Source organism: Humulus lupulus, chromosome 1 (genome assembly GCF_963169125.1).
Source record: "Humulus lupulus chromosome 1, drHumLupu1.1, whole genome shotgun sequence".
In the NCBI taxonomy this organism is placed as follows: Eukaryota; Viridiplantae; Streptophyta; class Magnoliopsida; order Rosales; family Cannabaceae; genus Humulus; species Humulus lupulus.
This window is the reverse complement of record NC_084793.1, coordinates 47,150,587-47,222,675: the sequence shown is the minus strand read 5'-3', so window position 1 is coordinate 47,222,675 and position 72,089 is coordinate 47,150,587.

Here is a 72,089-nt window from a genome sequence, read left to right as displayed (position 1 = left end):
TACATCAGCGCAGGTAAGTTCTTTAGGCAGAGGATGCATGAACGGTATGGGCAAGTCCCCTTCAAGCTCACGAGCAGTACATGTGGATTACTCCCAGATGGAAATGGTGAACAAATGATTATGCTGAAGACGTTTGTACCCAGAAGGCAGAGTCACAGGTAAGGTTCTAAGGAGTGTCAGTTTGGGTGTCGTTAGGAGTACTCAGAGTAGAGCGATAAGAAGAAAGGACAGGTAGGAGGAGATTTGATCTGAAGCCACAAAGAAGCTAATGAAGAATATCTAAAGAGTAGAATGCATATCAAGACTGGTAAGCGCGTCATCTATTGCATAAGTACCTCTGGAGACAACTACATCAGAGATGAGGAGAACTGTAAAACTTGAGGTTAGATGGAATGAGTAGTGTCTAGTCAGGAAAATTCAGAAGACAAGGTAAGAATTGATTGGTGTCTGGCGATGCTGGAATATGTGTGCGATCTGGTTAAGTGTGGAGTGATAGCATAAAGGACCTGATCCATGATGAGGATATGGAACTGTGGGGGTGCTCCATGGATTGGGCACGCCCAGGCGCAAATTTATGCAAGGATGGATTGAACCTTGCGGGAGGTGACTGAATGGATCATGGTTGATACACTTGGAACGTTAAGTCGACAGTTGTGCATGGCATAAGATACTTGAGTGTTGGGTATTAGTAAGAAGGTTAACGTTGGGACCCAGATGTGGTGAAAAATAGCGGACGACGATCAGTGTTTATAATCCTCGATTGAACGAGGGGAGGTATGATTGGAGGCGGAACTCCTAACTGAGAGGCGTGCGGCAGTCAAGGAATAACGCCATAGATTATAATGGAGTGGACAAGGCAACGACTGAGGTTGGCATAACGTTAGTAGGTATGATTAGCTGGTGAGTGTCACTGAGCTATGGAATCCAAAGAGTGGACTTTGGTTGAAGCAGGGAAGAACCCTGCCAAGGTGGTACAAGTCACGATACCAGGATCGAGTGAAGGATCCAATTAGACACTACAACAATATTGAGTATATATTACATTAAAGAATAGCATATTTTTAAAAGTGTTATTATTAATGGGGGATTAAAAAACACGGAACTGATGAATAGTGGGGATTAAAATTTTTGGCGCCATATGACTAAAATCCCAGGCGGCAAAATGAATTTATGCCAAAATTCCCTTTCTCTCAGATTTTCTCAAGCCTTTCTCTAAGTTACCCTTTCTCTCAGCCTCCATCTCTCACTCACGAAGCCCTCTCCGCCCTCAACTCATCTTTGCCTCACCGCCCTCACGAAGTCTCTCCGCCCTCACCGAAGTCTCTCCGCCCTCACCGAAGTCTCTGCCTCACGAAGACTCGCTCCAGAGTCGCGTCTCTCTGCCTCTCCGTCTGGACAGTAGTTGCGTCTCCTGCCTGATATTATATTTTGTGTTCACCGATCGCCTCAGCGACGAGGAGTCTCTTTCACTCTCTTCCGATCGTGGCTGTCCTTGCTCTCATTTATTAGTCAATCGTAAGGGTTTTTATCCCAAATTTGTTCTTCCTAATTTGTTTGGATTATTAGAAAATGAACCTAAGAAAAGTAGGTTTAATTTTTTTTATAGAAATACATGAATATGATGTAAATGTGAGAATAGGAGAACTAACTACGTCAATTTCTCGAATTGTTCGGTTATAATTTCCTTTTGAAACTAAAACTGGTATTTTTTTCCTCAATTTATTTTGTAGGTAATAGTATGATTAGGATTGTAAAGAACTGATGCAATTCCTACCAAAAAAATAATAAATAAAAATCAACAAACATAGTTGACAATGAGTTACAGAAGGAAAATAAAATAAAGAAATTGTCATGAATATTTAACGGGCCATATTCAGTGATGAAATAGTGAGTCTTCACCTTGAAGAAACATTGACCAAATGTCAATATAACAATGTGTCCCAGATCACATTGTTGGAATATCTAACTTAATTAGTATTCAAGTTGGCTAATCTTAATATAATCTCCTAATTTTTATTTATTTTTTACTGAAGACCTTAGATTAAAAGTCAATGAATGTATGCCATTTGTGATAACAAATCTTGCCCCACGTGGCTTTAAATGAAACTTTAGTCTACCAATAATTATACCACAAGTTAAATTATATATATAGAGAGAGAGATCCAATTAAGGTAAAGTCAACCGTTGTATAGAAAATACCACATTAGCCTTACAATTAATCATCTTCTCATCTCACCAAACTCAAAAGTTTATCATCAAGACATATTACATGTCTTGTAAATTTTGTATTACAAGAGAAAAACCATTAGTGAAGCTTCTCTTTAGCTTCTAATAAGTTTAAAGCTATCAACCAAAGGACTCAGAATGACCTGCACAGGAGAAAAAACCAGCTTTCATTAGTACAAGTTCAAAGATGAGTAGATATGCATATAGTAGTGGAGGGGACAAGGACATTTTAGAAATTTATTTAGCTACTATGTATAATTTTTTTACTATGTATAATTTGTTGACTTAGCTACCAACATCCGAAATATCATAGAATGAGTGATCACAGAGACAGTGGTTTCTGAGCATTGAAATCTATAAGATGGTTTAGTTTTCTTTGTTCAAAAAAAAAAAAAAAAACAGAATAAGAGCTGAACTAAAGGAGGTTATTATATTTTTTAATCAATGATCATTTGAGTATGTAAATAATATCTATGTCTTTGTTCATGTAATTTTTATTTTGATCTTATAAGCATGTTGTTCTTTCAATATGAGATAATTGTTACATGACTTTTTGATTTATTGGGTTCTCTACACAAGTTTCTAAATTTCTTTAACTCTTTCAGAAATTCAGAATTGGAGGGAACTTTATTTGCATCAGTTTGCAAGAGGTATGTTTTCTTTTATTTTTGTTAAAATACTTTGCAAATGTTAGAGGAGTTTGAATATCTTAGATATTCATCCATAGTGAAGTAGGTTCTGAGATTATTATTATTGTGTGCTGCGGTGATAACAGAAGGTTGAGAACTTGTGTGTATTAGTGAAGTAGGTTCTGAGAAATTTGTGTGCTGCGGCGAGATAAGGAAGAAAACTTGTGTGTTGATTGAATATTTTGAATTGATAATGATTGATGGTTGGTTAATAAATATGGCTGGAATGTTTTCTGATTTTCTGTTAGTTATTTGATGTATATCTAATAAACTTCAAAAACCATAGAAATTTGAAAGTAGAATCAAAACCCATGTGGGGAAAATCGAAACCATAGAAATTTAGTCATCAATCAACTAAATACAAAGTGAACTTGAAAAATCTTAAGGTGAACTAAAACCCATAACTGCTTAAAACAACTCCTTTTATACTTTGCATCTTTGTTATTACAATAATAAAATACATTTAATCACATTGTAGAAAAATCAGCAAAAATAAAAATCAAATAATCACATTTAAATATGATATAGGAAAACATGGCTACCTTTACTTATCAAAACAAAAAAGGAACACAAGAGTCTTATCCTCCATCCCTTAGCTCAAGAGTCTCGTACACTCCTAGTTAAACAAAAAAGGAACACAAAATAGCTGAATCCCAATCCTAAGAAACGTTTATCAGAACAATAGAGCCAATAAAATTAATTTTACAAACAGAGCATATCAACAGATTTAGTTCCAACAACAATTAATTTAATACAAATAGCATATCAAACATAAAAATATAGAAAATAAAAATAAAATACCTCACTTTTCTCCTGTGTTCTAATAGTTTTCCATCCCTTAGTTCATAAAATAGAAATATCGTATGAACTAAACTTGTAAGAAGAATCATATTAACAATACTAAATACAAAAATAATTCATAGAAAAAAAGAAGTTACTATCAGTGAGTGATCTAGGTGTGTAGGACCATATGGCTTAGTGTACAGCAGGAATTATTTGTTCATTTTTTGTTTCTTTCCCTTAGTTGCCTAGAAGCAAGGCAACACAGAAAGTAGGATCAATAGGAAACTTCAGAGGCTTTTGATGTTTTTTACTTTTTTTTTTTATCTGTTTTTACTTTTAGAGATTTAGAATCTGATATAGAAAATAGCACAATCTGAATGGTCTAAGGGAAAACAAAATTGACCTCACAATATGGTATCAAAGTCTTCTCAGCTAAAGTCCAAAATTATATTTTTGTTGCTTATATTTTGTTAGCTATAATAGAAGAACTTGTTAATTTTTGTTGCTGAAATTAGCTTCACTTAGCATGGCTTGGTCTATAATATGTATATTTGTTTAAAGGTGTCTCTTTTTGGTCTAATAGCTTTCTCATCTGAACAACAGAAGAGAAGAATTTCTATGAGATATTATTTGATATAAATACCATGTTTTGATTTCTATTATTGCCTTGTATTATGACCAGAGTTAGCATCAACTTAACCAATTCTATAATTTATTTTTTACTCACTATTTCACTCAATAGATTACAGAAAAATTCAATTTTATTGTGACCCTTCAACTCAGTGGCATTTCTCCTTTTGAGCTCCTCTATCTTTCAGTTTCATGTGAACATGTTTATTTTGCTTAAAAAAAAAACTGTGTATGTTAGACATATACTCATTTAACCCATTTAGTAATTTAAGTTCTAAGTATAGTGTTTGGCCTGTTTTGTTGGTCATGTACAACTTACCCCCATGGTTGTGCATGAAACAGGAGAATATTTTATTATCAATCTTAATTCCAGGACCTAAACAGCCTGGGAATGATATTGATATATACTTAGAACCCCTAGTAGAGGACTTGAAATTATTATGGAATGAGGGTGTTGATGCTCATGATGCATTGGACAATACAAATTTCAAGTTGTGGGCTATTTTGATGTGGACAATCCAAGATTTTCCAGCATACGGGAACCTTGCTGATTGTCCCCTATGTGGTTATGGTACTCAATCAGAGTGGCTAAAACATAGTGGGAAGTTTTCATATCGAGGTCATCGGAAATTTCTTAAAGAAGACCATCCATTTCGGAGTAAAAGAAGTTGGTTTGATGGAGAAGTTGAGCATGGAAATCCCCCAAGAATCATGAATGGGACTACAATTGATAATATGTCTTTGATGCCAAGAATGACTGTTTATTTCTTTCTTTCTGACTTTTATTATATGTTTTTTTTTTGTGATAATTGATAATATGTTGTTATATATGACTTTTGCAACTCATCAAAAATCTTACTAATTATAGAAACAGTTGATCAGAAACTAGTCAAAGAGTTTGCCAAGTACAAGATATGTCACCTCCATCTACAAAAGGAAAGAGGCCAAAACACATACCTACAGGAAAATTAGTTAAACTCCTCAATGAAAAGAGGAAGAGCTTTAGACTAAATTTGGAAATGGATAAGGTTGTTGAAGAGAGATATACTAAGGATGTGTCTCCAAAGAAAAATACACGTAGAATGATTGTAAGAAATGACTCTTCTGATGAAGAAAAAGTACCCATCTCCCCTGTGACAAGGAGATCTCTTAAAAATCTATTTGAGGTTGAACAACCAATAGACTCTCTTGAAAAAATAGTGAGACCACCTACTAATGACCTAATTTCTCCATTCTTAGCTTCAATGACAGCCACTAGGGGATCTATTAAAAGAGTGGTTGAAGTAGAAATTAGTCCTTCAAATGACCATGCCATCTCACCAACAGCCACAAGAAAATCACAACGCCTAAAAATCCCAGAAAACCCAAATGAAACAATTGTTGAAAACTTGCCAGACACAATTGTTGAAAACTTGCCTGACGAACAAGAACTACCTGAAGAAGTTGTTGCACCTATTACCCAAAAGAGAACTAGAGGCCCTAGTAAAATGAAGTCTATTGCAATAGACAGTGATGGTCGTTTGGAAGTTAAGTTTAACTCAAAGGGACAACCAATAGGTGCAACATCAATATCTTTGTCTTCATTTTTGGGTGCACTTGTTAGAGAAATTGTACCAGTAACAATAAAAGATTGGAGGAAGATTCCTCTAGGAATGAAAGAGGTCTTATGGAAATCTATTCAGGTATATATACTCAGGTTTTATGCATTGAACATGAAATTTGTTGAAATTCATTTACATTAATACTAACCTATTATTAATTTTACTAGGCAAGATATAAGGTTGACAAAGATTGGCAAAAGAACTATATATTCAAAAGTATGGCAGATCTTTGGAGAGCTTCGAAATCAAGGCTAGTTACTAAAATAACAAATGCACCAAATGAAGAAGCAAGATTGAAACTAAAGCCTGATAATATTAAATCTATGAATGAGTGGAAAAGTTTTGTTAAGGAAAAAAATAGTGCTGAGTTTAAGGTATTTTATTCTAAACATCTTATAACCAAATATATTTATGATTAAAATTTATAGTTTAATGTCTCTATTAACTTTATATTCTTAGGCTACAAGCGAGAAATTCAAAAAAATACGGACAAAGCAACTACCCCACACTTGTAGTCGGAAAGGTTATGCAAGATTGATTGATGAATTGGTAAAGCCAAACATATTTACAGTTGTTTTATTATAGAATTTGGTTTAGATATTTTTTTAATTTATTTTCTTATTTTGATAGATGAACCATAGTGAAACCAATACACCACCTTCTAGAGTTGATGTTTGGACCAAAGCACATAAGAAGAAAAATGGCGAACCAGTAAATTCAGAAGTGGCTGAAGATTTTGTATACACCTTGCCCTTTCAAAATCATGTGACTTTAGTTTTAACTTACTCATTTGTTTGAATACATTTATTGATACTATTTATTTTTGAAGGATTTGGTTGAACAATATAAGAAAGATCCTGCTATGTCTTCAACTACAAGTGTTAATGAAGACATCCTCACAAAAGTCCTTGGTCCTGAAAAAAATTCATACATGAGAGCTTTCGGAAGAGGAGTTACTCGGTCAAAGTTGCAAATTGTGTCAGAAAGAGATGACCATTTGATGAAGATAGAAGGTCAATGCAAAGATTTGAAAGAAAAAATGCAACACATGGAGCAACTCATTGTTTCTTTAATGAAAAATCAAGTAAGTATTTTGATGCTGAAACTATATTTTCATGTGGCTGAATTGCAATAATAACTAAGATTCATGTTTAATTTTTTGGTTAGTCTTTACTTTTGTATTTTTTTTAATTTTGATGTTGAATTCATGTATTTCTATCTTACTTGTAAATAGAATACATCTACTCAGAGCGAGGAGCAATCAAATGTCAATGTTCAATTAAATTCTCATGTTCATTCCACTCAGGTAATTATGATACTAATTATATGAAAATGATAAAATCTAAAACATATAATATTCAATATAAAATCATTTACTGCTGCTGAATTTGTTATATTGATATATTGTTAGAGTGTCAAGAACCACACATTTGGCTCAAAATGCAAAATATTAGATTGGATTGGATCTGGAGAAATTATTGCAGAAGGTTATTTTATCTCAAGTGACCCAAAGAATGAGGTTCATCATGTTCCTCTGTGGCCTAGTGCTATGAAAGTGGGGATAGATCTTGTGAGAAAGAATGATGCATTATTGTGGAGGCCTTCAACAATTATGTCTACTATAGAAGATGCTGTAGGTAGTATAATTGCATGGCCAACTGATAAAGTTATAATTAGGTAATTAACGTTTTTTATGTACTCTTTTAGTTTACTATAACTTTAAGTTGAAGCATTACTTATTTAAATTTTGTTGTAGCTAAACAAATGGACTCGCAACAAAGACAAGTGCACAAAGGATGATGAATTGAAGGATGGAGCAAGTTTCATGCATGGTTTACTTTTGTGTATCTTGTAATGTTTCTATTTTTCATTTTTGAAGTAAAAATTGTTCAAGATTATAAAACTTTATTATGTTATGCTTTCAAACTTAAGTTAGAACTAAGATCTCATGAAGTAGACACATTCATGGTTTGAATTAGTTATTGTTTAATGTAATACTTATGGTTTATCAATCTATTGAGAATTACATTTTATGATTAATTTTGAATTTTTTTTATCAAAATACAATAATGAAAATCTTTTAATTAAAAAAAAAACCATATAAGTATACTTGTCAAAATAAAATTTAAAATTTTATTACTATATGTGATGATTTAAAAACATATTATAAGCGTAAAAAATCGTTATGGTTTATATAATATAACAAACTAAAAATGTTATCAAAATAATCAAATGTAACAGTTAAAAAGTGTTATGAAAAAAGTACAAGATTAAACTTCAAATTTATAATCAAAAACTCTATCTAAATGTTATTATTTGAATATTATAGCACCTAAAAATGTGTTATTGAATAGTTTAAGATAACACCGAACATAACGTTCAAAAACTGTTATAGAAAAGACTGGACTTTTAATAACATGGGCTACGTTAGCATTTTCATAAGTGCTATCAATAGTCCCGGTTAGCAGTTTTTAAGTGTTATGAATACTGTTTTTTCTTGTAGTGAGAATTTGGTTTATGAATGAGAATTCTGAATGGATATCATTCCACCTCCTAGGGTACGTCGTACCGGGAGGGTGGAACGGGTGACAGAATCTAGTGTTTTCCTTTGGACCCTGAGGGGTTAGGTGATGTGGTGGTGTATCGTGGGAATAAACCACAATAGACCTTAAGTAGGGTATCCAGACATGAAAAGTTTTAACTCAGTTGATCGAGTTAATGTAGTTGGGTCGAGTGAACTGGTTTCAGAGTAGAGCGTCGATAATATTGAATTGAGACCCTATGGTATTTTAAATTTTGTAATGGATCTAGAGGACGAAAAGAACAGAGTGGGAATTTGGAATTATCAGTTGATTGCAAGTGAAATGGCAGTCTGGCAGTCTGAAAGCTTATCAGATATCTTAAAGAATTAAGCGCTAAGTATGTGAATACTTGAGATATTAAGGGAAGTGTAATCCCTGATAGTTAGTCGTGGTGGCAAATGCTGGCACCTTGTTAAAGTAACACGACATAGGACATGGTAAGAGGCGAAGAATAGTGGATACTACGGTTTGGCATTAGTTCAGAGAGAAAGCCAAAGAGGTTGTTGAAATTCTTAAGGCAGGAGTGTCTGCCTATCTGGGAGAATAAAGAAACTGGTAAATTGTTAAAATTTTTGATAAAATATAGCTTCGGGATGAAGAGTTGTATCTGTCTACGTAATAACAGACGAGGATTTGTATGGTGTTTAGAGAAAGAAGGGAGAGTTCTGACTCTTGATTCAACATTGTACGCCCTGATTTTCCCACGGGCTGATTAGCAGGACGAGCCTCGGACTAATCAGGTTTAGTCCGAGGTGCCCACAGGATGAAGATCCTATTTCCAGGACGGATCTTCTCAGCTCGAGAGGGGGCATCAGAAGGCCACGCCAGGAGAACAGCTCGTAATACGAGCTGTTCGTGTCACGAGGAGCCCAGGAAGCTCTGAGCCTTTATGAAGTCAACGCACGCAAGATAAACGTGCATATATCTGACATCACGTGTCCGATATCCCCCTGACTTCTTGGACACGCAGCAGGAACGTGCGTGTCAGACACCCCCGGATGGGTTGGGCCGTGCGGCCCATTATCTCCTTCCATGCTGATTAGACCACACTTATGTGTCAGGTTTAGGAATTAATCATGAATGCCACAGAGTTGATATGACAAATGGTAAGGTCACGAGATGACCTCCCTACCAACTTCCAGGTGCCTTCTCCTATAAATATGGAGACCCTGGGAGTTGATAGGGGTTGGGAAAAATAGTCTTTGAAGAACTATATACTTTGTAAACCAAATACCCAGAGAGGATGAATAATATTGACTAGTGGAGTAGAAGGATTTTAACCTTCGAACTACTTAAAAACGTGTCTTGAGTCACCTAGTCCATTATATAAGATTTCATATCTGTGACGGTTCTACCTTGAGTGCTAATCTCTTTCTCTTCTCCTCTTAATTACCTGCTGCCGAAGAACCGCGTCAACAGTTTGGTGCTTTCATTGAGAGCAAGTTTGATTAGTACTACCGCAAACATCCAACTATGGTGACCACTCGATCCAGGCATGGCAACGAGACAGAACAGCATGATGGGCAGGAGGCCCACCAGGTTGCCATCCCTGATGAGCAAGCTCCTGAAGTCCAGCAGAGGCCAGGAAAGCAGCGGGCGGGCCAAGACGACACTGGTAGTTCAGCGCCCCGGCCGCCTAATCCGAATCCATGTTATTATTCTGCGGTGGAGATGGAGAATGTTCAGCTGAGGAGCCAATTAGCAGCAGCTGGTCAGCAAATCCAGGATATTCTGAGCCGACTACCCCCTCTTACAACCAACGGTAACGTTGGAGAGAGGCAAGGCGAGGCTCCTAAGTCTCGCCGGAGTAATCGGTCCAGGCATAGCCGTTCGGGTAGACTTCCTGCAATTAACTCCACCCCTTCATCACACCATCAGGAGGCAAACTTCAGGGAAATGCCTCGGACCGGACAGCAGCAGTACAGCCGTTCGGTTAGGACGTCAACCCCTAGCTCTCAGCCTTCCTCGAGGACGCCCAGAAGAGATCAAGGAAATTCCCGAAGAAGGGCCGAGGAAGGCCAGAGACGTCAGCCCGTCCCCGAAGAACGTCCAGTTCCTCGTCCAGCTCGCCCAGCGCGGGACCAGCAAGCTGACAGGGCCGAGAGGCCCCCACCAAATTTAGTCCGTCCGGACGGCACTAGGATCGCCTCCCCGGTCAGGCATCCTCCTTCTCCCATCAGATATCCGTCTCCTCAGCCCGTTCTAGACATCCTAACCTACGGAAATAGTAGGAGAGACCCGCCGTCAGCCGGACCCTCCTGGCGCAGCAGGGTGCCGGAGGAAGGATCAGGTCGTAGCCGCCAAAGACGCACCCCGAGCCTGTCCAGCAGGAGTCACTGGACCGGTAGTGGACAGAGTGATCTCTCGGGAGGAGACCTGCGCCAGCGACTAAGTTCAGCACAAAGTCACCATACTACCCAGGGAGGCGACCTTCGAGATCGCCTCAATTCTCACAGAGAGGGTCGAGTTAGGGATGGTAGCCAGGTCCACTCAGTGGGGGTCCGATCCGAAGTACGTAACGGTGGAAATGTCCCAAATAACCTATCCCAAGATAGGAGGGGCAACAACCCACCTAATATGTACAACGGGTCCGGAGCTGTTGAACAGCCTCGGAATAACCCAGGATCTCAGGACAAAACCCTAGAGCGCCTAACTCAGATGGAGGAGCTGATGAAGAAGCTCCTATCGAAAAAAGAAAAAGACGAATATGATTCAGGGGACGAGATGGAACTCTTCGCCTCAATATAACAGCAACGGCATACCCTTCTGGCTTTCGTATGCCCCACTTGTCAAAGTTCAACGGTGATGGAGACTCGTCTGACCACTTAGGGATGTTCAACACCCTAATGATGGCCCATAACATCGGCCCGGAGCTGCGTTGCTTGGTCTTTCCCTCCACCCTGACTGGACCTGCCAGGCAGTGGTTCAAGCAGAGTAAAAGGCAGTCAATCAGCTCCTGGAAGACCTTCTCGGCGGACTTCAAGAGGGCATTCCGTGCCTCTCAGGCTGCCCGAGTCCAGGCCGATTCTTTAGCTAACGTGAGGCAGCAGCCCGGTGAGACGTTGAAAGCCTACTTGAGCAGATTTGCAAATGTCGCTGCTCGAGCAAGGGATGCTGACGATAGATCCAAACTCATGGCCATGAGGACCGGGATCCTAGTCGGCGGAGACCTGTGGAAAGATATTCAAAGGAGGGGAGTCAGCTCGGTTAGCGAATTCCTTAACAGAGCCCAAGAGTGGATAAACTTGGAAGAAGCTGAAGCTTCGGCCGCCGGGACCAGCCAGGTCCCCGAGAAGACCGCTGGGACGGGGACGGAGATCGTAGTGGCGACTCCCGACGTCGCGCAGAATAACCAGCCCGGTGGTAGCAAAAGAAAAGGACATGGTGAAAACAACCAGCACGGCCAGAAGAAGAATAAGTCTGTGGATAAGTTCAAGCCCGTGTTCACAACCTATGCCGAGCTCACCCAGACCAGGGAAAATATTTTCCTGGCCAACGCTACTCGGGTCCCCTGGAAGAGGCTGGAGCCATTGAAGCACCCTAAGGGAAGGAGAGACGCTTCCAAATTCTGCCGTTTTCATAATGACGTAGGGCACAATACCGACGACTGCAGGCACCTCAAAGATGAAATCGAGACTCTCATCCGAGCAGGTCCATTGGCGCAATACTCGCGGAACAGGGTCCCAGGAAGTCGACCCGTTTCGGAGGTCCCAGCCAGTCAGCCCGGGCGTCGGGCAGATCAGGACGTCCTTCCCCCTGTGGTCGAGGGAGAGATATCCACCATCTCTGGAGGACCACACATGGCTGGCACGAGTAGGGGCGCCCAGAAGAGGTATGTGAATGAATTAAAGGCCCACAACAGAGCGGAGTTCGCCCCGGAATAGCGTCAATCAAAACAGCAACGATTAGAGAAACAACCGATAACTTTCACGGAGGAAGACGCAGGCCATGTCCAATTCCCTCATAACGATCCCTTGGTCGTAGCAGTCCAGCTCACCAACCGGAAAGTAAGGAGAGTGTTGGTGGAAAATGGGAGCTCGGTGAACCTCCTGTTCTGATCCACCTTAGAAAAAATGGGTCTGACTGTTGCCGAGCTGAAGGCAACCTCGATGATGCTATATGGTTTTTCAGGAGAAGGATCGGCAGCGATAGGGACAATCGAGCTGGTGATCACCTTAGGAGAGGAGTCCCGAACAGTGTCCAAACTACTCGAATTTGTGGTCATTGACTGCTTCGCTGCCTACAATGTCATTTTGGGCCGACCTACGCTCATAGCCTTCGAGGCTATCACTTCCATCCGGCACCTCACCATGAAGTTCCCTACTTCAACAGGGGTCTGTACTATCAAGGGCGATGTCCTTAGGCTGGAGGTCGAATGGTATGTAGCATCTCCTAGTATCATTACAGCTAGGATGGTAGGCAATTATCTCAAGAAGTATGGCCTTCCTAGGATAAGCCTCATCAAGCCTTCACCCAACCAGCGGGCAAACCTGCCTGGGGGCGCCTTTAGCGCCTGGTCAAGGAATCTGTTGACGATAAGAACTCATCAACGATTAAAGGTTAGAAAACTCAGATTTTTACACTAGGGATAACAAAGAATCAGATGGAAAGAACTTGAATCAACAAAAAAATCAGAGCTACAATGGAACAAATATTATATATTTCTTAAACGTCTCCTCATACAATCAGTTTTCCAACCCTTTAACCTGAGGGTCGAAACCTATTTATAGGTTGGCTCTATTGGCCCCCTGATACAAGTAGGTCCCAGGGGAGGTGGACGTATGCAGGTACAAGGTCAGGGTAGTGGCTTAGGACATTGTGGTGTCTACCCTGACAATGCCCAAGTAGTGGTGCAGGACATTGTACTGTGGACTCTGTAATATTGTCGGGGGGGCTCAGGTAGTGCCTTCACTCTTCGTACAAGTTCATACCGCGACTACTCGTCAGACGCAGATGACAGGGCCACACCTATGACCCCTTTACGACCGTACATCCTATATCAGGGTACGTACCTTGTAGCTAGTCATCCTCATCAATTCATGTTTGGCACCTAATGATTATTTGACATACCCGTTTGGTCTTTCCAAGTGCTCCTTGTGCATATATCGAGGAGGCTTTAAACTATACGTGTCATGAGAAACCAAGGCGCTACGGGTGTTTTTGGTGGAACAAGTTACACACATGAGAACTAGCGAGGCTACACCCTTGCTATGCGAGGGTGCCTCGCATAGCGAGGCTGGCCTACTGTGGTCACATGGAGGTGAGGCTCGGGGACATGAGATACTCAGCGGGGTTGCACCTTCGCATAGCAAGGGTACCCCGCATGGTGAGGCTCGCGAGGTACGGTACACACGAGATGAAATAAGGCACGAGACACGCGAGATGCAATAAGGCACGGGGCACGCGAGATGCAACAAGGCACGGGACACACGAGATACAACAAGGCAGCACCCTTGCATAGCGAGGGTGGCCTATTGCGGTCACATGGAGGTGAGACGCGATGCTTGCGTAGATGCGGCGCGCACGGGAGGCCAGCTGATGACCCTCGCATAGCGAGGATGGCATTTGGGTGGGTAACCGGTGGTGGACCCTCACATAGCTAGGGTGGCTTTCTTAGCCCAACTCCTTCGATGCCATGTGACGCCCTTGTCCCTTTGAGCATGTGTTAAGTAGCCAAGAGAGGATCTCGCCCCTTCGTCCCACTGGCATGCATCTCATAGTCTTTAGGGTGCCTCGTAGTGTAGAGGTTCACTTGAATGGAATTCACAAAGGAAGGATTCCTACATTCACACTTTCCCCCGAGTCTATAAGTACACTTTTAAGTGTGTTTGTAGACTCTTTCTTTTTCTCTTGTTTGATGTGTACGACCAACTTTGGTGGACTCAACCTTGGAGCGCTACCCAATGTCGCTTGAAGAAACACAAAGTGAGTTTTGAAGTTGTGTTTCTTTATAGTGTTCAAAGAAACACAAAAACCATCTAACTTTTGGGGGATCCATGAATATCCCTAAGATTGCATAAGGGCCAATCATTCTCAATCGTAGATCCCAAGGCTACCCATACTCTTGATCTCCACCATTCATATGGATTTGAATCTAATGGCTAGGGGGCCTTGACTTTCCTTATAAATATCCCAAGGCTTAAAGCCATTTCTCCACACCAAAACATGCCTAGCCTAGTGGTATTCCCTCCAAACCACTTTCAAGAGTTCAAAGGTTCAATCCACCACAAAAGCTTTCTTGAGGTAATTTTCCTTCTATTTCAATTATTCATCCTCCCTTCTTTTTTTTTTATTATTTTTCCTGATTCTTTTGCTTTTTTTTTTTAGTTTGCTAGCATTGCGGTGACGCTAGGCATTCTTTTTCTCCTACGGTCTTGCCCTTGCTTATCGCTTAACCGACCCTACGCCTCCACAAGTCTATCCTTGCACACCTTTGGCTTCATACATATACCCCCAGGTATGCCTCCTTCCTCTTTTTTCTCTTTTTTTTCTATATTGACTACGCGGGGGTAGGATTAATGGTTGTACGACACTCATTCTTCAGAGTTTGTCATTCTTTTTGTATGGCCTTTCAAGTACATATGCATAGGCCCTTTTCTTATACCCCTCACACTCATGTTGTATACACGCCCTCGAGTCTTAGCTGGTCCATGGTGTCTAGGCGATGTCCCGAAGGTCCCTCCAATGTTGAATTCATTGAGTTGTCATCCTCCGACTTGGAGGCTGGCGTACATTGACCCTCTAACCGTGGGGGTGTGCGAACGCTCTACCTCCGGAGACTGTCCTACCTCAGACAGAAAGCGTGCGACCTGGAGAAGGAGCTAGAATCTAATACCAGGGACGTCGGTTTAGGTTTCCCCCCCAGCATGCGACATACATTTCCCAGCTACAATCAATCCTTCAGGATTGCCTTTCTGAAATTTCTTGCCTAGAAGAAAACTTGCCTCTTGGACCTTTTTCCTTTTGTCATGATGAGTCTCCCGGTCATAGGGATCCTTTCTTCGAAGGCGGTAGACGTGAATTGGTTGAACTGGAGTTCCTATCTATGATCCCACCCACGCTTCCTCCCCTGCCCCTGCTCTTACGCCCTAGGGTCAAGCAAAGTGCTGGTAGACATAGGACACATGGGGGGTCCTCCAGGATCCTTAGAAAGTCTATGGCTCATAAACTGCCTATCTCTGCCCAAGTACCTGAGATGCCGAAGAGAACCTCTAACACTTTCGAAGAGACGGGCAGGTCCAGCCTCACCATGAATAAACTGACCAACATGCTAAAGGCTCATCAGTTAGCATCAAACCTCAAGTTTGTCATCCCAAAGTGTGATGAACGCGCATCTGAACCGCCAGAAGGGTTCACGACCTTCAGTGATTCCATAATCCGATCTGGTGGGGCTCTTCCGCTTCACCCTTTTTTTGCCAAAGTGCTTAACTACTTTGAGCTGGCGCCTCTACAATTTTCCCCTAACTCTTGGGTGACACTAAGCAGCCTATATGTGTTGTACCATCAGGTGCATTCCAGAGGGCCTTCTATGAGTGAGGTTCATTACTTCTATACCCTCAGGGAGAATACATCTGCCCCTGGGTTCTACCAGCTCTAGAAAGCCGTGGCCCATAAAGGGAATTCCCTAGTGGAGGGCTCTATTTCAAATAGAGGCTCGTGGAAGATGGACTATTTCTTCACTTTTAGCAGGCCCACCCGACACACTAGCTTCAACACCCTAATTAAGACTATTGTCACTTTGATCTCACACATGAGAGGTCTCTCTTTTTACTCGGCTTTTCTTCTATGGTTTTTCTAACTGTAGTTATTTCTTTTCTTTTGATGGCAGGTCTCTTAGGGGTTGTTGGCTCCAACTTGAAATCGAAGGCTCGTGACCGAGTGATGAAAATCCTGGCCTTGTCGAGTGAATGTAAACAAGCCAGCGCCCTTTTTACAGAGAGCAACCTTCACTTGTACAGGCTGCTGACCCCGGACCAAATCGTCACTTTATGCTCCGTTTCCTCCAAACCCGCAGGCCTACGCCCCACCTCATTTGAATCGGTGGGTCCACGCCCTGCGTCACCCGAACCTACGGGTCCATGCCTTGCGTCTCCCGAACCTGCGGGTCCATGCCCCTACTCACCTGAACCTGCGGATCTGTGGCTATACGGCCACGATGAAGGTAATTATAACTAGGTAGCTGATAGGGACTATGTCTACCCTTCGGGCGGTCATATGAACGTTGAGGAGACAGTGGTATCTGAGAACTACTCGTGCTTGCACTCTGAGGTCGGCAGGGCTAGGGGCGTGGCCAATGATGGTCATACTGGTGGTGTTACCTCTCGGGCGTCACCGTCGATGCTTGGCGGCGAGTTTTCCTTTGATGCCTCTATCCCTCGCCCCTCCGTGCCTAAAAGGAATTTTGTTATTCCTTCTTTTGCTGGGGCTCCTTTACCCCCGAGGAGGCGTCTTAGGCGGGTGCCTTCAGGTGCCTCCTTACCCAAAGAGATGACCCCACGCTCTTCTGCTCCCCGCACAACAGCGGATGGATCGGGACCTTCTCGGTCCCCATCCCTAACAAAGCGTTCCTCGGCAAGCACACGCATCTCCCCTGGTCAAGCTTATGTATCTGCTTCTGAAGATCATCCTCTGGCAAGCCATTATGGGGAAGCCATGAGTCACCATCTGGGAAACTTTCCCAAAGGCGAGTGGGGAACTTTGCACAATGTCCCCGATGCGGAGCTAGAAGACGCTTGTATGGGAGCCTCCTTGTAGGTATTTGTCGAGATACTTGGGTTATTCATTTATGATAGATATATATGTATATATATATTTTATTTTGTTTTGATATTGCTTGACCCTCGAGGCTTTATTTTATGTCCCTGCCCTTACTTAGGCTTCTATCTTGAGTCATCGACTAATCGCCTCCAACTCCTCATCGACCCAACGGTTACAACGCAAGCTTGAGGAGGCATTGAGGAACCTATCGGTGGCCGAGGCGACAAAGGATGTCTTGTTAAGTCAACTGACTGAGGCGGTTTGCCAGAGGGACGCCGCTTTCGCCTAGGCTACATCAACCTCTCACACCAACACTCAATTGGAGGCTACCATCCAAACTTTAAACGAGAGGATTATTGCGCTCGAGGCTGAGCTTGTGAATGCTGAGAATCGCATAGTCAGGCGCACGCTGCACGCTGTCTGGAGGACCAACCCCACCGTTGACCTGTCTCCCTTTGGAGATTATGCCATCGAGAAGATTTCTGAGTGGAAGGGTCAGGTTCCTTTGTATTCGGCCTATGTATGTTGTTGCTATGTAATCCTTAACATTATTTCCCCTTTCTCTCCTTTTGTCTTTTGTGTTCATCAAACTTAAGGGACTTTGGTAAGTCCCTCTTATTATTATTATTTGTGGATTACATATCTCTTCCTTGATCTGATGGTGATAATCATTCTAGTGCACCTTGATTATACTTGTAAGGACACGTTAACCCATTGGGCTTTTAGGGCCCTTTTATATTCTTTGCGCGCGCTTGTTATTTTTTGTGAGAAGCGTCCTTCTCATCATTATATAGTACTATTTCTTCATGGGTCTCTTGTAGGACCCTTTTTGGCTAGCCAGCTTAATGGTCGTTCTAGACTTATTGGGAGATTCCCTCCTTACAACCTCACTCCATGGGGTGTCGGCCTTTCATTGGAGGTCATCCTTTTAAACTGTTCCCTTGATATTCATAAGGGTAGCTAATCCTTTTGAATATAAGAGATTTTTTTTACTCGTGCCTCCTGTCCTACCGCCCAAGTGCTTGGTGAGATTTATTTGGGCAGGCACTTTGGTTGATGCTCACATAGAGAAGAAAAATAACATGCGAAGTTGTGAACAGTTTCATTCATAATAGGCAGGTTACAACGATATATATAAAAAGTTTACATCTACTTGGGATGTTATCTAGGCAACCTCTTTGATTCTTGTCTACTAAGCTAACATAACATGCAACAAACTAAACACAGATACTGCTTGCATTGGATGTGGAAGTCTTACTGGTAGTACTTCTTGAGGTGTTCTGCATTCCATGCTGGAGGTATGACGGTGTCGTCCATGTGCACCAGCTTATAGGTGTTCGGTGGTATGTATTGAGCGACTTGGTAGGGCCCTTCCCAGTTCGCCCCAAGCACCCCTGTCCTCAGGTCTCACATGTTGGGGAGTACTTTTCTTAATACCAGGTCACCTACTCTGAATGTTCTCTCCCGGATCCTCGATTTGCAATACCTTGTTGCCCGCTGTTGGTATACTGCACTCTCATTTGCGCCTTTTCCCTTCTTTCCTCTAGCATGTCTAAGCTTTTGCCCATTGCCGCATGGTTGACCTGGTCGTCGTATGCCTGTATCCTGTATGACTTAACCTTCATCTCAATCGGGAGGACAACCTCACATCCATATGCTAAGGAGAAAGGGGTCTCTCCAGTGGTTGTACGCGGAGTGGTTCTGTAGGCCCAAAGCACGTTAGGTAACTCCTCGACCCAAGCCCCTTTCATCTTCTCTAACTTTGTTTTTAGGTTCTTCTTAAGGACTTTGTTAATGGCCTCCACCTGCCCATTGGCCTATGGATTCACAACAGCTGAGAAGCTTCTCCTTATCCTTCTTTCCCTACAGTACTCCTCGAACATTTCCCCTTCAAACTGGGTGCTGTTGTCAGAAAAAAATCTTGTAGGGCACTCCATATCTATAGACAATGAATTTGTTTACAAAGGTGGTGATATGCTTGGTTGTTCTCTTTACTAGAGGTTCCGCTTCGACCCACTTTGTGAAGTAATCTACGGCTACTACCGTGTACTTTGCTCCACCTTTACTTGGGGGAAGGGCGCCAATCAGGTCTATCCCCTAGATAGCAAAGGGCCAAGGGCTGGTCATGCTGGTCAATTCATTTGGGGGTTTTTGGGAGTAGTTTGCATGCCTCTGGCATTTGTAACATTTCCTTGCGAAATCATTTGCATCTCTCTCCATGGAGGGTCAGTAGTACCCTTGCCTCATGGCTTTTCGAGCCGTGGATGGTCCACTCACATGGTTGCCGCATTCACCCTCATGTATTTCATACAGTACCTTCATAGCTTCTTCCTCATCAACACACCGCAAGAGTGGCACAGAAAACCCCCTCTTGTATAAGATCCCATCTACCAAGGTGTATCGGGTTGCCTTATAAACTAGCCTTCGAGCCTCCCTCTTGTCCGTTGGCACAACTCCATCCTTCAGGTAGCTTATAATCGGTTCAGCCCATGACTCATTTGGGATCTTGAACATGTGAACGTCTGGATTAACAATGCATGGCCTTGGTAAGTATTCCACAGGCACTAATTCAAGGGTATCCCCGTCTTTAGTGGAAGCCAACTTCGCGAGGGCATCAGCATGGGTATTCCTCTCTCTCGAGATTTTCTCTATGCTATACTCCACCAATTGATCCAAATAGCCTCTTACCCTTTCCAAGTATGCAGCCATCTTAGGACCCCTCGCTTGGTACTCCCCCTTCACCTGGAATACCACCAATTGTGAGTCACTAAAGATGTGTATATGCGTTACCTTCAGCCCCTGGGCCAACCGTAGCCCTACTAGAAGCGCTTTGTATTTTGCCTCATTGTTCGAGGCTTCGAACCCAAACCGTATCGCGCAGTACATCCTGTGTCCTTCGGGTTCGGTCATCACGATACCTGCTCCAGATCCTCCTTCGTTGGATGCTCCATCCACGTGCATGCTCCATTCCTCAGAACTCCTTGGCTCTCCTTCTGTGACTGATTGTCCCTCTTCTTCATCTCCTCCTCCATTTGGTCGATAGGTGAATTCCACTATGAAGTCTATGAGCACTTGCCCATTGATGGAGATCCTTGGGGTATAAGCGATGTCAAATTGACTCAACTAGATCGACCACTTCATCAGTCTCCCCAAGGTTTCAGGTTTATGCAAGACCTGCCTTAAAGGGCTATTGGTGAGTACTTCGATCGCATGGGCATGGAAATAGGGCCTCAACTTCCTTGAAGCCACAACTAACGCGTATGCCAACTTCTCTATCTCCGGGTATCGGTTCTCTTCATCTACTAACCGTTTACTGACGTAGTACACAGGTTGCTGGTGTTTCTTCTCTCCTTTAACTAGGGCAGCACTTATGGCATGCTTGGATACTGCCAAATATTAGTATAGCCTTTCACCCCTTTCTGGTTTTGCCAACAAGGGTGGCTTCCCTAAGTGCTCCTTCAGCTTGACAAAAGCATCCTCACATTCTTCATCCCAAGGGAACTTTTTGCTCCCTTTGAGGATATTGAAGAAGGGGAGGCACTTGTCTGTAGACCTCGAGATGAACCTATTAAGGGCTGCCATCCATCCTATTAGACATTCCACCCCCTTCCTGTTCTTGGGTGGGCTCATTTCTATTAGGGCCTTTATCTTATCAGGATTAGCTTCGATGCCTCTGGAGTTGACCATGAAACCTAAGAACTTTCCCGAGGATACACTGAAAGTGCACTTGAGTGGATTCAACTTCATTCGGTACTTCCTGAGTGTATCAAACATCTCCCCTAGGTCTTTGTTGAGTTTTGCGGCATTTTTGGTCTTCACCAGCATATCGCCAACGTATACCTCCATGTTTCTCTCTATCTGGTTAGCGAACATTTTGTTCACCAATCTTTGATAGGTGGCACCTGCGTTCTATAATCCGAAAGGAATCACCTTATAACAGTAGAGCCCTTTATCTGCTATAAATGACGTATGGTCTTCGTCGGCTGGGTTCATAGGTATCTGGTTGTATCCAGAGTAGGCATCCATAAAGCTAAGTAGCTCGTGTCCAGCCGTTGCATCCACCAACTGATCTATCCTTGCAAGTAGAAAACTGTCCTTAGGACAAGCCTTATTGAGGTGTGAGAAGTCAATGCAATTCCTCCATTTTCCATTCGGTTTCGAGACTAGCATTGGGTTCGACACCCATACAAGACAGAAGGATTCAAGGACGAACCTATTGGCCTTCAACTTGTCCACCTCCTCCTTTAAGGCTGCGTACCTATCTAGATCAAGCACTCGTCTTTTCTGCCTGACGGGCCTTGCCTCAGGGGCGATATTCAAATGGTGGGACATGAAGGCGGGATCTATTTCTACCATGTCTTCGTGACTCCAATCAAATACATCCAGATTGTCCTTCAAAAACCTTACCAACTTCTCCTTCGCGTCGCTTTGAAGGCTTTTTCCCACCTTCAACTTTCGCAATGGCTCATCCATCACTATGATCTCCTCTACCTCCTCCATAGGCTCAGCCCCTGGCTCCTCCATGATTCTATGGTCTAGTTCCTGCGGGTTTGTGCCCCCATGCACCACCATCGCCATCGGTTCTCGCAGTTTCACAGACGTGCGAAGGGAGGTGTTATAACACTCCCTTGCCTCTCTATGTTCTCCTTTCATACTCACTACTCCACCAAGAGTTGGGAACTTGATGGCGAGGTGATATATTGAAGTGATTTCTTTCAATTCTCTTAGGGATGGTCTCCCCAATATCGCGTTGAAAGCTGAAGCACAATCTACTACGACAAAGTTTGCCATGACTGTGGTCTGTCGGGGTTGTTCTCCCATGGTTAGTGCCAATTTGATCACCCCTAAGGGTTGTATCGAGACTCCCATGAACCCGTATAAGGAGGATTGACACGGTTTCAAGTGTCTGACGCCTAAACCCATCTTCTCCAAGGCAGGGCGATATAAGATATCTATGGAACTTCCGTTGTCTACGACGTCCTGATGCACCCGCATTTGGCCAACTGAACTGTCAGCACCAAAGGATCATTATGTGGGAAGTGCACCCCTCGTGGATCCTCCTCGGTGAAAGTGATTGAGTCATTTTCTCCCTTAAAGCTTTTCGGGGGTCGCTGCTCCAAACTCATGACACACGGGGGTGGACTCCGTCTGGCTTCTCTAGCGTATCTGTCTCGACCTTTCCTGGACTCTCCCCCAAATCTTGGACCTCTGAAGATCGTTCTCACTTCCCCTTGTATCTCTGGGGCTCCTCCTTGTGTCCGAGGTATCACCAGCATGTCTTCCGATTTCTGCTTCTCCCTTCTGACATATCAGCCCAGGTGTCCCCTTCAGATGAGCTCTTCAATTTCTTCCTTCAAATGGGTACATTCTGCCGTTGTATGGTCGATATCCTTGTGGTATTGACAGTATTTGCTAAGGTCCCTCTTGGACTGGTTTTTTCTCATCGGTGGGGGCCTCTTGAAGGGAACCCAATCCTCATTTGTGAGGTAGATATGCTCTCTGGTGTCCGTCAGGATTGTATAGAAGGTGTAGGCCGTTTGCCTTTAGTCGCTTCCGCGTTTGGCCTTTCTATGCTGATCATCTCTCGACCCTTCATATGCCCTCTTCTTCTTCGCTCCATTCGACCCTTCATTGGCTGGGGACTTTACATGGGACTCACTTTTTCCTGCCTTTAAGTTCGCATGGCCATCCTCCACACGAATGTACTTTTGCGCCCTCTCATAGAAGTCATCTAGGTCAGTGACTTCCCTTTTGAGCATATTATCCCATAATTTGCTTCCCAGACGTACTCCGGCTGTGATGGCCATTTTTAACTCCCTGCGGGTCAAGCTCCCTACTTTGGCTGCCTCCATCTTAAACCTATGGATGTAGCCCTTTAGACTCTCATTTTCTCCCTGCTTCACGTTGGTGAGGATGGTGCCCGGCATTGTGTAATCACGCACGGCGTGATGTTGTTGGAGAAATTCATCAGAAAATTGCTGCCAAGACTTGATGGACCCTGGTCGAAGTCTCTTGAACAACTTGTACGCAAGTCCTTTCAATGTGACAGCAAAGATATTGCACCTGGCTCCGCTACTAATCCCCCTTAACCTCATCAGATCGTTAAACATGTCCAGATGGTACTTAGGATCTGTGTTTCCTTCATAGGGGGTCATATGAGGCTCCTTGAAGTTGGTTAAGAGCTGGATGGCTTAGATCTCTTTAACGAAGGGTGATTCATGGTCGAACTCGTCCTCGACGGCTTGTCCTCCAGATGCAGTGACGATCTTGCTCCGTAGGCTTCTCATCTCTGTGTCTAGGTCTTGTCTCCTCTTCTTCAAGGAGTCCCTCAACATGGATGGGCTTGCATCTCCCTTTCCTTTGCCATCCCGGGGTGCCACAGGAGGTGTAGTCCTTTTATCCACCCTTTTCTTGTTGATTTCCTCTCATAGATCTGAGGATATCTTCCTTGAGATGACCTCGACGTCGTTATGAGGGCCAGCGTTGTTCTTCTGCTTTGGCCTCAGAGGCTGCTTCGATGGTCCGGGACGTTCATGCTGCTTCACCCGAGGGGTATTACTGTTGGAGAGTCGATTCCTCCCATCGTCTACTGGGACGGTGGTCTCTACCCTCTCTTGGCCTCTCTCTTTTCGCTTAGGGAGAGATATGTTTGACTTCCCTTGCAACAGGCCATTCAACACCTCCTGCATGTTCTCTAAGGTGGTTTTAAGCCTTTGGTTCTTGCGGTGTAGTTCACATATATCCTCTTCATAGAATCGAGACCTTGAACTCGAGCTCACGGAATGGACCCAGGGATGCTTGTCAGGTCTGCGCATCAATGGGCCCAGATCCTGCCAGCCGGAGTGTGGCACCTGTGGCGGCCTTGGGGGCAGGAACTCGCCGGCACCTTTTGTAGGGGCAGCTGTTGACCATGGTTGATTCTCATCTGGAGGGATAGCCGGGGATGAAGCCTCCCTCTCTGCTTCATGAACCTCGGGTTCCTTTGGGGACTCCATATCTCTGGGCAGAGGAGGGTTCTTCAAGGAGGCCTTCAGCTGATCTCCATTAAGGCGGACCTCCACCTCTCGTGGCTCTCTCAGTCGTTTAGAACGTCTTGGCATTTCTTCTTGCGGGAACTAATGGAAGAACAGTGGCTTGACACTTATCCTTCTCATAGACGACGCCAAAATTTTGACGGTAAGAACTCATCAACGATTATAGGTTAGAAAACTCAAATTTTTACACTATGGATAGCAGAGAATCAGATGGAAAGAACCTGAATCCACGGAAAAATCAGAACTACAATGGAACAAAGATTATATATTTCTTAAATGTCTCCTCATACAATCAGTTTTCCAACCCTTTAACCTGAGGGGTCGAAACCTATATATAGGTGGGCTCTATTGGGCCCCTGATACAAGTAGGTCCCAGGGGAGGTGGACGTATGCAGGTACAAGGTCAGGGTAGTGGCTCAGAACATAGTGGTGTCTACCCTGACAATGCCCAAGTAGTGGTGCAGGATATCGTACTGTGGAGTCTGGAATATTGTCGGGGGTGCTCAGGTAGTGCCTCCACTCTCTGTACAAGTTCGTACTGCCACTACTCATTAGACGCAGATGACAGGGCCATGCCTATGACCCTTTTATGACCATACATCCTATATCAGGGTACGTACCTTGTACCCAGTCATCCTCATCAATTCATGTTTGGCACCTAATGAATATTTGACATACACGTTTGGTATTTCCAAGTGATCCTCGTGCATATATCGAGGAGGCTCCAAACTATATGTGTCATGAGAAACCAAGGCGCTGGGGGTGTTTGTGGCGGAACAAGGTGCACACATGAGAAGTAGCGAGGCTGCACCTTCGCCCTCGCATAGTGAGGCTAGCCTACTGTGGTCACATGGAGGTGAGGCTCGGGGACACAAGATACGCAGCGGGGTTACACCTTCGCATAGCAAGGGTACCCCGCATGGTGAGGCTTGCGAAGTACAAGACACGCGAGATGCAACAAGGCACGGGACATGCGAGACGCAATAAGGCATGGGGCACACGAGAGGAAACAAGGCACAGGACACGCGTATGCAACAAGGCAGCACCCTTGCATAGCAAGGATGGCCTGTTGTAGTCACATGGAGGCGAGATGCGATGCTTGTGTAGACGCGGCGCGCACAGGAGGCCAGCCGAAGACCCTCGCATAGCGAGGATGGCATTCGGGTGGGTAATCGGCCGAGGACCCTCGCATTGCGAGGGTGGCTTTCTTAGCCCAACTCCTGCGATGCCATGTGACACCCTTGTCCCTTTGAGCATGTGTTAAGTAGCCAAGTGACGCTCTCGCCCCTTCGTCCCACTGGCATGCGTCTCATAGTCTTTAGGGTGCCTCGTATTGTAGAGGTTCACTTGAATGGAATTCACAAGGGAAGGATTCCTACATTCATAGTATCACATCGAGGCAGGGGAAACCTTGCCTCTGCATCCATTCTTCCAGGGGGTGGCCAATTATTTTGAGGTCACCCCTTTTCAAATCACCCCCAACGGTTATCGAGTACTCTCCGCACTCTATATCCTTTATAATCACAAGAAGTGGCCCATACCTACGCCACATGAGATCAACTACTTGTTCGATCTTAAATCTAACCCAAACCACAACAACATGGGGTTCTTCCATTTCTACCACTAGGAGTCTGCTCGCACCTTCCTGAGTGACATCCCTCACAAGTCCAACATGGGGAAGTACTTCCAGGAGTACTTTCTAACAGCAAACCTGGTTACCAATAATCTAGCCTTCACTCAAGGAGGTAAATCTTTTACTCACTGATCGTTTGATTTCTTTAAGATTTTCCATACATTCTTTGGAACTTCAGTTTTGTTCAGGTCCATGGCATTGACCAGACCCCACTCCAGAAATGGAGATAAGGGCAGTAGCCCTGACCAGCATGACAAACATTCAAAAGAGTGTCAAAGAGCTGGTCACGGAGAACAACCTAAGGCTAGTTGGCCTTCATGCACCTCACCAGGATGTGAGGGAGTCAACAGCAGAGAGTGCTACTGCGGGAGAAATTCCCGAGCAACAACAGGATGTGTCACAACCCTCGAGGAGGCGGGCTGTAGGAGTGACCATCAGAGAACCTTCCAGCACTCCGCGAGCTGCTGTTGTCCCTGCTCAACATGGAAAGGGAAAGCAGAAGCTTCCTGACCACCCCGAGCCCATACTTGAGTCCTCGGATGAGAATGGTACTGACTTCTCACTCTTAGACAGTTTGCCCATTCCCTGTCATTTATTTGACAAGGACAACAACTTTAAATACGCGACTAGTTTAAATTCAGACTTCTTCAAGGCAAAGAGTGATTGTAGCAGTAGTACAATAGATAATGTATCGACCAATAATATGGGCTCCAGTATATTACTTAGACTTTTCCTTACACTTATTTCCCTGCTTTAGTAAGTTCCTTCATTTATATTGCATGATTGTTTGTTTCTATTTTGCAGTCATGTTTGCCAAAGACCCATTCAACCTATACAGCTTTCCCAAGACCATTGCTCCCGCGAGCAAGAAGAAGGGGAGTAGGGAACATCCTGGGGAAAGTAGCAGCAATCCCTCAATAAAAAAGGCTCGGACCGAGGATCCTCCAATACCTATTCCCTCCAAGGAAACAACACCTCCTCTAACTCATGTCGACCAGACTCCTTCCCCAGCTCCCGCCGACCAGACTCTTCCTGGTCAGATAGGAGATACCCAAGGGGAGGCCCTCATGAACATAGCTTTCAGCTCGGCCAAGATAAGTTGACGAAGCTATCAAGGCACCGACGCATCTGAGAAGCGATCAGCAACACTGGCTCCCTAAAAGTCGACCAGATCTTCAGCCGCGCGCTGAACAAAGTACTTAGCGTAAGTTGTCATTCTTGATGTGCTTTATTTGTTTACTTTGTCCTTTTATTTCCACTAAAAACTTTATCTTTTTTCTGATCGCAGGGAGTTCTAACCATGAGCACTGGTTGGCGCTGCTCGGAGGCTATGGCTGCTGAGTATGAGGAGAGGCTTGGCGAGCAGTTCAAAATGGCTGAGGCTAAACACGCCGAGCAGCTCAAGGCGGCCAAGGAGAAAAATGTCGAACTGCTGGAGAAGAATACCAAGCTGGCTGAGGAGTTGAAGCAACATAAGAAGTCATTGGCCAAAGTAACCGAATCCAAAGAGAGGTACAAGGAGTCGTCATTGTTGAACTATAAAGAGGCCTCCAAACTCCAAGATGAGTTGGTTATCAGCAGGAAAGAAACTGCTGAGTTAGAGGAGCGAGTTAAATCACTCGAAGAAACCAACGCGAGTTACTTGGAGAGGTTTAAGGGAGCCACATTCAACTGCTTTTACATGTTCTGGAAAAAAAATCGCGAGGAAAATTTTGACTATTTACCATAGCGTATGAAGTAGGTGCATTGCTCGCCTTGAAGAGGAGGAGAAAGTTCAAGCATCCCTTGAAATCTCTTTGGCGAGGGTATCGACGGCGTCGACGAGGAAACTGTGGCCTTCATCGACCAGCAACCTTAAGAAGATCCTCCAGCTGCTTCATAATTTTACTTATTTTTATTTTAATTTGTAACTTGGGACACACAAACCACGATTCGTGATGTCAAGATAATATTTTGCTACACGAGCAACTTTTCCTTTTAATTAAAATATACATCCAAGCAATAACTGCTCGTGGTGTAAAACAATTTACTTTTGATATTATAATATTTGCAATTTACTATAACATCTTGTTCGCATGACCGAACTTAGCATAACACTTTACTTTGATTTAACAAAATTTAAACAAAATTATGAAAAATACTCTAAGTACCGTAGTATGCTTTCCCTTATTTTGCTCGTGTGTTTACATATACTTGTTAATATGCTTTGCTTACATAGTACCTTATATGCCCCTCAAGTGATTGAGGAGCTTAAGGTCCTCGGTCACTTGCCTTGACCAAGACCTGTTCGAAGATTTCTGCTCGTAATAAATACATATAAAAATATAGAAAAACAACACATGTAATGAGAAAATAATTGTAATAAATACAATAATTATTAAGAATAATTGGCTGCGCATAGTTCCTTTTATTTCTCGTAATAAATGGACAATCATGTCTATACGAGTGATTAGAATTTTGATCTTACACTTATAAGCAATTAGTCATATGACTGACTAACCCTTGTTCGTAAACTTGTAAAATGTAAAATTAATACAAGCCAATTCTTTAAAAAGAACTATTTATTGATAATGCTTGCGTAGGTGTTCTCCATTACAATAGCGAGGAATGAGATCTCCATTAAAGCGAGCAAGTTTATAAGTGCCCGATTGAAGGACTTCTTCGATTTGGTATGGACCTTCCCAGTTAGGTCCAAGTACTCTAGCAGCTTCATCACGGGTATTAAGAAAAACTCTTCTAAGTACCGAATCTCCCACATTAAATTTTCTTTCGCGTACTTTAGAGTTGAAATACGAAGCGACTTTTTTCTGATAAGCTGCTACTCGGAGATTCCAGAGATTCCATCAATAATTGACTATTAACATCTTGATCGTATGCCACCCTTCTATGCGATGGTGGATCTAATTCAACAGGCAACATGGCCTCATACCCATAAGCCAAAGAAAATGATGTATGGCCCATTGTTCTATACAACCAAAGGACTTTAGGTAACTATTCTGGCCATGCCCCCTATGCTTCTTCAAGCCTTTTCTTCAGGGTATCCTTCAATGTCTTGTTGACAGCTTCAACCTGTCCATTTTCCTGTGGATGAGCTATTGAAGAAAAGTACTTGATAATTCTGTGCCTTTTGCAATAACCTGTAAACAGATCACTGTCAAACTGTGTGCCATTTTCTAAGACAATTTTCCTTGGTAACCCATAACGACACATGTTATTTTTTACCACAAAATCTATCACCTTTTTGGTCGTTATTGTTGCAAGCGGCTCAGCTTCGGCCCACTTCGTGAAGTAGTCAACAACAACCACAGCATACTTGACGTTGCCTTTTCCCATGGGCAAAGACCTGATCAAATCTATTCCCCATACTGTGAATGGCCACAGGCTTTGCATTTGTTTTAGCTCAATGGGGGCTGCTCGTGGTATCTTGGAGAATCTTTGACACTTGTTGCACTTCGAACAAAATCCACAGAGTCCTCATTCATTGTTGGCCAGAAGTATCCTTGCCTTAGGATATTTTTCGATAAACTCTGCCCCCCAGCATGATCCTTGCAGAAACCTTCATGGACTTCTCACATTAATTCTTTGGCCTTTTCCTTTGAAACACACCTAGGAATGACATTGAGTACCCTCTTCTGTATAAAACTCCGTCGACCAGGATGAATCGAGCCGACTGCCTCTGGAGGGCTCTTGCTTTATTTTTTTCCGTCGGCAGTACTCCATGTTCTAAGTACTCGATGAAGGGTGTCATCCATGTATCTGCTGCTTGAATTATCAGGGAGGACTCTTCTGCTTGGATGCTAGGTGCGGACAAATGCTCCACAGGAAATATATTTAAGGTGTCTGCATCCTTCTCACTTGTTAACTTGGGCAAAGCATCAACGTTTGAGTTCTGGTTGTGAGGTACTTGCTAGAGAGTATACTTTTCAAATTGTGCCAATAAGTCCTTTGCCTTGTTTAAATAAGCAACCATCTTCATACCCTGGGCTTGATATTCTCCAGTAATTTGATTAACCACTAACTGGCAGTCACTATAGATTTCGAGTGACTTAATGTTCATATCCTTGGCTAATCTTAATCTTGCGAGCAAAGCTTCGTATTCAGCTTCGTTATTCGACGTTTTGAACTCAAATCTGATTGTGCAGTGGAATCGATGCCCTTCGAGCGTGACCAAAATCACAACTGTTCCAGCATTGTGCTCATTGGAAGAGCAATCTATGAACAACTTCCAGGAAGGAGTTTGGCTTTGGAGTTCAAGTTCTTTTATTGGCTTGGTATCCTGGAGCCTAGTAAGTTCTGCGACAAAGTCAGTTAGTGCCTGTCCTTTCACAGCTGCTCATAGCGAGTAAGAAATATCGAACTGCCTAAGTTCAGTTGCCCATTTTAACAATCGACAAGCGACTTCTGGTTTCTGCAGGACTTGCCGTAGTGGCTAGTCGGCGAGTACTACAATAGGGTGAACTTGGAAGTATGGTCGCAACTTTCTGGAGGCTACAATCAAGCAATAGGATAATTTCTCAATGGGCGGATATCACCGTTTTTCTCCTATTAGCCTCTTGCTTATATAATACACAACTTTTTGCACATGTTCCTCTTCTCTGATCAGGACAGTGCTAGCAGCATACTCGGTGACTGCCAGATAGATGAACAAAGTTTCTTTCTCGACCGACTTGGAAAAAATCGGTGGTTGCGACATGAGATTTCAGAGTTTGGAAAGCCTGCTCGCACTCTTCTGTCCACTCGAATTTCTTATTTCCCCTAAGTAGATTAAAAAATGGAACGCACTTGTTTGTTGATTTGGAGATAAATCTACTTAAAGTCGCAATCCTTCTGGTTAAACATTGAACATCTTTCATTTTTGTTGGTGACTTCATCTCGATTAGGGCCTTGATCTTTTCGGGATTAGCTTCGATACCTCGTGAGTTCACTATAAATCCCAAAAATTTCCCTGATCCAACTCCGAAGGAACACTTAAGGGGATTCAACTTCATCTGATATTTATTTAAGACGTTGAAGCACTCTTGCAGGTCCTTGATGTGTTCTTCTGCCTTCTTCGACTTAACCAGCATGTCATCAACATATACCTCCATGTTTACACCGATCAGCTCTTTGAACATGTGATTGACTAATCACTAGTAAGTCGTACCAGCATTTTTCAAACCGAAAGGCATTACTTTGTAACGGTAAGGCCCTATATCGGTCCGAAAGCTAGTGTGATCCTCATAAGGTGGGTGTATACTAATCTAATCATATCCAGAGTATGCATCATTGAATGATAGATCTCCTGCCCTGAAGTAACGTCGACCAGCTGGTCGATCCTTGGGAGTGGGAAATGTCGATGCTAAAACTTCATGCTTGCAAAAGATCTGCATCTCGTATCTCTCAAAATATAAACCTGGGATGGAAGCAACCAAACTTGTCCCTGCCCCTTGCACCTCGCGAGGGTTGTAGCCTCATATCAAGGGTAGTGCCTTGGGAGAGAAGTAGGTGCCTCGTAAGAGTAGTGGGCTCGCGCCTCAAAGGGTGCCTCACGAGAGAGGCGTCTCATGACCAGAAGGTGCCTCGCACCCCAGGAGGTGCTTCGCGAGAAAGGCATCTCGCACCCCAGGAAATGCCTCGCGAGAAAGGCATCTTGCACCCCAGGAGGTGCCTCGCGAGAGAGACGTCTCGCACTCCAGAAGGTGCCCCGCGAGGGAGGCGTCTCGTGCCCCAGGAGGTGCCTCGTGAGAAAAGCGTCTCGTGCCCCAGGAAATGCCTCGTGAGAGAGGCATCTCGCACCTCAGGAGGTGCCTCTTGAGAGAGGCATCTCGCGCCCCAGGAGGTGTCCCGCGAGAGAGGCGTCTCGTGCCCTAGGAGGTGCCTTGCGAGAGAGATGTCTCGCGCCCCAAGAGGTGCCTCGCGAGAGAGACATCTCACGCCCCAGGAAGTGCCTCACGAATGGGGCGTCTCGCACATAAGCATCTACACTTCGACCTCACGCCTAAAAAATTATGTGAAGCTTCTCACACCTTGCATCCCTTAACAAATTAGCAAGGCCATCATTTCTGGAACCACTTTTAAATATGAGCCTCGCTGACGAGGCCTTACCCTACTTTTTAGGGTAGGTGTCACCAGCAAAGCTTACCTCCGATATGTATCCTTTCTAGTCAATTAGTAATCTGATACTTAGAAAGACATAAAGAGGCTAGATCAACATGCACATCTTCAAAAGGTGAAAACATCCACTAGCTATAGGGTACACGTATAGGTATGGAATGTACGTACCAATCAAGAGGTGTTTGGATACAAGGACAACACCCACACCAAACGAGTAGTGGAGGTATGACCTAGTACCAAGGCAGGAGTAATTTTGCAGACCCCTGACACGTACTGAAGCTGACCACCACTCCTCCAACACCACAACCACCTGCACCACTACGCCTAGTGCATTTCTTTGAAACTCGTACTAAATAAGTAGTGGAGGCACCCCCCATAGACCCTGACTATGTACCAGGGCCGACACCACGACCTTCTACACCACTACTACCTGTGCCACCACCCTGACGATGTACCCATGTACCATATGGTCTCCCAGGACCACAATGTATCATGAGCCATTAGAGCTTCACTATAAATTGATTCGGACCCCTCACACAAGGGGGTTGGGAAATTCTTGTAAGATTAGATTAATCTAAGAGCAAAATATGATTTTTCTCTCTACTTCCTACTTGCAATTTTCCTTAAGGTTCTATAAGTCCATTTGCTTTCATTAGATATCGATTTAACTTGTTGAGTCTTCCATCAATATTTGGTTGACGAGTTCTTACCGCCAACAGGAATCAATCCTTCGGGTAGGCTTTATTAATGTTTGTGAAATCCACACATGTTCTCCACTTGCCATTTGGCTTGAGAACCAGCACGGAATTAGAGACCCAAGATGGATAAAATGCTACCCTGATGAACCCGTTCTCCTTTAGCTTCTCAACTTCTTCTTTTAATTCTTTTGATCTATCTTTGTCGAGCAACCTCCTTTTCTGTCGTACTGGTGGAAAATTTTTATCTACGTTCAAGACATGGCTGATAACTGCTGGGTCAATCCCAACCATATCTTTATGCGACTAGGCAAACACCTTCTGGTTCTTCTTCAAAAATTCTACCAGTTTTTGTTTTGTTGTTGTCTCTAAGTTTTTACCGACTTTCACAACCTTGGTTAGATCTGCCTCATCGAGTTGGACCTCCTTGAGGTCCTCGACTGGTCCTACATCTTCCTCAAAATCCCCAAAGCGAGGATCTAAGTCCCTATACTCCTTTGGGCAACACCCTATTTGGTGACTTGCTCACCTGATTGGGCTTATATTTCGTTGGCTAATAGCAACCCTTTTTCGACTACTTCCCTCAATCCACCCCTTTTTGCCTTAGTAATTGAGGAATTGTAGCATTCCCTCACTTCTCACTGGTTTCCCAACACGCATCCTACCCTTACGTTGGTTGGAAATTTCAGGGCTAGGTGCCAAACCGAGGTTACAGCTCGCAAGTCGACTAGAATAGGCGTTCCAATCACAACATTATATGTAGAAGGATAATCAACTAATATAAAAGTAGTGAGTAATTGTAACGACCCAAATTCACTAATAAGGCTTAAGGGCCTTGATTAGTGTGCCGGGAGGGCATAAATGGGATTAGAGTGAATAATAATTATTTGAATGAGATATTATGTGATATTATATGATAATTAATGATATTATGTGATAATATGAAATAAATATGTTGTATATGTGATAACCACATTATTATGTGGATAATTCTGTAGCCGACAACTCCAGGCGATCCTAGGGCTAGATAGCAGGAAAAGTCACAACGGGGCATTATAATTGACTTTGGACAAGCCAGGGATATTTTAGGTATCGGGCAATGATTTAGACTATCGGGTGATGGAAATAAACAATTGGAGATATATTTGAGGTTAGGATGTTTAGGAGGGATTATTGGGGAATTTTACCGTTTTGCCCTCGGGGACGTTTCTGGCACCCCGAGCTTTGGGATTAGTCTAATAACCTAAGGATATACTTGGAAAGACATAGAAAATACTAGACACAGAAATTAAACTGACCTTTTCTCAGCTCATTTTCTCTCTTCTCTCTCCTAAGGAAGAACAACACTGAAATTTGAGGAGGAATTACTGGAATCAAGCTGAATCTTTGGGGAATTAAAAGGTTGAATTAGAGGTTGAGCTCAAGAACTAATCAAGGAATGAGTTAGAGCCAAGGTAAGCATTGATTTTCGTTCTGTGGTTAAGAACTTTAAGAAAAATGGCTGAGTTTTTTATAGTTGTGATTTTGATATTTAAGGTGGAGTTTGGGGCTTGAAACTCTGAAGATAAGCCACGGGTCCTTGGAGAAACGATTCTACAACTGAGGTAAGGTTCAATTCAAAGTTTGATGGTTGAATTTTAGAGTTTCCATGGCTCGGGTTTGTGTTTTAAGTTAGCGGGTTTCAGTAATTGAAATGGGTCTTTGATGGGTTTCTAGCCTAGGATTCACCTGGGTTGAGTTGTTGGGATCTTGTGGGAAGCCTTTGGATAGTTGAGCTGTAGATTTGGGGTGGTTTTTAGTGAGTTTGCATGAGGTTTGGGAGTTAAAAATGGTGGGTTTTCTGGGTTCAAAGGGGTCGGGCCGCGGCATAGTTCTTGGTGAGCCGCGGCCCTTGGAAGTTGAGTTGTGCTGAGGAAGGAGGGTCGGCCGCGACATGGCCTAAGGAATGCCGTGACCCTTACCTATTTTTGTGCCTATGGAGGGCTCTGTCTAGGGCCATGCTGCGGCATGGATGGCCTATGCCGGGGCCCTTAAGGGATTTTGGGATTTTGAGATTTTAGGCTTGGGAATTTATCCTAGGGTTCTCGAGATTGAATCTTTTACCATATTTGGTGAAGTTCAATGTTCCGAGGACTAGAACTTGGTTTAGGAACTCATTTAAGATTGTTAATGGTATCCTTCATCATGGTTGTGACTAGGTGCTAAGCTAGGACTCGGGGATCGGATCGCGCTCAAGGAGTATCGCCCGTTACTAATTCATCTAGAAGCTAAAGGTAAGAAAACTACACCCGGTTGAATATTTGAACGGGACTAAGGGCTCCCTGATATATATGAATTAAAGAATGGTATTATGCCATGTAAATTGTAGACCAACGACCTAAGTGTGCCACGGTTAACTTATGCAATTGGCACGGCTTGGACACTGGTATCCGAGGACAGCTTATTATCCACTGAGCTCGGTTTAAGCGGGCTGGAGTTTGTGGGTTAAACAGAGGGTGCGACCTAAGGTGTCGGCCCTAGTATTTGTGTTAGTTGATTGTTATATTTGGCTATGAATGTGGTTAGTAAGATTGTTAAATATTCTAAGTATAGATGAGGTTATTTGTACCTTGAAGTATGCTTATATGCTATGGATTGAATACTTGAACATGCTTATTAGAACATTTGTTTGATAACATTGTATATGTTGTGTATGTTGTTTTCTTGCTGGGCCTTGGCTCACGAGTGTTGCGTGGTGCAGGTAAAGGCAAGGGCAAGATTGATCAACCTTGATTGGAGAGCTCTCCAGGGTGAATGTACATGTCAGGCTGCTCAATCGACACGGTTGAGGAGATTACAGGAATGAGAGGACCAGAACCTTGTATATTGCCTTAGTATGGCTAATGTTTACTCTTAACTGCTGAATTTTGTAAACCAACTTTTAAACATTGTACTTTTGGGGATCCCTTCGGTAAATTGTTTATAGTCTATAAAATGTTTCTTTTGTCGCCAAAATGTCTTATAGCCCTAGAATACTTTAACTAATGGCACGTTTTGATTAAACGACTTGATTAGCAAGTCTCATACCTTTATAAACACACAGTGTAGCGGTCTTGGGTATCCAGGACGTTACAACTTGGTATCAGAGCGTCCTAGGTTTAAGGGTTCTTGAAGATAGGCTTGGCATGTACATTCGTTGCTAGAGTAAAGCTCAAATTAGGGTTCGGTAATGTGTATATGTGTTTATATGCTTATGTGCCTGAAATGAGTTATGCATGTTGTTGTGTATTGTATTTATAGGAAGCAAGATATACTGATAGAGCCTGGCCCTTGACTATTGTGTAAAAATATGGAGGCGTGCTTATTAGCAGCCAGTGCATGAGAATGAATGCTTATATGTGGATTGTTGTGGTTGGTTATATTCTATTGGTGGATCTTGGAGATGTTTTTACCCTGTCATCATGGTCTGACTGCTGAGTCGTTATTTGCAGATTGACTTCGATAGCTATGCATCCAAGAAAATCTACACGACTAGCCGGCACTAGGTCCAGGGCCAGGGGTGATGACCAGGGCCTGACTCCTCCGCCAGTGCCTGAGAACTGGCAATAGTTAATGGCTGAGATGCAGGCTCGACTACAGAGCCAAGACGAGCAGATCCGCATTCTGCGACTGCAGGCTCCATTAGGGAGTGCTGCCCCTATTGTACCACCTGCAGTGGTATCAGTTTTGCAGGCATGGGAGGTTGGTAACAGATGGGAACCGTTATATGAGTGGTTCTTGAAGCAGCAACCCCCAATGTTTGAGGGTGGACCAGATCCACTGAAAGCCGAGTAGTGGCTACAATAATTCTAGATTTTATGAGGATAGAAGGGCATGATAAGGTGGCCTGTGCCACTTATATGCTGAGAGAGGATGCCCGTATCTGGTGGGAAGTGGCATCGCAGACCAGGGATGTTACTACTTTGAGTTGGGAAGGTTTCAAAGATCTATTCAGTCAGAAATATTACAATGTTGCTGTCAGAGCAGCGAAAGTGAATGAGTTTGTGAGCCTGGTTCAGGGCAACATGACTTTTACTGAATATGCCCTAAAGTTCGATAGACTTGCGAAGTTTGCACCAGATCTTGTGCCTACTGATGCAGCTAGGCAGGATAGATTCATTAGAGGTTTGAATGCTATGATAGCCCGAGATGTTAGAATTACAACGGTACCTGGAGGAACAACTTATGCCCAGGCCGTTGAGAAGGTTCTTACCGCTGAGGAGGAAAAAGACAAGATATGGAGAGATAGTGCAACGAGAAGGGAGGGCCGCAGGGCAATGCCTCCATACTCTGGATCTGGTAGGGGCGGAGGCCCCAGTGACTTCAAGAGGAAGACTCCTGACACTTCGACCGCTCCTGGTCCTGATAGGAGGGGTCTGGGTTGTCAGGGTGGCCGTCAGGATGGCAGTGAGGCATGGAGGACCTATCCGGAGTGCTCGAGGTGTAGAAGACGCCATCTGGGTGAGTGTCGGGCTAAGGCGTGCTTTGTGTGCGGAGCAGTAGGGCATCTTAGGAAAGACTTCCTAACAGTGAAGAAAGGTGAAGCAGGAAAAGTGGATAGCTTGACTCTAGCTTGAGTATTCACTTTGATGCAGGCCGAGGCCGAGGCTAGTCCCTCGGTAGTGACAGGTCAGCTCTCTAGCGCTGGCACTCATTTTACTATTTTGATAGACTCTGGTGCTACACATTCGTTTCTTTATGATAAGGTGATTGATAGACTGTGTAGACCTAGTGAGTATAGTACTTCAGGGTTTAGGACCATTTTGCCTACAGGAGAACTGGTAGTATCCAGGAGATGGATTAGAGCACTGCCAGTGGTAGTGGATGGTAGGGAATTATCAGTAGATCTAATTGAACTGAGTATAGAGGATTTTGATATGATTCTGGGGATGGACTGGTTGGTGAGGTACGGAGCTACCATTGACTGCAGGAAGAAGATGGTTACTTTTGAGCTTGAGGGCGAGGACCCTTTTGTTTTTGTGGGAGCGGTGTCTGGACCCCGCGTGACCATGATTTCAGCATTGAGAGCCAGAGACTTGCTGCAGGGGGGATGCATAGGTTTTCTGGCCAGTGTGGTGGATACCGCTAGAGTTGTGCCGACAGGGCCGGAAGAGACCAAGTTGGTGTGTGAGTTCTTAGATGTGTTTCCTGAGGATTTGCCAGGGTTGGCGCCGCGCAGGGAGATTCAGTTTGAGATTGAGTTAGCACCAGGGACAGAACTAGTATTAAGGACACCATACAGGATGGCACTAGCAGAGTTGAAGGAATTGAAGATACAGTTGCAAGAACTTCTGGATTTGGGATTCATCAGGCCTAGTTATTCTCCATGGGGCGCTCCAGTGTTGTTTGTGAAGAAGAAGGATGGGACTTTGAGGATGTGTATAGATTATCGAGAATTGAACAAGTTGACTATCAAGAATAAGTACCCTTTACCAAGGATTGATGACTTGTTTGATCAGCTGCAAGGAAAGACAGTGTTCTCAAAGATTGATCTTCGATCTGGTTATCACCAGCTGAGGATCAAAGATGAGGACATACCGAAGAAGGCCTTCCGGACACGATATGGCCATTATGAGTTCTTGGTCATGTCTTTTGGTCTGACCAATGCCCCAGCGGCTTTCATGGACTTAATGACCAGGGTGTTCAAGGACTTCTTGGATCAGTTCATCATTGTCTTCATCAACGACATTTTGGTATATTCCAGCTCAGAGGCAGAGCATGGGCAGCATCTCCGACAAGTTCTACAGAGGTTGAGGGAGCATCAGTTGTACGCCAAGTTTAAGAAGTGTGAGTTTTGGCTACCAGAGGTGACTTTCCTTGGACATATAGTTGGGGCAGAAGGGATTAAGGTGGATCCATCCAAGGTTGAAGCAGTAAGGGATTGGCCGAGGCCAAGGAACGCCTCGGAGGTGCGGAGTTTCCTTGGGTTGGCAGGTTACTACAGATGATTCGTTGAAGGGTTCTCGAAGATTTCTTCACCGATGACAGAGTTAACAAGAAAGAATCAGAAGTTTGTTTGGACTGAGAAGTGGGAGAACAATTTTCAAGAGTTGAAGCGACGACTTATTTCTGCACCTGTGTTGAGTCTTCCTTTGGAGGAAGGAAAGTTTGTGGTCTATTGCGACGCATCGAGGATGGGTTTAGGCTGCGTGCTGATGCAGAACGAGAAAGTCATAGCTTATGCATCTCGGCAGCTGAAAGAGTATGAACAACGGTATTCAACTCATGATTTGGAGTTAGCAGCAGTGGTATTCGTATTGAAGGTGTGGCGTCATTATCTGTATGGAGAGAAATGCGAGATATACACTGATCATAAAAGTTTGAAGTATTTCTTTACTCAGAAGGATCTGAAAATGAGGTAGAGGCATTGGTTGGAGCTGGTTAAGGATTATGACTGCGATATTCTTTATCACCCTGGGAAGGCCAATGTGGTGGCAGATGCGTTGAGTAGGAGGGGCCCAGGACAGTTGTATAGTTTCACTCAAATCTCGAGGGAGTTAGCTGATGAGATGGTCAGGGCAAAGATAGAACTGGTGGTAGGCCAGTTAGCCAATATTACCCTACAGTCGACCTTGTTAGAGTTGGTCAAGGAGGGTTAGTTAGTGGATGCGTAGTTACACGAGGTTTGCTTTGGTATTAGGGGCGGATTTGTGTTCTAGTAGATGAGGGGATCAGACGAGAGATACTAGATGAGTCTCGCACTATGCCATACTCACTTCATCCGGGTACCACAAAGATGTATCAGGATCTACGGACATTATATTGGTGGCCTGGGATGAAGAAGGACGTAGTAGAGTATGTGGCTAGATGTTTGACATGTCAGCAGGTTAAGGCTGAGCATCAGCGACCAGCGGGATTACTTCAGCCTTTGGGTATCCCAGAGTGGAAATGGGAGAACATTACGATGGATTTCGTTGGAGGATTACCCAGGACAGTTGGACTTCATGACTCGGTGTGGGTGATAGTGGACAGATACACCAAGTCAGCTCATTTTCTACCAGTGAGGTTGACCTACACAGTGGAGCAATATGCAGAACTGTATGTGAGGGAGATAGTTCGTCTCCATGGGGTTCCAAAGTCTATTGTATTTGACTGAGACCCTATTTTTACCTCCAAGTTTTGGGGAGCTTTGCAGAGAGCTATGGGGACTCAGCTGAAGTTTAGCACAGCTTTCCATCCTCAAACTGATGGACAGTCTGAGAGGATGATTCAGGTATTGGAGGACATGCTTAGGGCATGTGTGATTGACTTCGAGGGGTCATGGAGTAAGTATCTCCCATTGATCGAATTTTCATTTAACAACAGCTATCAGTCCATGATTGGAGTGGCTCCTTATGAGATGTTATATGGAAGAAAGTGCAGATCGCCCATTCACTGGGATGAGATGGGTGAGAGAAGGTATTTGGGGCCAGATATGGTTCAGAAGACTAATGAAGCTATTGAAAAGATCCGAGCTAAGATGCTTGCCTCACAGAGTAGACAGAAAAGCTATGCTGATCCTAAGCGTAGGAACGTGGAGTTCCAGGTTGGGGACCACGTGTTTCTACGAGTTTCACCACTGAGAGGGGTGAAGAGGTTTAGAGTGAAGGGCAAGTTGAGCCCTCGGTTTGTTGGACCTTTTGAGATCCTAGAGAGGATTGGACAGGTGGCTTATAGGCTGGCCTTGCCACCGTCGCTATCAGGAGTTCATAATGTGTTCCATGTCTCCATGTTGCGAAAGTATGTCTCTGATACATCACATGTGTTGAAGTACGAGGACTTAGAATTGCAGACAGACTTTTCCTATGAGGAGCGACCAGTTCAGATTTTAGATCAGAAGGACAAAGTCTTACAGAATAAGACAATTCCGTTAGTGAAAGTACTATGGAGGAATAGCAAGGTAGAGGAAGCGACCTGGGAGTTAGAGACAGCGATGCGGGATCAGTATCCCAAGCAATTCAGGTAATTTCGAGGATGAAATTCTCATTAGGAGGGGATAGATGCAATGACCCAAATTCGCTAATAAGGTTTATGGGCATTGATTAGTGTGCCGGGAGGGCATAAATGGGATTAAAGTGAATAGTAATTATTTGAATGAGATATTATGTGATATTATATGATAATTAATGATATTATGTGCTAATATGAAATAGATATGTTGTATATGTGAGAACCACATTATTATGTGGATAATTTTGTAGCCGGCGACTCGAGGCGATCCTAGGACTAGATAGCGGGAAAAGTCACAACGGGGCATTATAATTGACTTTGGACAAGCCAGGGATATTTTAGGTATCAGGTAGTGATTTAGACTATCGGGTGATGGAAATAAATAATTGGAGATATATCTGAGGTTAGGATGTTTAGGCGGGATTATTGCGGAATTTTACCGTTTTGCCCTCGGGAACGTTTCCGGCACCCCGAGCTTTGGGATTAGTCTAATAACCTAAGGATATACTTGGAAAGACTTAGAAAATACTAGACACAGAAATTAAACCGACCCTTTCTCAGCTCTTTTTATCTCTTCTCTCTCCTAAGGAAGAAAAACATTGAAATTTGAGGAGGAATTACTGGAATCAAGCTGAATCTTTGGGGAATTAAAGGGATGAATTAGAGGTTGATCTCAAGAACTAATCAAGGACTGAGTTAGAGCCAAGGTAAGCATTGATTTTTCGTTCTGTGGTTAGGAACTTTAAGAAAAATGGTTGAGTTTTTGATAGTTGTGATTTTGATATTTAAGGTGGAGTTTGGGGCTTGAAACTCTGAAGATAAGCCAGGGGTCCTTGGAGAAATGATTCTACAACTGAGGTAAGGTTCAATTCAAAGTTTTATGGTTGAATTTTAGAGTTTCCATGGCTCGGGTTTGTGTTTTAAGTTAGCGGGTTTCAGTAATTGAAATGGGTCTTTGATGGGTTTCTAGCCTAGGATTCACCTGGGTTGAGTTGTTGGGATCTTGTGGGAAGCCTTTGGATAGTTGAGCTGTAGATTTGGGGTGGTTTTTAGTGAGTTTGCATGAGGTTTGGGAGTTAAAAATGGTAGTTTTTCTGGGTTCGAAGGGGTCGGGCTGCGGCATAGTTCTTGGTGAGCCGCGGCCCTTGGAAGTTGAGTTGTGCTGAGGAAGGAGGGCGGGCCGCGACATCGCCTAAGGAATGTCGCGGCCCTTACCTGTTTTTGTGCCTATGGAGGGCTCTGTCTGGGGCCATGCCGCGGTAGGGATGGCCTATGCCGGGGCCCTTAAGGGATTTTGGGATTTTGAGATTTTAGGCTTGGGAATTTCACCTAGGGTTCTCGGGATTGAATCTTTTACCATATTTGGTGAAGTTCAATGTTCTGAGGACTAGAACTTGGTTTAGGAACTCATTTAAGATTGTTAATGGTATCCTTCATCATGGTTGTGACTAGGTGCTAAGCTAGGGCTCGGGGATCGGATCGCGCTTAAGGAGTATCGCCCGTAATTAATTCATCTAGAACGACACCCGGTTGAATATTTGAACGGGACTACGGGATCCCCGATATATATGATTGAAAGAATGGTATTATGCCATGTAAATTGTAAACCAACGGCCTAAGTGTGCCACGGTTAACTTGTGCAATTGGCACGGCTCGGACGCTGGTATCCGAGGATAACTTATTATGCACTGAGCTTGGTTTAAGCGGGCCGGAGTTAGTGGGTTAAACAGAGGGCGCGACCTAAGGTGTCGGCCCTAGTATTTGTGTTAGTTGATTGTTATATTTGGCTATGATTGTGGTTAGTGAGATTGTTAAATATTCTAAGTATAGATGAGGTTATTTGTACCTTGAAGTATGTTTATATGCTATGGATTGAATACTTGAACATGCTTATTAGAACATTTGTTTGATAACATTGTATATGTTGTGTATGTTGTTTTCTTGCTGGGCCTTGGCTCATGGGTGCTGCGTGGTGCAGGTAAAGGCAAGGGCAAGATTGATCAACCTTGATTGGAGAGCTCTGCAGGGTGAATGTACATGCCAGGCTTGAGGAGATTACAGGGACGAGAGGACCAGAACCTTGTATTTTGCCTTAGTATGGCTAATGTTTACTCTTAACTTCTGAATTTGTAAACCAACTTTTAAACATTGTACTTTTGGGGATCCCTTCGGTAAATTGTTTATAGTTTATAATATGTTTCTCTTGCAACCAAAATGTCTTTTAGCCCTAGAATACTTTAACTAATGAAACATTTTGATTAAACGACTTGATTAGCAAGTCTCACACCTTTATAAACATACAGTGTAGCGGTCTTGGCTATCCAGGGTGTTACAGTAATCTCCTATTTGCATGTGCAGTTCCTGCTGTGATCGGAAGCCTGATCGACCCTGTTGGCACGAGCCCTTTGCCATAAAAACCATAAATGGTTTGGTTGCATGGCTCCAAATCCTTTACTGACAACTTCATCCTTTCTAGTGAAGACTTGTACAGAATGTTTATCGAGCTCCCTGTGTCCACTAACATCTGTTTAACCATCATATTGGTAATCTGGACGTCCACAACCAAGGAGTTCGAATGGGGAAATCAGACATGCTGTGCGTCAAGTTCAGAGATGGTTATCATTTCTTCTTCTGTTCAAGCTTTCTTGGGAGTTCTCTCCTCTACATTCAAAATTTCAATGTCCAAGTCATGGCACAAGGTTCGGGCGTATCGCTCCCTTGCCTTCCCACTATCTCCTACTAGGTGTGGTCGCCACATATGGTCAACAATGTACCCGCCACTGGAGCTTGCTGTAAAGGGGGCAAGCGTTGGCGTATAGGTGCCTACTCGTTGCCTCCTTGAGCCTCTTGCTAAGAACCTCCTGTGGCTCGTACATATCTCCTCAAGTGTCCTTGTCTGATAAGGAACTCAATTTCATCTTTCATCTGGTTGCACTCATTGGTTTCATGACCATAGTCGTTGTGAAAACAACAAAACATGGTTGTATCTCTTTTGGAGTTATCTTTCCTTATCGGCGTTGGTCGCTTGTAAGGGACATTGGTGCTGGTCGCCTGGTACACTTCTACTCTGCTGTCGACTAGGGCTGTGTAATTGGTGAGCCTTTGCTCGTACCTATTACTTTTTAGGCGTTTATTCACAGACGTTGATGGCTCATGGTTCGCCCTTTTTCCACCGTTTTTTCCGTTGTCATTGGGTTTATTCGACCCATTGGAGGCTTTGGTGGGATCTTCCTTCAGCCCCTTGTCATCTGCAGGCATTTTCCCTTCGTTTGCAATCGCCTCTTTGAGCTTGATGTACCGATCTGCTCGGTCTAAAAATTCTTGGGTACTCTTCACCACATTCTTCCTTAAATTGTTCCAGAGAGGTGAGTGGCGCTGTACTCCAGCAGTAAGTGCCATAATTTTCCCCTCATCACTAACTGTCTTAACTCCAGCTGCGGCTCGCATAAAACGCTGGACATATTCCTTCAAAGATTCACCTTCCTTCTAGCGTATCTCGACCAGTTTTTCGGCTTTGGTCGGATGTACTCGACTAGCGTAAAACTGTTTTACGAACATTTCCCATGACACTATGCTAGCAGGAGGGAATTTGAAAAATCACTCATGAGCAGTATCGGATAAGATGGCCAAAAAGATTTTGCAACGAGCATCCTCTGATACCTTTTGGATGTCCATTTGTATCTTGAATTTATTCACATGAGATACTGGGTCCCCATATCCATCGAAGTTAGGAAGACCAACATCTTAAATTTGCTTGGGGTTTCAGCCACCGCTATTCTTTGTATGAACAGAGTGCCTCTTCTCCGATCATATTCAATGTGGGATGTTCGACTCCACACCAACTACTGGATGGCCTGATTCAGTGCATTGCATGTACTTCGTCTGGTATTATTGGGGCGACCGGTGTTGGAGGGGCATACTCATCATGACTTTCTCGCCTATCATTAAGCACATCCCTTAAGTCATCATCCCTATGCCTTTGCTCGCTAGCACCTAGTCGATCAAAGACGTTGGGTTGCCTAGGCTACCCCCCAGCATTCTGGCTCATTGGTCTATTTTTCCTTACTAGGGGATTCCGTTCTCTACCCCTATCTCCTTGCCTTCGACCAGCATTACCTCTGCCGGAATCAACTTCATTGTAGTCATGGTCATCACTACAATGCGACCGACTATGGTGCGACCTATTGATCGCATTATCACCTCCTCTTGCTGGCATGTCTCGAGCGTCTGGGGGAGGCCTGCATTGGTCGGTGGGTCCCCGGGCATTATTATGTCATGAGGGCCCCCTGACCATAGAGCCTGACTTGACTTGTCTTCTGCTAGCAGAAAGACGCTGTCCCCTGTTCGGTGGATTTGGCTCCTCAGCAGTTTGGCGTCTAAGGCTTCGGGGAGGTTGCCCGACCCTATTATGCCTTTGATGTTATAGATTATCTCGACCAGCATGAGAACGTGGCTGCTGCTCAGGATCTTGAAATGGAATATCTTGTTCATCGGCAGGCGGTTGCTCTAGCCACTGTGGGCTTGCTGGCAGAGGTGAGTGTTGTGATGCTGTGGATGACTTGGATGTGTACCTTGTTGTGGTGGTACACTTGGTGGCTGGTCTGGTTGAGAGGTTGGCCCAGGTTTTCCCCGGGCAAACTGAATGACTACCTCGAGGGCGACAGTGGTGTCTCTCTGCCGGCGGTCCATGTTGGCCTGCCACTCATTCAACTCTCGATGTTGGCGATCGTTTTCCCTCTGCTGCAACGCCATCGTTTCAGCCCAATTCTCTTGATTAGCCTTCAGATTGGCTAATTGATCCTATAACACAATCAGTGTTGTCATCAAGGTGTCATAATCCATTTCCTCCTCTTCAAACTCCACTTGTGGCTCATCCTCAGCCACGTTTGGTGGAAAAGGCTGGGTTGGTGCGGAACAAGAAGCTTGTCCCATCTTTCTGGATGTTTTCGCCATTTGATCTTGTTGGAAGTCTTAAGTTCAGCTCTCAATGAAAGCACCAAAATTTTGACTCTCGAATTGGTCATTGACACGGAGTCAGATAAACGATAGAAAATAAGATGAAAATGATATGAAATCAAGACAAAAAGATAAACGGCACAAACAATTTATAATGGTTCGGCCCTAATCAAATGGTAATGACCTATGTCCACTAAGTGTTCTTATTGATATAAAATTCCAAGAACAGTGATCAATGAACTAGGATTCACGAGTTTCACTAGCTCTCAGATGAATACAATTGTGCTATATAACATCACTCTTTTTCTCTCTTAGAATCTCTAAGCTCAAGCATTCTAAAGCCAAAAGTCCAAAGTCAAAAGTCCCCTCTCTTGAGCCCTTTCAGTCTTATTTATAGGCTCAAGGAGTTTTACATGGGCCAACGGGCCTTAATTATATTTAATACAGACATATCTAAATAATAATGAAAATTGCAATTTATACATAATTACAAGATTGTATATCTGAAGGAAATAAATGAATATATGCGACTAGGCTGGTCGCCCATAATTATGATGCCTGATCAGCCAATGATCTTCTAGTCGATGGTCGTGCAAGATACACTCACTTAAAACTATCACGTTCATCCCACATGCAGACCAATCCTACCACATCATCATGTAGTATGTTTTTGGGTAAACAAACACCTAACCAAAAGTCATAACAACAAGTTAGGATCTGAAAAGAAATGAAAGAAAATAAAAGAACTATAATGATCTAAACCTGAGGATAAGAATACCTTTGCATAGACTAGGACTCCGATCTATAAGTCATTACCGAAATGTCACTCTATGTTACTTCCCAAGTGTTTAGAAAAGCTTAGATTGAGAAGCTTTTAAATCCCAAAACCCTAGTGTTTTCTCTCTAGAATAAACTTTGCAGTTTGGAGGCTCTGAAGAATGCTTGAATAATGAATGAAATGGCTGAGTGCAAGGACTTATTTATAGAGTTCAAGGAGTGAAACTAATCCCTTTTAAAAAGAATAAATAAATAAATATTAATTGAATAAATTTGAGTTTTTGGTTCAACAAATGTCCATAACTCGGTCAAAAATGTTCAAGAGCAAGTCCAAGTTGTTGAGGTTATTTCTAATTCAGTTCCATGAAGTTTTAAAAATACCTAAGGGCAGCCGATATATCACTTTTATAGGCGATTGTGGATGCTCAAAATTTCATGCCTGTAAAACGTCCAAGGCACATGCTAAGGTCCCATAAATGCCTAAATATATGCCTGAGCCACGAGACCCTCGTGCCACCGTCCTCTTGCAACTGCCTACTCTCAGTGCACCCAGCGAGGCCCCGTCTCACGCAAAAGCGTCTAGCAAGGCCCCTACCTCGCGCCTCTTGGCGCACCCAGCGAGGCGACGTCCCACGCGTCACAGCCGTGTGCACCCAGCGAGGCCCCGTCTAACGCAGGAGCATCTCGTGCAAGAGCGTCTCGTGAGGCCCTTATCTCTTGCCTCCTCTCGGCGCACCCAGCGAGGTGACGTCTCGCGCGTCATGGCTGCATGCACCCAGCGTGGTCCCGTCTCGCGCAGGGGCGTCTTGCGCAGGGGCGTCTCGCGCAGGAGCGTCACATGAGGCCCCTGCCTCGCGCCTCCTGTCGGTGCACTCAGCGAGGCGATGTCTCGCGCGTCACAGCCGCATGCACTCAGCGAGGCCCAGTCTCGCGCAACAGCGTCTCCCGCAGGAGCGTCTTGTGAGGCCCCTGCCTCGCACCTCCACTTGGTGTACCCAGTGAGGCGACGTCTCGCGCGTCATGGCCGCATGCACCGAGGGAGGCCCTGTCTCATGTAGGAGCATCTCGCGAGGCCCCTGCCTCGCGCCTCCTCTCGGTGCACCCAGCGATGCTTCACCACAGCCGCGCCATTAAGGGTCGCATACGCACTGGGCCTCGTTAGAGGGGCCTTATCTCATCCCTTAAGACCAGTTCAACCAACTGGGCACCACTCCTACGTCGAGTCTAACAAGTGGTAAGATCAAGGACATCCCAAATACACCATTAAGGAGGAACTAGGGAAATTTCATAGCTATTCACTCAAAGTCAAAAGAAGTATGGACACTAAGCTCATGCCAGACAAGTAGTGGGAGTACTAGGAGAGGGGACATGGCCTACATGCTTCTAACCAAATGTCAGAGTCGACACCACCACCAGCACCACTACGCTTGGTTCCATTCCTCTGACATTTGTACCAAATATGTAGTGGAGACATCCCCACGAAATCTGAAACTGTACTTGGGCCAACACCACTACCACTGAGACCATTCTCTTGATAGTGTACTTGTGTACCATTTGGTCCCCTGGACCACAATGTATCAGGGGCCATTAGAGCCCACTATAAAAGGAATCCCACTTCCACATGGAAGGGGGTTGGAAAAAACACTGTAGCACTACACCATAAGAAATACAAGTTCATTTCACCATTTTCTTTCTGCAACTGTTCTTTGAGTTTCCAATTAGATCTTTGAAGTTTTTCATTTGATAATCTCTACATTTCTATTTTTCTAACTTAACTTGGTTGACGAGTTCTCACCGTCAACAGTTTGGCGCCGTCTGTGGGAAGGATAGATTGCAAGTCACTGTTCTTTCATTGATTCCGATAAGAAAAAATGCCTGGACATTGGAAACGGTTGAGGAGCTGCACGAGGTGGAAGTTCGTCTTCACGGAGATTAGCTAAAAGCCTCCATGAGGGATCCTCCTCCACCTGCAAAGATGGAGGCCCCAAGGGAGCCTGAGGACCCTAGAGACAATAGGGAGGTCTCGTCCCCGGCGGTCCCACCTGAGGAGGATCGCCCAAGGTCGGTGGCTGCCCCAGCAAGGGGTGCCGATGAGTTCCTGCCTCCAAGGCCGCCGCAGGTGCCAAACCTTGGTCGGCAGGATCCAGGCCTGTCGAAGCGCCGGGCTGACAAGCACCCTTGGGTCCACTCCGTCAGCTCGAGTTTGTAGTCTCAATTCTATGAAGACGAAATACGAGAACTTCACAACAAGAATCAGAGGCTAGAACCCATCCTGTAAAACATGCAAGATGTGCTAAATGGGTTGTTGCAAGGGAGATCAAACGTGACACTCCCTAAGCGGAAAGAGAGAGACCAGGGGGGTTAGAAACCACCGTCCCAGTAGATGATGGAAGGACTCGACTCTCCACTAGTAACACCCCCTAGACGAAGCAGGATGAACGTTCCAGACCACTGAAGCAGCCCCAGGGGCTAGGGCCGAAGACCAATGCTGCCCCTCGTAACGATGTCGAGGTCACCTCAAGGAGAACACCCTAAGATTTACGAGAAGATCTCAACAAAAAGAGGGCAGGTAAAAGGACCACACCCCCTATGGAACCCTAGGGAGGCAAAGGAAAACGGGATCCTAATCCATCCACGCTGAGAGACTCCTTGAACAAGAGGAGGCAAGACCTGGACACAGAAATGGGAAGCCTACGAAGCAAAATCATCACCGCCTCTGGAGGTCACGCCTTTGAGGATGAGTTCGACCATGAGTCGCCCTTCATCAAGGAGATCCTTGCCATCCGGCTTCTTGTCAACTTCAAGGAGCCCCATATGACTCCTTACGCAGGAAGCACGGATCTGAAATACCATCTGGATGCATTTAACGACCTGATGAAGCTGAGGGGAATCAGTAGCGGGGCCAGATGTCATTGCTTCGTTGTTACATTGAAAGGACATGCGTACAAATGGTTCAAAACACTCAGACTAGGGTCCATCAGATCTTGGTAACAGTTTTCCGATGAATTCCTCCAGCAACACCACGCCGTGCAGGACTACACGACGCCAGGCAGCAACTTCACCAATGTGAAGCAAGGAGAAAACGAGAGTCTGAAGAGCTACATTCACAAGTTTAATATGGAGGCAGCAAAAGTAGGGAGCTTGACCCGTAGGGAGCTGAAAATGGCCAGCACAGCTAGAGTACGCCCGAGGAGCAAGTTATGGGATAACATGCTCAAGAGGGAGGTCACAGACTTGGATGATTTCTACTAGCGACCGCAAAAATATATTCGCGTGGAGGATGGTCACGAAAGCGTCAAGGTCGGAAAAGGCCAGTCGCCACCAAAACCTTCAATCCAACAAAGCCAAAGCGGTGCAAGGAAGAAGGGGGTCTATGAGGGAACGGGAGATGATCGACCCCAGAAGCATCAATGCTTTGATGAGCGCATACAGGGCCCTTACACCTTTTATACTGACCTCACCCATGCGAGAGAGCATATTTTCGTTACGAATGAAAACCAGGTCCCTTTCAAAAGGCCCCCGCCAATGAAAAAAGACTGGTCTAAAAGAGACCCCAGCAAGTATTGCCAATATCACAAAGATATCGGCCACACCACCGCGGAATGCAACCATTTGAATGTGGAAATCGAGGAGCTCATCCGCAAGGGACATTTGGGCAGATATATGCGCAAGGAGAACCAAAGGCCAGAAGAAGGAGCATCCCCACCGCGGGCGCGAGAGGTGGCCCCAGAAGTATAGGGAGAGGTTAGGATCATCTTTGGAGGACCAGGATTTGGAGGCGATTCAAGGAAGGGACGAGACAAATATGCCAAGGAGGCCAGACAAAGTCCACCACCGTGCATCTTATGTTTGGAGCAACGCCCCCCGAAGAGTTTCAAGGGCGAGAATGACTCGATATCCTTCACCGAAGAAGACGCGCAAGGGGTACATTTCCCTCATAATGACCCCCTGGTGCTGACTATCTAGCTTGTGAACATGAGAGTGCATCGGGTCCTAGTGGATAATGGAAGCTCTATAGACATCCTGCATCGCCCCGCTTTAGAGAAGATGGGACTAAGCATCTGACACCTGAAGCCTTGCAATACCTCTCCTTATGGGTTCACAGGGGATTTGATACAGCCCTTAGGTGCAATTGAGTTAGCCCTCACCATGGGGGAACAACCCAGGCAAACCACCATAATGGCAACTTCTTCGTGGTGGAATGCGCCTCAGCCTTCAATGCGGTATTAGGGAGACCCTCCCTAAGAGAATTTAAGGCGATAACTTCTGTGTACCACTTGGCTATGAAATTCCCAACTCCCAGGGGAATAGCAAGCATGAAAGGAGAACAGAAGGAAGCGAGGGAATGTTATAACACGTCCCTCCGCACAGCCACAAAACCATCGGTGCCTATGGCAATGGTTGGACATGAAGGCGTGAACCCACACAAAAAGGACCCGCGAATCGCGGAAGAAACTAGAGCATGGAATCCAGAACACCTCAAGATATACTACCAGTGAGACTTCTGTACCGGAGGAAAAAAAGACTTATGTTTAGTTTGTTCCCTGTTATGTCCACTTAGTAAGTAAGAATTAAAGTGGCTACCTGGTAACCTCCTAATTAGATGTAACTCTTTCATATGTGTCATTGTAACCCGCATGCTATGAATGAAACTCTTCGCCACTTCACGTGTTATTCTTCTCCCATATAGCACCTACCAAAGTGCCTGCTGAAATAAATTTCACCAGACACTTGGGGGGGTAGGACAGGAGGCAAAACATACAGCAAACAGGAGGATTCTAAAAAGGACTCCTCATATCAGGAGGATCCTAAAAAGGACCCTCTAACAGGAGGATCCTAAAAAGGACCCTCATATCAGAGGGAACCTAAAAAGGACCCTCTATCAGAAAGATCCCAAAAGGAGCCCTTATATCAGGGCCTTAAACGAGGTCCTGGAGGAAAAACATACAGTAAATAGGAGGATCCTAAAAAGGACTCCTCATATCAGGAGGATCCTAAAAAGGACCCTCTAACAGGAGGATCCTAAAAAGGACCCCTCATATCAGAGGGAACCTAAGAAGGACCCTCTATCAGGAGGAACCCAAAAGGACCCCTTATATCATGGCCTTAAACGAGTTCCTTATAAAAAAATGCGTGGTGAACCCTAACAAACAGGGAGGAGACCTTGCAAGGCATCTCTTGAAGTTCACAAGGATTAACTACCCTTATGAACATCAAGGAGGCCAAAAGGTCTTACAAATAAAAAACAACAACAAACTTCCAAATAAAGGCAGATACTCTCTCAAAGGGAAAAGCCCCAGAAAGAGCACCCGCCAATAAGCCTAGAGCAGCCACCAAGCTGTCTAGCCAAAAAGGGTCCTAAAAGAAACCCTTGCAAAAATAGTACTACGAATAATGACGAGAAGGACGCTTCTCGCAAGAAATAATAAGCGCGTGCAAAAATATATAAAAGGATAGCTAGAACCCAAGGGGTCAATATATCCTTATAAGAACAATCAAGAGGCACCAAAGGACCCATTGAACCCTTTCACATGGGCTCCAAAGGACCTCTAGCCTGATAAATAAAAAAGGGGAACCCACCAAACCCCATCATACGGGCTGAAAAAGACCTCGAACATAGAGGAATAAGAGATGAATAACCGTATATGTATATATATATAAAAAAAAAAGAGTTTTGGTAACATGACAAGATTTAAAAATAAATTATTACAAGTACAATAAGGCTCGAACGAGCATACATCCACAGCGGACTAACTGGCAAAAGTTATGAAGTGACGATCTCAAGGCCTCCTACTATGGGCGTTCCATCCAGTTGCCCAGGCAACCACATGCTCGCCAAAGGAGGAGAAATCAAAGTTTGAATCCTGCCTCCATACACCGTAAAGGGCGTGCTCTATGGACCTATACTCAATAGCTGCCCTATCCGCCTCTAAGGAAGCGACCCTCTCCTACGATGCAACAGCAGCAGCCTTAGCACCCTCAAGTTCGCCCTCTAAGGAAGTGACCCTCTCCTGCGATGCAGCCGCGGTAGCCTTGGCACCCTGGAGTTCGGCCTCTACGCTGGTGGCCCTTTCCTGCAACATCGCGGCCTTGGCAATCGCCCTCTTCTTCTTTTTTCGATTAGGCATAAATTTTCGCTAAGGCCTTTTCTAGCCTAGACCAGGTTTCAGCAAGCTCCCTCTCGAGCTCCTGGACCCAAACCGCAAGACGATCCCTCTCGGCATTCGACATGGAAAGGTTGTGAGCCGAGTCAGCAAACCGCTAAGCCACGGTATAGGCCTGCACAAGAAAAATAACAACAACAGTGATAAGTAACAAAAAAAAGGGGAATAAAAAGATATAAGGCTGACATAAGATGCCTAAACTCACCCTGGAAGTAGAGCGCGTAAGAGTCTCCCCAAGATCCGACATAGTTAAACTCCCAAGACCACTACAATTAGTTTCAAGGAGGCCTGAGGCGATCTGGACATACCGCCGCCCGTAAGAGGCCACCATGTGGTCCACCCAGGGCACCCCTTCCGAGCCAAGGGTACCCAGTTGGGTAAGGACAGACGACCCGCTCGCAAAAACAGGAGGGGGCGCAGGAAGATTAAAAAAATGAGCCCCAGGTAGATCAAGAGGGGGTGCAGGAAGATCAGGAAAGTAAGCCCCCGATGGACCGGGGTCGAGGGGAGCCTGAGGAAAAGCATCAAAGTCCATGGGATCGGGGCAAACAAAATTCCCTAGCATGGCATGTTGACCCTGGGATTGGGAAGCCATGTCAAGGTTGAAAGGGGCAAAGGGAGGGCATTCCCCGGGGGACGAAGATAGCTGGTGAGGTTGCCCGTGTCCAAGGGAGACTCCCTCCGGCACATACTTGGCCTCACCTTCACCCGGGCGAGGCTCAGCCGAGGCATCCTTCGTCTTCTTTGACCCGGAAAGAGTCCACAGCAACCTGGGATCTGAAACCAGGGATAGCTTGTGAAAGTTGAGTTTTTCCACGGTGAAGAGGTATGTAGCCTTTCTCACGGCGGGGTAAGCACTGAGGAATTTGTTCACAGCGTTCGCCTCTAACCCAAAAACTACAGGTATGGCGAAATGCTCTGCACGATTCACACCATTGCTGACACAAACATAAGTTATAAAACAATAAGTTTCAAAAAGGAAAAAAAAAGGGTGGCTCGAAGTACTTACTGGGAGCAGAACGAAAGTGCTCACAAATAGAAAGGAGGCCCTGCACAAAGAAAAAGTCCTACTTCCAGGACCCCGGGTTGAACACAGCGCCATCTATCAAGAGGACTACAGTATTGGCTTTTTGCAGGAACTAAAAGCCCTTGGATTTGGGAGAGGGCATGAGATTGTACAGGAAATGCACCTCTTGGGCCGTAGGAGCACGACGGACAAGTTCCATAAACGCGATGAAGAGGCAGCTCAAGGTCAACCAACTGTTGGGTGCCAGCTGAAGTGGAGCGAGGTCAAAATAGTTGAGAACCGCGACGAAGAATGGGTGTAATGGGATTGTACCACCCGCCTTCAGAATATGCTCGCTAATGGCCACGTAGCCAGTATTTGGGTATTCAGCCCAACACTTGTCCGAAGGGATGCATAATGCAAACTCCGGAGGAACACGGTAGTGCTATACTATTTCCATTAATTTATTTTCAGACACGTGGGACAATAGAGAGGATGCCAATAAGGGGGCTTCATCCTGGTCATCAGCAGACACTTGTCATCATCCTCTCTTCGGCATATCTGCAAAACCAAAAGAAAAAGGTGAGGAGGAGACAAAACACTTTACCCTCTGTTTTTTCTTCCTAGCGAGAGTCTTCCACCTGGGCACCGGCTGCGGAAGCGCTAAACTAGGGAAGATTGAAAATAAGGGCTGAAGAGAAGATAGGACGACCCCATGACAGTCATCAGGAAAGAACGGGCTAGGAGGCTCAGGCGGGAGATGTCCCTCTATAAATTCCAACTCCACCTGCAAATCTAAAAGGGTCGCCCTAAGGTTTGCTACATGGTCACTAAGGTCAGGAGGGAAAGGTACTCTATCTCCCCTCAACACCGAGTCAATTTCGCTCTCTACCACCCAAATTTTATGCCTAAGTTAAGCCATGTGCTCGAGATGACAAATACGGTCCTGCCTTAAGGTGTCATGGTCACGGTAAGGATTTTCCTCAGGGGACTCTGAGTCTGAAGACAAGTCAACAAACTCGACCCCCGGAGGAATGTCGAACGGACCTTCACTTTCCATGAGACCACGTTCCAAAAGCAAAAGGGGTTCACGTATAAATGGGAGGATTGCTACAAAACACAAAGGAATGGGGTCAAAACCTCCAGGCACAAACGCTCTAAATGACCCACTACGGGGTATGAATAAAGGGGCATGCATCAAGGCTAACTCACGATGAGCTCAGGCCAAAGTACCCCATCCCGAGTGGTGCTAATTTGGACCTAATAAACATAAGGGAGAAAGAAAGTATACCTCAAGCAAGTAAAATTAGGCACTGACGTGGTCAAATGGAGGTCGAGGGCCAAAAGCGTCGTCACGGTCAAATAGAGGCAAGTGGTCGAAAGCACGCGTCTGCATAAACAAAGGAAGAATGTGTTTTATTCCTTAAATACCTGCATTGATATAGACATACAAAAAAAAATAGCAAAAATGAGGTTGTGGGGGATTGAACACCTTACCTCTCGAAAAGAGAAAGGATCTAAATGCCACTAAGCTAAGGAGATGAAGTGTAAATAATAGGCTTGGCATGAAGGCCTATTTATAAGAATCAAAGAAAAGAGTTTACCAGAGCACCTAAAGGTCCTCTCCTAGATTGGGGGGCAAGTGTGGATGCTCAAAATTTCTTGCCTGTAAAAGGTCCAAGGCACATGCTAAGGTTCCATAAATGCCTAAATATATGCCTGAGCCGCGAGACCCTTGAGCCATCGTCATCTTGCAATTGCCTACTCTCGGTGCACCCAGCGAGGCCCCGTCTCGCGCAGTAGCGTCTCGTAAGGCTCCTGACTCGCGCCTCCTCTTGGCGCACCAAGCGAGGCGACGTCCGAGCCGTGTCCACCCAGCGAGGCCCCATCTCGTGCAAGAGCGTCTCGTGTAGGGGCATCTCACGCAAGAGCGTCTCGCGAGGCCCCTGCCTCGCACCTCCTCTCGGCGCACCCAGCGAGGTGACGTCTCGTGCGTCACGGCCTAATGCACCTAGCGAGGTCCCGTCTCGCGCAGGGGTGTCTCGCACAGGAGTGTCTCGCAAGGCCCCTGCCTCGCGCCTCCTCTCGGCGCACCCAGGGAGGCAACGTCTCACGCGTCACGGCCGCATGCACCCAGCGAGGCCCCGTCTCACGCAAGAGCGTCTCGCGCAGGGGCGTCTCGCGCAGGAGCATCTCGCAAGGCCCCTTCCTTGCTCCTCCTCTCAGTGCATCCAGCGATGCTTCACCATAGCCGCACCATTAAGGGTCACACACGCACTTGCCTCGTTAGAGGGGCCTTATCTCATCCCTTAAGACTAGTTCCACCGACTGGGCACCACTCCTACTGTGAGTCTAACAAGGGGTAAGATAAAGGACCTCCCAAATACACCATTAAGGAGGAACTGGGGAAATTTCATAGCAATTCACACAAAGTCAGAAGAAGTAGAGACACTAAGCTCATGCCAGACAAGAAGTGGGAGTTCTAGGAGAGGGGACATGGCCTGCATGCTTCTAACCAGATGTCAGAGTCAACACCACCACCACCACCACTACGCTTGGTTCCATTCCTCTAACATTTGTACCAAATAAGAAGTGGAGATAGCCCCACAAAATCTGACCCTGTATTGGGGCCAACACCACTACCACTGAGACCATTCTCCTGATAGTGTACTTGTGTTCCATCTGGTCCCTTGGACCACAATGTATCAGGGGCCATTAGAGCCCACTATAAAAGGAATCCCACTTCCACATGGAAGGGGGTTGGAAACACTGTAGCACTACACCATAAGAAATACAAGTTCAGTTCACCTTTTTCTTTCTGCAACTGTTCTTTGAGTTTCCAATTAGATCTTTGAAGCTTTTCATTTGATAATCTCTACATTTCTATTTTTCTAACTTAACTGAACAGCGATATATCGCCTGTCCCTATATCCCAAACCTTCATGGTTTCGTTCATCCGAAGTCGACGTTTTTTCTATAACAACCTTAGGCGACATATCGGCCCCTATAATTGCGATATATCGGCATACGCTGATATTTTAAACACGTTTTTGCACAATTTCAACACCCTTGAAGTTTAGTAAAACAACTTTGACTGAGTAAAACGTGAATCTAACAACTGCTGGAAGGTTCTAGAGCTTCTAGATCAATCCTTTATTAATTTATGCATCTAAAATCCTTAATAAACATGCATGTGACAAGTGTCACACTCTCAATTATTCTATCTAAACCTTAGGTTATAATAAATAATATTTTTAGGACCAACTATATTAATCAAACTTTATGATAAAATTAATATTTCTAAACTATAGGTTAAACTTATACAATCCATAACTATTTCTCTAATTTTCCAGCTAAATCCCGACTTGAACAAATAATCACGAAAACTAAAATACTACAAACTACTACTACTACTACTACTACTACTACTACTACTACTACTACTACTACTACTACCACTACTACTACTACTACTACTACTACTACTACTACTACTACTACTACTACTACTACTACTACTACTACTACTACTACTATCTTGCTAAGTAATATTCTGAGACACTACATTGCAAACCTTTTCCATTCTCGGGTCTCGAACAGGCTCAAGCGAAACTATGTTGTTCGAATCTCAATTTTCCCTGCTACAATTAAGAGCATCTCAAAGGTCTTCACCTCCCATGGGGCCCATTCGGTTGAAAACAGAGTTTGGCTGAGGTCTGCCCCTGACATTCTAGTTGTCTACTCGTCCGTGTACTGGAGGTACTCCTTGAAACCCTTCACCTCGAGGTGGATGGTTGTTCAAGATATCCTGCCCTGGTGTGACAAACGGTCTTTCGAGATGGTTACCTCTCTGACCTTGATTATTCTATTGGAAAATTTGGCTTGCTGCCTTGTATGCGCTACTAATCCCTGGCTCATCTCTTCGACCTTGGTCAGTATTCTTGATGCTGTCTGTACATACCATGTTGTTGTTGGTAGTTTTGGGGTTGACCACTCTAGTTCGGTGTTGGAGCTTGGGGGTGCCTTCCCATCCTGCAGCACAAGGATTCCTATCACAACTACTGCCCTAAAATCTTGGCTGAAATTTTTTGGCTTGGTCCTGTCCTATGCCACGCGGTGGCAGGATCTACTCATTCGCTAGTAAAGGTCGCCAATTGTTGTTGGCTTGAGCGCCCCGATCAGATCTGTGACTCCTGGTTGCACCCTGGTTCTCATTCTTAGGTTGAGCCTCTTACCCATCCATGACACCTTCATCGAAACCAAAAACAGGAGGATATTGTTGGTTTTGGGCAGTAGTTCAAGCTTTAGTTCCCATACCTTGGGTTTGCGGCTGTTGCATATAGTTGCGGAGGGATTCAACTGCTTTTCGAGTCTGGTGCTCCATGTCCTACTGACGGGCCTGCACCTCCCGGACATGTCAATCCATCCATTCTTGAAAGCCTCTCCTTTGTTTTTTGAAAGCTTCATTAAGGGCTTCTTGTGCAGTGGCTCAACCCTGGTTCGTGGAGGCATGCTGATCTTGCATCTGCCCAACGACTTCCCTTATCTGATCAATTTTAGGGTCAAGTCCTTCAATATCTATGTGGAGCTCGTACCATCCCGGACCTCTAGCTCTGGGTCCTGGCTGGTCGGTACCCCGTGCAGTACCTCCATTTGACGTTCCTGCATGGGTGATTCCAGCAGAGGCAGCAACTCTGCGTCATGGTGCGGTGGGCCTAGTAGTTTGCCCCCCAACACCAGATGGATTCCTAGGTGGAAAGTCACTTCGCTGCCCATTGAAATTGCTCATTGATGGGACTTGGTGAGAGACTTCAACCTCGGGCTCTAAAGGATCTTGGCTTGACCTTCTAGTTGAGACTACTGTGAAAACCAAAATTTCACTTGAACAACGCCCCTGCCACGTGACCCTCAAAATATAGGTTTGGGATGGAAATAGTCTCACCCACATGCCCTTCCATCTCATGCCAAAGGCTCGCAGACACCGTCTCGCCCACGCGCAGACACTGTCTCACCCACACGCCCTTGCATCTCACGCCAAGTGGCTCGCAGACACCATCTCGGCCACACGCCCTTGCGTCTCGCACCAGGGGCTCCCGAACACCATCTTGCCCACAGGCCTTTGCCGTTGCGCCAAGGGGCTCGCAGACACCATCTCGCCCACACGCCCTTGTATCTCGTGCCAAGGAGCTCATGGATACCATCTTGCCCACATGCCTTTACGTTTCACGCCAAGGGGCTCGCGAACACCGTCTTGCCCACATGCCCTTGCATCTCGTGCTAGGGGCTCACAAACACCATCTCGCCCATACGACCTTGCGTCTCATGCCAAGGGGCTCGCGGACACCATATTGCCAACACGCCCTTGTGTCTCGCGCCAAGGGGCTTGCAGGAACTGTCTCGCACCATGGCCTTCGCCTTATGTCAGGGGCCTCACCCTCATGCCCTTACATCTGGCGAGGCTCTCACTTTCCATTCTCCTTAGGGTCATAACTTTCTTGAGGACCCGAAAAGACTTCAACTTATAAAGGGTAAGAGAATAGGATGCATTTTGAGGATAAAAACCCATGCATGACCAGAAGAGCACGTACATGTGAGGAATGCGCAGATAAGTGGTGAACCTTGTCTACTCCAGGTATGAAATACATACAGAGGTACGACCCTCAAAACGCCAAATGATAGACCCTAACTCCACGCCAGACAAGTAGTGGTCGTACGTGCAAGGTACTTGACGTGGTCCTTCCGAGCCAGCTTCTGACACTGGTACTAAAAATATTGTGGAGATACAACCAAGTACTAGAATTGAGGTGCACCTGCAGACCCTTGGCGTGTACTAGAGCAGACCACCACAATTCTGGCACCAATACCATCTGTAGAATGCATATGATGGGTTGTATCCCCAGGGACCACCACGTACAGTGAGCCAATAGTGCTCTACTATAAATATGGCCTCCCATCACCTGAGAAGGGGGTCGAATTTTTGGAGAATTTTGTAACCAGTTGTTGCTAATGAAAACATATATTCTACATTCTCTCTATTTTTACTCTAGAATTCTATCATTTACACTTGGTGTTCTTGAAATTATAAGGAAGTTGGTTTAACGTTGAGTCAGTTTAAGTTCACTTCTTGTACCATTCATAAAGTTAATGATCTAACTTAGTGGACGAGTTCTTACCATCCATAGTTTGGCGCCGTCTGTGGGAAGGATAAGTGTCAAGCCACTGTTCTTTAATTGATTCCGGCAGAGAAAGATGCCAAGACATTCTAAGCGTCTGAGAGAACCACGAGAGGTTGAGGTCCACCTCGACGGAGATCAGCTGAAGGACTCCATGAAGAATCCTCCACCACCCGAAAATATGGATGCACCAAAGGAGCCCAGGGTTCTTGAAGATGAAAGGTAGGCTTCGTCCCTAGTAGTCCAGCCTGATGAGAACCGTCCAGGACCAACGGCTGCTCTTACGGGAGGTGCCAGAGAGTTTCCGCGCCTAAGGCCACTGCAAGTGCCGAACTCCGACCGGCAAGATCCGGGTCCATCAACGCGCAAGCCAGACAAGAGTCCCCAAGTACATTCCATAAGCTCGGGCTCTAGGTCTCGATTTTACGAAGAGGATATACGCAAATTACATCGGAAGAACCAAAGGCTAAAAACCACCTTAGAGAATATCCAAGAGGTGTTGAATGACCTACTATAGGGAAAATCAAGGATGCCTCTACCTAGGAAAAAAGAGAAAGGCCATGAGGGAGGAGAAACCACAGTCCCTGTGAATGATGGGAGGACTCGACTATCCACTAGTAATACCCCTTAGCCAAAGCAACATGAATGTCCCGAACAACGCTAACCCTCATAACAAAGTTGAGGTCACTTCAAGGGAAAAATCCCCAGACTTAAGGGAAGAACTCAACAAGAAAAGGATGAATGAGAGGACTACACCTCCTGTGGCTCCCCAGGAAGACAAAAGGAAAGGAAAGGAAAGGAAAATCCATCCAACTTGAGAGACACCTTGAACAAAAGGATACACGACTTAGATACTGAAATAAGGAGCCTCTGGAACAAGATAATCACCACATCCGGGGGGGTACGCTTTCAACAACGAGTTTGATTATGAATCACCCTTCATTAGGGAAATTGAAGCTGTTCGGCTCCCAACCAACTTCAAAGAGCCTCACATGACCCCTTATGAGGGAAATACAGATCCTAAGTACCATTTGGATGCGTTCAATGGCCTAATGATGTTGAGAGGAATTAATAGCAGAGCCAAATTCCACTGCTTTGCTGTCACGTTAAAGGGTCCTACGTACAAATGGTTAAAAAGACTCCGGCTAGGGTCCATCAGGTCTTGGCAACAATTTTCTGATGAATTTCTCCAACAATATCACACCATGCATGATTACACTATTCCACGCACTAGCCTTGCTAACACAAAGCAAGGAGAAGACGAGAGCCTACATAACTATAGCCACAGGTTCAATATGGAGGCAGCCAAAGTAGGAAGCTTGACCCGAGGAGAGTTAAAAATGGTCATTACGGCCGGAGTACGCGCAGGTAGTAAGCTGTGGGATAGCATAATAAAGAGAGAGGTCACTAACTTAGACGATTTCTACAAACAGGCACAGAAATACATCCGTGTTGAGGATGGTCACGAGAGTCTTAAGGCTGGAAAAGGCGGGTCACCCCAAAAACCCTTAATCCATGATGGCCTAAGTAGCGCAAAAAACAGAGGGTCTACGAAGCGTCGAGAGATGATCGTCCTCGGAAGCCCCAATGCGTTGGTGAATGAGAATCAGGTCCCCTTCAAGAGAACATATCTTCTTCATGAATGAGAATCAGTTCCCCTTCAGGAGAACCCTGCTAATGAAGAAAGATCGATCAAAAAGAGACCCAAGTAAATATTATCAGTATCATAAAGATATTGGCCATACCACTGCAGAATGCACCCATTTGAAGGTAGAAATTTAAGAGCTTATACGTAGGGGACACTTGGGTAGATACGTCCATAGAGAAAGCATAAGACTAGAAGAAGAAATACCCTCACCAAGGGAACGAGATACAACCCCAGAGATGCAAGGAGAAGTTAGGACCATCTTCGGAGGGCCAGGGTATGGAGGCGAATCGAGGAAGGGGCAAGATAAATACACCAGAGAAGCTAGGAGAAGTCCACTTCCATGCGTCTTAAGCTTGGAGCAACGCCCCCCAAAGAGTTTTAAGGGGGACAACAACTCGGTAACCTTCACTGAAGAAGACTCGCGGGGTGTGCATTTTCCTCACAACGATCCCTTGGTGTTGATTGTACAACTTGCTAACATGAGGTGCATTGGGTCCTGGTGGACAATGGGAGCTCCGTAGACATCCTATGTCGCCCAACTTTAGAGAATATGGGACTGAACATCAGGAACATAAAGCCGTATAATACCTCCCTGTATGGATTTACTGGAGATTTGATACAACCCATAGGCGCAATTGAGTTGGCCCTCACCATGGGAGAGCAACCCAGAAAACCACAATAATGGAAAACTTTGTCATGGTAGACTACGCCTCAGCCTTCAATGCGGTATTAGGGAGACCTTCCCTAAGAGATTTGAAGGCAATAACCTCAGTACATCACTTGGCCATAAAATTATTGACTCCTGGGGGATAGCGAGCGTGAAAGGGGAACAGAAGGAAGTGAGGAAATGCTATAACACGTCCCTTCGCACAGCCATAAAATCGCCAGTGCCTATGGGGATTGTAGTGCATGGAAGCACAAACCCACACAAATTGGACCCACGGGTCGCAGAAGAACCCAAGGCCGAGCCAGTAGAGGAGTTGGAAGAAGTCAGAGTTATGAATGAGCCATTGAGGAAGCTGAATGTAGGGAGAAACCTTCCTGATATCGCAAAAGAAAAGTTGGTAGAATTTCTAAAAAATAACCTTGATGTGTTCGCCTGAAGTCACGAGGACATGGTGGGGATAGATCCATCAATCATGTGCCATCACTTAAACATCGACCCAAAAACAAGACCTGTGAGGGAGAAAAGGAGGGCGCTAGATCCAGAGAGATACGTGGCCCTGAAAGAAGAAGTTGACAAGTTGAAGGCAAATGGATTTATCCGAGAAGCATTCTACCCAGTATGGGTATCCAACCCAGTCATAGTCCCAAAGCCCAATTGGAAGTGGAGGACTTGTGTGGATTTTACTAACCTCAATAAAGCCTGCCCCAAGGACAGCTTCCCGCTTCCTAGGATAGATCAGTTAGTAGATGCCATGGCTGGGCACGAGCTACTTAGCTTCATGTACGCATATTTTGGGTACAACAAAATACCCATGAACTCAGCTGATGAAGAGAATACTTCGTTTATAACACAAAAGGAGCTTTATTGCTATAAGGTAATGCCTTTTGGGTTAAAAAATGCAAGTGCAACTTATCAAAGGTTTGTAAACAGAATGTTTGCAAATCAGATAGGAAGAAATATGGAAGTATATGTAAAAGATATGTTGGTAAAGACAAAGAGGGCAGAAGAGCTCACAAGCAACCTCGGTGAGATGTTTGACACCCTCCGATGATTCAGAATGAAGCTGAACCCGCTCATGTGTACCTTTGCAGTTTCACTGGGAAAGTTCCTCGGTTTCATGGTAAATTCTTGAGGTATCGAGGCCAATCTTGATAAAATCAAAGCATTATTGGAAATGAGCTCACCACGAAACAAAAAGGAGGTGCAATGCTTGACAGGGAGAGTAGTAGCACTCAACAGGTTCATTTCCAGATCCACCGACAAGTGTCTCCCCTTTTTCAACATCCTAAAAGGGCAAAAAAAGTTCACTTGAGATGAAGATTGTCAGGAAGCCTTTGCTAAGCTAAAGAAACAACTCGAAAAACTGCCCCTTCTGGCTAAACCAAAAAAAGGGTAAAGATTATACATGTACTTAGCAGTGTCAGAGCATTCCATAAGTGCTGCCCGAGTCAAAGGAAGAAAGAAGCATCAACAACCCGTATACTATGTCAGCAAGCGGTTGGTAGACGCAGAAACCCGGTACCCAAAAATAGAAAAATTAGCATATGCCTTGGTAGTGGCCTCGCAAAAGCTAAGGCCCTATTTTAACGCTCATTCTATTGAAGTGCTCACGAACACCCCTTTGCGTCAAGTCTTGCATAAACATAGACTTTAGGAAGGTTGCTAAAATGATCAATTGAATTAAGTCAGTTTGACATCATTTATACCCCAAGAACCTTGATCGACGGGCAGGTACTTATTGATTTTATAGTCAAGTTTGCCTACCGACCCCATGAGGAGGAAGAAATAGAAGAGAATGAACTAACTTGCGTAGGGGAAAGCAACTTGATGAATGGAGCCTCCATGTAGACGGAGTGTCCAACGAAGGGGGGGGGGGCAGAGCTGGCATAGTAGTGACATGACCTGAGGGACATAAGATGTATTGTGCATTAAGATTCAGATTTGAAGCTTCCAACAATGAATCAGAATACGAAGCACTCCTGGCTGGCCTGCCACTCGCCAAGGAACTGAAGGTAACACATTTGCATGTCTGTAGTGACTCACAATTAGTAGTATTTCAGGTGAAAGGCGAATATCAAGCTAGAGACCCAAAAATGGCTGCATACCTTGCCAAGGTAAAAGGGTATTTGGACTAGTTCAAAAAGTATTCCATAGAACAAATCCCAAGAGAGAAAAACACGAATGTTGATGCTCTCGCAAAACTCGCCCCTACCCGAGATGAAGATACACTTGAGTCCATCCCTATGGAATACCTTTCCAGGTCAAGTATAGTACACTACAACATTTTTGAGCATATATTACGATAAATAAATGACATATATTCAATGTGTTATTAATAAAACACGGTTTCACTTATAAAAAACACACGGAATAAAAAAAAAAGGCTCAGGCCCCAAAATGAAGCGCCAAACATAATATCACAAAAATAATCAAATGAAATCATATAAATCCCCATCCCCATCTAATCTTCTAAATCCCTAATCCACAACCTAAACTATTCCCAGCCGCCTCCTTTGCCCATCCCGTAAGTCTCTGTCTTCTCCATTCCTTTGAACCGCTGGAGCAGGAACCCAAAAGTAGCTTCTTCTCCCTCAAGCGAGTCTTGCCATCTCCCTCAAGTTGCAATCTTTCTTGCTGGAACAAGAACCCAGGCATCTCCCTCATGAGTTGCACGCTTGCTATCTCTCCTGCTGGAAGCAAGAACCCAGGCATCTCCCTTCATGATTCGAGCGCTTGCTAACTCTCCTGCTGGAAGCACGAATCCAGGTCAGAGTATTCGAAACTGTGAGGTAGTTTTTAATTTAGATTTCAATTTCATATCAGATCATCAATGTATATGTATATATATGTGTGTATTTGTGTTGTTTGGCCTTGTTATTCTACTTTACTGTTTCTTAACAGCTTTGTTAGTTCTGTTAGTTTCTAACTTCTCCTCTGTATAAAAGGAGTTGATTCCTCTTAATCGGTAAGATCAGTAAATTACTCGAATAAGATGGATTTCGGAAAAAAAGGGGCTTGATTTCTGGAACTTAAGTGAGAACCAGCTTGAAGGTGAATTTCCAGAAATCCCAAAATCCATCACAATACTTTTCTAGTTGTTTCTTTTCTTTTCTTTTTCAGTGTCATTACATTGTTGTTTTGAAAGTTGATTATTTTAGCACTTTGATAGAGGTTGTGTTCAATTTGAAGCAAATGAGGTTGATTGCAATGGATATGAGATGATATAAGTTACTGGGACTTTGTTCAAGTAGTTGAAGTTTGAGGAATAATGAAAATAATTGTGATGCGCGTGTGTTTTGAAGTCTTTGATTGAGTGTTTTTATTTAAGAGTTCTGTTTATTTTTTGTATAAATTGAGCTCTAAATTTACTTATCTGGTCCCTTTTTCAATGGTGATTGTGATTCTTGGTTTGGAAGTTGAAACTCTTATTAGAGATTACAATGAATTTGGGCACTTGTTGAAATGGCAGGATGTGAATGTGAGTGGAGATAATGTTGATAGTAGGAGTATATATGACATAGGAAAGCTTAAATTTTAGAACTAGAGTTCTGTATGATATGTCAGGACTTTGTCTTACATGGAATTGTATCAATAAGCTTTTGGCATTTTGAAATCATATTACTTTGAAATATGGTTGGTAATGTACTGCAATTCATTTTTGTTTTATTCCCACCTTAATTCTGTTATATCTGTACTAAATTATCTCAAAAGACCAGTGAGTATATGACTAGTAATTGGTTGATTCATTTCAATTTATTGATGAAAAAGCTTTGTAAAATGATGAGACAGCTTTTGATTTGATTAGGTGGAAAATATTTGCACTAAAACTCCAAATATAACCGCATGCTTTGGAGGCCAAAGATAACTGTACAATTAGGAGAGCCTAAGGACAAAGAAAAAAAATTGTTGTTTTTGCATAAGCTTCTCATTGCTACATAGTAGCAAACTTAAAAACAAGGGTTGAATCAATCAAATTTAGGGTATTGGTTAAAAATAAGGATTGTCAATATGAATATATATGTTTTCCAAAGTTTATGAGAAGTATTCATTCTATACTTACAGTGAGAAAATGAATTGATTTTTGTTTTGGTACCTATGATGATAATAATCAATTCTTGTAGAAAGGTCAACTTGTAGAAATCCAGCTTGGGATTTCTCCTCCAAGAAATCAAGCCCCTTTTGTTCTTGATTGAGTGAGAATTTATTGTGGTGTAATTTTGTGATTTTCTGGACAAAGTGAGAATGTACTGATTGAGTGTTAGTTGTGGTTTGTTAGTGATTGAGTGAGAATTTATCAAGGCTTGGATATATATATATATCATATTCCCAATAGAGATTGAACTTTTCTTCATCATTCTATTTTTTTTAGTACTTATTCTATTTTCATTTCTTATGTTCTGTCTTTTTCTGTAGTGGAAACTGGAAAAGTGTATAACAATTGTCTTTTTGTTCTTCATAGTTGACCAATCTCATGTCCCTCAAATCTCTTTTGGTGTCTAGTTCCATAATATATCTCAGAAGGTGTATATATATATATACACACACACTTTTGCATGGAAAATATTTTGGCTTTTATTGAATTATGTCCCTCAAATCTCTTTTAGTGTCTAGTTCTAGTTTAACTTCATTTGTATTTATCTGCTCATTTTGATGATGGCTTTCGGTGCTTGTGAAAGTTTGTCCCCTTTATGTTATGATCATTCTCCATGTGTTATTGCAGAAAACCCAAATAGAGCTCGAGTATTTTCTTTTTGACTGGGTAGATGCATTTTTTTAGATTTAATAGATGTTGTAGATTTCATTGTAGCCTTTGAATTTGAAGCAAATATATAGGTTAATATGTAGTCATCACTGTTTAACTATTTGTGAGGTTGATTAATATGATAAATTTGAATTTTGAAGTGTTGATCATGGTTTGTATGGTTGATTAGTATGATTATATTGTGGTTAGCTCACGTGTCATTGTTTATTAATCTTATTCATTCCTTAGTAGCTTTTAAAATTGAGTTGTTGTGAATCTGTATTTATATTATTGGATGTGCTAATTATGTTTTGATTTTAACTTCATTTACATGTTGAAATTTGGATGTAGAACTTGTAGTTCTAGCTTGGTTAGTGCTTTTAAATTTACTTGGTAATCGATCTTAAGTGCTCATTTTATTCAATATCATACTTATTTATGTTTCGTTTTTCTTTTAGAAACTTTGATGACATTTTCCTCTAGTATCTTGAAACTAAGATGTTGAGTTTTGGAAGGTCCTCTATCAAAATGTATCCATTATATATATATAAATTAGTTTGATAATGTTTTTATATATGTTGTAATATTTTTCAAGTAAGTAAACTTCATAACAAGTTGAGAAATCATTAGAATGTATAATATGATTTAATAAGAAATCTTATTGTCGTTTTATGTGAATAAATATTCGCATCGATATCTTATATTGATGTCTGGATCTTTAGTTTTTATTTATTTTTATTTTAATCTGTTAAAGATACATTAATTTTAGATTTTAAAGATCGTCAAGCATTTATTCAAATTGATTTAATTTCAGAATATTGGAGGATTATATATGATTAAATGATTAGATATTGTTGATACAAATATTTATAATAATATGGGAATAATTGATGTTTGTTTTTTTTACTTAAGAGAGATTGGGATAATTTGATTATTTTCACCATATGCTCCGACACTAACTAAATGCTACTTTTTTAGTTATTTTCTTTCACATATAAATTTCTGATTATTGTGAACTGTTATGTTTATCAACATATGCTATCGCGGCCTCCTTGCTCAACCATGAACCCGCACAAACTCGCTCGACGCGTGGGTTCAGTATTTTAGTTTTCCAAACCCACAAAACCCCAAAAGCACGAAAGCATCGCCTGCCTCTCCCAGCCCTCGCTCGTCTAGCTATCTATTGTCACCGTGGTGTCGCTTCGAAGCATAGAGTTTGCTCGCTGTCGTCGTTTCCTACCTAAAGTAAAGAGGGTATGTTTCTGGGTTTTCTTTACTTAGAAAATATGGAGTTTATTGAACTCGCCAAAAAAATGGATTGCCTGCCCCCACATTGCTATTGTGCTTTGCAAGGAAATCTTTAAATTTTATTTATTTTTTAAAATTTTTATGTTTCGAATGCAAAATTGAGTCCATGATTCTCTATGAATAATGATTTCAGAATATGTTGCTGCCGGGGTCGACAGACAATAGCGGGACAGATGAGATGGAATATATTTTCAGTAATAACAATGTTGAAGATGTATAAGTTTAATATTGGTTTGATTTTTTTTTTGTAGTAATATATTGAATTGTTACTTAAGCATGGTTTGAATAGTCTGATTCTTGTGAGACCTCCCTAGAATTATGGTAGATTATTCTACAATCCAAAAACTATAGGGTTTAGCGGTCCCATGGGACCAGCGCAGCAAGATGTTAAAGTATTATAATATTTTTTTAACATATTCTATTCCTTGTTGGTTTGCAGTCCAAAGGTCGTATATTTACAGAGAATTATTTGTCTCATGGGATTTACCTGTTAGATGCTAGAGTATTCTGCTTTTCAAAGATGGTAGGGTTCGATAGATGGACCAGAGAATGAAAATCTACATTTCTCTATTTTGAAATGACGTGTTGTCTTGATATTATCTAATGAATAATGCATATTATATATATGCTTATTTTTTGTACTAATGTGATTTAGTGGCTTGAAACATCATGGCAGGATATGATCATTATCTTGAAAATGCTTGTACTTCAATGTGCAAAATTGTTTGGACAAGACCAAATAACTCATAAATTTGACCTCAAGATGCTTCGAGCTCTTGGTATGCCTTTGTCTACACTTATAGTTCCATTTTCTTTATGTTACTTGTTCTAATATACATGACTAAGCCTGGTTTTTATATTCTCTTTTGTATTATTTATATTCACACACACATGTACATATATTTCTAAAACACTAGTTACTTTTTCTTTCTCTTCCCCCGCCCCTCTCATATTCCCCTATAATTTAATAAATGCTCCAAGGTTTAAACTATTTTCAAAAGCATATGCTTAGTTATTCAATATTTTATGTCTTCTTAGCTTTATAGTAATTGTTGCTGTCTAGTTGGAATGTTGGATAATGTTAGATGGTATAATGTAAGGTTATTATTTTCACTTTATTTTAAGACTGGTGAAGAATATTATAGTCTCTTTCTACATTCCATATTTAAATGGAATGTTTTCATATTTTAAAAAAACTTTATAATTAATAATACAAACATAGGGTATATGCATAATTGGCAACTTTTGTTAGTTGAATCATTCTTAATTTCTTGTTGCTGAAGAGAGGAATCCTTTAAGTGTAAAACCTTGTCTTAGGGTTCATAATTTGTTTATTAACTTAAGAATATATGGATTTTGCATTATTTACAACAATTTGCTACTTAGTAATTGGTTGTAATTTTTAGCTAGATGTTAGGCACCCAATAAAAGGTAAAAAATGAATAAATGAAGTTATGGGTAGTGTAAAAGATTTTCTTGAAGGTTAGTTATATTTTCTGGTTAAAGAGTGTCAGTGGTCTTGGGGAAGTGCAATAGATTGTCTAGAAATAATGGGTACATTTAAATAGTGTAAGAGAGATTGAAAGGGGGTATGTATCGAGTGAATTTGGATTTGGAGCTGTTGCTCTTGGCAAGAGGAGTGGTCTCTTGAATACACCATTAATCTGTACATGGGTCTTTGTATTGCTGATGCACACTAGTATGTTGAATAACTAGAATGAATCTTTATTAATACCAAAACCATATTACAAGGGATTCCAAGACTTAGAGACCTTGGATTTCTCCACAGAGAATTCACTTTATAAAATAATACAAATAATCAAATAGATCCCCTCAAACTTGCCTACCACTTATGTATAGCTATTCTCTTTGGTCACTCAGGCTTACAACAATAAACTCTACCAATAAAACATTAGCTGACTAGGACAACTAATTCAACACTCAACAGCTAGGTCATCACATCAGTCTTAAGGTTATTTATTGTTCTACACTTGCTGCCTTTTTCCGCATTGAGTATGTTAGGCGTATCAAAGGCCTAACAATTGCCTACTGGTTTTGAAATATACAGAAGTCTTCTATTCTATGAACTTGTGTGTTGGTTGTGTTCTCTAGCTTGTGTGTGAACTTATTTGGGTCCTAATGCTTGACTTTCAGTTTATCTGACCAGGTCGTGAATTTTACTCAAGTTCTTATTTCTTCATCAACATGCTGTCATTTGATTATCTGTACTTGTACAAATTAGAATTTGTCTCACATGTATGTTCTTATTGAGTACTTGTGCAGGGCTAATTATGATGGAATATGTCAAAGAGAAGGTTAAGGAGAAGTCACTGGTTGCAGGTTTGGGAGAATCCGTTGCATTCTTGGATTCTTGTAATCTATTAAAATGTGATGTTGAAAATATTTTGGATAGCGAGGAGGTATTAAATTGTATATCTGCTATATCGAGAAAGAGACATGCAAATAGGTCAGTGACATTTAAATGGTGAGTATTTCCATCTGTTATGGTGTATTCAATTTTTCCATCTATTTTCTATTAATTTTCTTTGCTTGTAGGGTCTGCTTTTGTTTACAGCTTGCGTTGTAGCTACATTTTGATCTATGTTTCAGGCTCCTGTTAGTGGTATCTTTTATGCTCTGGAACTAGTTTTGTTTTCTGTTTTGTATTCTTCAACATTATTTGTATTTTTGTTATTTTATATACTCAAATGACTAAAGTACAATTAAAATGGATTATGTTTTAATCTTTCAAAATATCACTATGATTGTAAATATAATTATTGATCACATGTGCTGATCCTTTTAACCTTTGAAAAATGGCACTACTAAATTTCTTTTTATTTAAGTCTTTTAACTCTAAAGCTAAAATGGTAGCTTCAAAGGGGATACGTCCCAAAGACTAGGAGCCTAAGACAATTGGCATCTAATTATATATATGAATGCTTTGTCTATGCTTTGTGCATTTGTATTGGTACTATTCTACTATGCAATGTCCTATCTGATATTTGAATTTGATGAGTATTGCTTTGTTTTTCCATGAAATAAAGTAAGTATTTGATTCCATAATGCGCAACAAATAAATCATGGTGATTAAGTTGTGAAATCCTCCCCCCTCATCTTTTTCTATAAGTTTTTTTCATATGATATTTTAAATATAGTATTTTTTTTTCTTATTAAATAGAAGCGAGCGACTAAAACTTCCATTATTGATTAAGGATAAATTCTGTTTAAGCCATGTTATCACAGTAGTGAAAGAAATGAAATGAGAATTTAAATTTGTCATGTTTCTTAAATTTGTTATTATATTTTATTACTTCTCTTTTTGCCTGAAATACTCAATTAATCATTGCCTTTTGGCCCAACTATTTATCTCAAATTGCTCAACATGGTACGTATTTATCTCAGTTTTTTTATAAATTGGTCAAATTGTTTGCTATAGGATAGGAGAGAAAGAACCAAATTTAGACAGTAGAAAATGATAAAGTTTGATATTGTTCAGAGAATGAAAAAGAGATATTTGAAATTTTGAGAAGTAATTGTTATATATATACATTCACATTTCTTTTGAGTATCTTGTTGACTTTGTTGCGTACTACATATTTACTATTTTGTTTATTCTCTCCTAACTATTCTTGGGCATCAATTTGCCTTCCCTTGTAGGTTAAAAAACATGACATTAAGGACAAGAAAACCATGGGAATGATGCCTCAGGCTTTGATTCTTATAAATTTCACAACTAAGGTATCATATCTCAGTAGTCAATTGTCTCAGTTTATCTTGCTTATACATGACAAATATATTATGCATTAAGAAAGTGGAGAATGTTGCCTAAATTTTTTTAAACATGGGAACTTCTATTTAGTTTTCTGTGTTGTGGGATTTCTTGTGTTTCTTGCGTAAGTGTCAATACATATAAATATATATGTCATGTAGGAGAAGAAATAAAAGGAATTTCATATCATTGTTTGTCCTGTTATAA